This window comes from Aedes albopictus, chromosome 1 (assembly GCF_035046485.1).
Source record: "Aedes albopictus strain Foshan chromosome 1, AalbF5, whole genome shotgun sequence".
Taxonomy (NCBI): Eukaryota; Metazoa; Arthropoda; class Insecta; order Diptera; family Culicidae; genus Aedes; species Aedes albopictus.
In genome coordinates, this window is record NC_085136.1 from 273,468,703 (window position 1) to 273,540,791 (window position 72,089).

Consider the following 72,089-nt stretch of genomic DNA (forward strand, 5'->3'; position numbering starts at 1 on the left):
TTTTGCAGTTGAGGAGTGTTGGAAATATCGCACAGTGGACAACTTCAACAGCGGACGGAAAATCAACGGCGGACGGAATTCACGGACCGGGACGAAAGCAAAACACCGGTGTATTTTCTAACAGTACTCGAACGACTAATTTATTCACAATATTTACAATAACAATAACAACATTCGAAAACACACACTCACGGTGTTTCTACATTACATAGTGGTCGTCTCGATATGAGGGTTGTCTGATTGCAACATTTTATACACTCTCAACACGCTCCCTCAAGTCGACAACCCGAGTACTTATCACAGCAAGTCACAGTCTCTATATCACAGATCTATCAATGACAGTCAAACACAAACAAAAAAATCGAAAACTTGGTCTCTCACAAGCTCTTTACATCATCTGAACTTCAGTCTTGTCAACTTCTACAAAATATACCACAGCTTCCAATACACATTTACGGCATCAAACGTCTAAAAACAATTCTTCTTCACTCGGCCGTTTCTGCTCGCCAGAGGTCACACAGCTTTCTTATTGCTACGTCATGCTGCCAGCCATATTCTTTCTTCTTTCTAACTCTCGCTCTCCATTTACGATGCACTCGTACTGGCCAGCATGGCTGCAACCTCCTTATCTTTCTCGCACTTGCACAAAACATCCAACACATACTGTTTTCCATTGCGCTGTCCAACGACCATCGTCGTCCCGTTTCTCACTATGTGTGTCCTGTCGCCGACGAACGTAACCTCCAATCCCGCTCTTGTCACTCGGTTCACTGACAGTATGTTACAGTTCAATCCGGGGAGGTACAACACATTCCGAACTTCACATTTCTTCTTCTTATTTCCTACTGTCGCGTACAGGACCACATCACCACAATAATCTGCTTTCATCTTTTCGCCGTTCGCTACTAGCACATCCACGGGTCGTTCCAGCCTTCGCATCACACTAAATACACTGGAATCCTTCGCCATGTGGTTCGTCACTCCGGAATCCAGTATCCACTCCGCATTCCCCAGCTCTTCTTCTTCCTTCGTCGCGAAAAACACAACATCCGCACGATCCGAGCAACGGTCTTCTTCATCTGCTACATTCGCTTCACTGTTTCTAAATCTTCTCTGCCTATGCTCACTCGGATCGGGATCTGCTAACAGCCGCACACGACAATCGGCTCGCTTGTGCCCAAATTTACCACATCGAAAACACGTTATCTTCCTCCTGGTGTGCCTGCTCATCATGGCAACACCATCACTGTTACCGTCACTGTCCACAAGATTTTTCTTTTTCAAGTCTACATCGAGTAAACGCTTCTTCACGAAAGCCATCGTTACACCACCAGGAAGCGTCTCGATCGCGGTCACCACCGAATCAAACGACGACGGAAGTGTCAACAACAAATGACAAATCGCGTCGGATTCTTCCACTGCTGCACCACTTTCTTTCAACTCGCGAATCAGCCTATCGAATTGCAACAAGTGTTCCAGCAAACTAACACCCGCCCCCTCAACGTAACGCAAGGTGAGGAGCTGTTATCTCACAAAAAGTTGCCCGGCAACACCTCGACGCTCAAACACTGCCCTAAGCGTATCCCATACCGTATTACCCCGCTAATACGACACCGACTGTTGTAGAATGGGGTCTCCAGTTAGCCTAGTGGTTAAGGCTATGGATCGCCAATCCGGAGACGGCGGGTTCGATTCCCGTTCCGGTCAGGAAAATTTTCTCGACTCCCTGGGCATAGTGTATCATTGTACTTGCCTCACAATATACAAATTCATGCAATGGCAGGCAAAGAAAGCCCTTCAATTAATAACTGTGGAAGTGCTCAAAGAACACTAAGTTGAAGCGAGGCAGGCCAAGTCCCAGTGGGGACGTAGAGCCATAAAGAAGAAGAAGAATGTTGTCGAATAACCGGGGTAAACTTTTAATTCGACAAACCCTACACCATCATGATCATTGAATTTTGGCAACTCTATTTTTGTTTTTGTTTTGATTTCCGGATTTGTTATGAAACATAATTTTAACAGATAATGCGGTGGTGCGAATGAAAATCTCGTTCTTTCTACGATTATTGCCATCCTCAGTTCATTCCGGTTGGTCTCCAGGCGGTTTTGGTGTAGAATAGCACCAACTCAGAACTTCCGGAATTGCCAGCTGCAGGAGGAGCTGCTATGGGTGGGAGTATAAGCGCAATATCAAACTGTTTTGCATTTACAGTGTACATCGCTGTGACATTCGAACACTTTTTAATTCGACATGTGTCGAATAAGCGGGGTTCGAATTAAAAAGTGTCGTATTAAAGCGTGTCGAACGAACGGGGTAAGACGGTATTCGCTTCGGGGTCGCGCAATCCTTCACCAACTCGAGCTGATTATCAGCAATGGCCGAAATTATTAGCGCCTTGCACTTTTTCACAGCACCAGTTCGCACAACCATTTGCTTTTTCTTCAATGCTTTCACATCAGCCGTATCGTCAGCCATCACTCGCAAATCATCGATTTCATCAATTTCCCGGTGCACACAATCCAGTAAATCGTACGTGTCGAGTACGGTCTCCATCCGGAACTTCCAATTGTGGAAGCCGGTACCATCGAACGCGGCGATTTTAATTTTCTCGTCCATGCCTGGGACCCACAACCTTTTGGAAATATCGCACAGTGGACAACTTCAACAGCGGACGGAAAATCAACGGCGGACGGAATTCACGGACCGGGACGAAAGCAAAAAACCGGTGTATTTTCTAACAGTACTCGAACGACTAATTTATTAACAATATTTACAATAACAATAACAACATTCGAAAACGCACACTCACGGTGTGTCTACATTACATAGTGGTCGTCTCGATATGAGGGTTGTCTGATTGCAACATTTCATACACTCTCAACAAGGAGGACCTAAGGGCTTTAAACGTTCACGGTGGCTGGGAGTGGTTGGCACAGCACCGAGACCAAAACTGCATCCAGAAAGCATCAAGAAGTTGACCAAAACTGAAAACAGTGCTGTAATGGTTCATTACGCAACGCAAATCAGTGCTGTAATGAACCATTACAGCACTGTTAATTTGGTGAGGGAAAGTAGGCCTTTTCCTGTCAGATTTGCGTGAGGTAAAACAGCCTATTACGATTAGAAATTGCAAAAAAATGTTAACAACATTCATTTGGAAAAGTTGTCAAAAAATTTTCTTACCACTTTCTCGTTCTCGAACAGAGAAGTAACAGACCAAGAGTACTTTTGTAAATCCGCTTCCACCAACTTTTTCTTATTGGAAAGGTGCCACTGTGCTACAAATTCGGCTAGCTCTTGCTGTCGACGTTCCGATAAGATACCTTCTCCTGCCAGGCGTATTATATCCTTTCCTACGGGCGAGTTTTGAAGAATAGCTAGCAATCTGTCAGGCGTTAAATCGTCGGTGCTGGTTTGATCACTTTTCTTCTCTTTGGTAGAATGAAATTCCTAAAATCAAAAATACAGAGAGAAAACAAAATAAATTTAACATTTATATCTTCCTTTTACTATCTCTAAGGTTTAAAGCTTCAAAAACAATAAGACTGTATTGTAAACAACATTGTTTCATGGCACGGAATTCAAGGTCAATTCTAGAATTTACAAAAGGCGGTGTTCTGCCCCTATTCGCATAACAGTCCCATGCTTGCTGGGTTTCCTATTCACATGAGACTGTTGTGCGAATTAGGGCAGTATACATTGTTTATAATAACAGTGACATGTTCTTGAAACATTTTCGATAATATAAAATCTAAAATTTACCTGTTGATTCTTGTCGGACGCTGCTCCCGCTTCAGTGCTAGCCGGTTTATCGGTTTTATTTTCAGCAGCCTAAAAAATCTTAATTACAGTTTTGACAAAATAATTGAAAACAGAATTACCTTTGAACTGGATGGAAGTTCGATTGGTTTCGAGGAAATTTTATGAGCTTGTTCGTCCGCCTGTGCATCTGTTTCTGCTTCAAGGTTCTCCACTTGTGAAGTCCCGTTTGGTTCCGTTTGCGCTCCACCTTCGGCTTTAGTAGGCCTTGGTGGTTCCTCGGGTGGTTCCGGAGTTTCGCTCGATGGGTCTGTCGTTTCTTCCCCACAACTATCAGCAGGTGGCAGCGGATTATGCTTGCTTTGGCTATCGTCCGGCAAATCAGGCACGGCAGGCAGTACACTATACTGTATAAAAAAGCACGATTTGAAAAAAAAAGTTAGTGAAATTGTCCGGGAATCGTCATCCACAGTATTGCTTTGCTGAAACGGCTTAGATTATGGACTCTTTTTAGGTTAGTTTATACTAACCGTAAAAACGAGGTTGAGCTGCTTCTCCGAGTCCTCCACTAGCTGCGCCAGCCCGCTGTTGGTTAAGAAGTTTATCACCTGTCCAACGTCTGAAACATCTAACCCGTGACCTAAAAGTGAACATGAATTCATATTTGTACATGGAATACATTCAGAATAAAATACTTACAATTTATCAGCTCCACAATTTCTTCGGGAAATGAGCCAGGAAACGATATTGACGACGGCACGCTTTTTGTCTGTTCGTTAGCCATGATGAAAAATGTTTGATGTTTGGCGGTTTTCTTGTGTCATGTGTCACAAATTATGAAATGCACTTGACAAAAACAGTAGCGCAAATTCGCTTGAAAAAATACTTCAATTTCAATCATGTTACATGTGATATTGTTATGTTATGACTATTGGATTCAGTTAAATATATAGGTATTTGAACGTCAAGTGCCGCTAACATTATATTGAAGTGGATTAGATTCGATTCGGTGATGTATGCTTTGCCGGGATATCTATGTTATAAATCAGATTGATCGAAAGAGTAAAAAACATTGATTACATTGGAAAAACACATCAAACAATAGTTAACGTTTTTGAATCAGCTCAAAAGTCAAAACACATGAATCGATCGTGTCAATTTTTTTCAGTGAGTGGAGGCGAATGCTTCATTCGGCGTACACACTTAATTCAGATTGCCGGGATATCAGCATTTTTTCAAACTTTTGCCGAGATTCGCACAGCCGAGCAATCAGCAAACAATCATTTTGCCGGGATCTCTGCAATTTTGACAGTTCATTGCTGATAGTCGGCAATCGTTTTGCTGAGAATCAGCTAACAATCGTCACTTTTTGCTGAGATACCAGATAAAGATTTTGCTGAGCAGACGGCTGTGCGCGATTTTGCCGAGCCCGCGAATCTGTTTTGAGTGTGTAGACTCACCGCTACGAGTTGTAGCCCATCAAGTAACAAGTAAGTAATTCTACATCTTAGACTAGTTTACATAACATCAAAGTTAATTAAATAAACTTTAGGCTAAAATAATCGGATTGATTTTTCCTCTCTAAAACTCTCTAAAACGCCTAACGAAAGCAATGCACCGCGCATACATCCATTGGTAACTGCCAGTATTCATTTCGCCCCGAATCGACTACAACATAAAACAACATTAATATTACTATTTTGGGTAAATTCTGATAAAAAATAACATACTTCATTCATTTCCAAATCTGCATATACATGTAGATAAGGTAACAATTCACTTGTTTTTATGGTGGACACACTCAAACATACGTAATACCTTATTTGCTGCTGCTTCGAAATTATAAGAATTTCACCATATGAAAAACATATTTCAATTTCAATGATATTTTGGATATGTTGGAACAATTTCGGCAAAAACAGGGGTGTCTATTTCGCTCCGGTGTCCATTATGCGAAAAATATTGATTAAGCACTACAAATGCACATTAAAATATAACATATTGGAATGGAATACTACAAATGCGTGATAAATTAGGATATCACAAATGGACAAACACAACACAAAGCATATATTTTACCCTGTTACCCTAGTGGATAACAATTTCCAAACCCAGGATGACGAGGTTTCATACATGCTGTTGATCCATCAGTCAATTCTGTAGGGGAAAGTGGGGAAAGATGCCATTTTTCAAACTTTCATCGTTTTCAATGATAAACAGCCTCATTTGTTAGGCTTTCAAAATGATAACAGCAACTAGACAATATTTGCTCGATACATCAGCAAAAATATTCACTAAACAATTGCATTTTCATCGATTTTCAGCAATTTTTAAAACTGGTTCGTGAACCGGAAGTGATGCAAAAAGACCATCTGCCGTGGGGTAAGATGCCACATCATAGAATCATTAAAAAAAAATACGTCCATAAGTTTTCGGGCATTTCCGTCTCCCTTTCCTCCCTCTGTCCCGCTTTTTTCGTATACTCAATACATGGAATGTCACCCCCCTGCCCCCTCCTCGCTAAACGATGGTCGTCATATTTGAATGGTCACTTCCATGGATAGCTTAGCCTTTAATAACCATGCGCCTCCATGTGTGCCTCAATCTCCTTGGAAACACATGGCTGGTAATAGAATCACCCGAAAACCTTAATTGCAAGCTCGAAAAACCAGAAGTTGCCAATTAACATTGGGAAATCAAAAGATATTCCGTGGGTTTGGCGGCCTAGCTTCTAGAAGAATGTTTGATGCAAACATATATTGACACCATTCACTTATATTAATGATCAAGTCTCATTCAGGAATGATTTGATGAGTTGGGCCATTTTACCCCATCTTGGCATTTTGGGCTCTGTTCCCCTAATCGTATTTTCTCTGGCATCATATTTTGTTTGCAGCATTAGTTGCTTTCATAGCTTGAGTTTTGTCTAGGAATTTCTAATTCTAAGGGGCATGCTGATTCGGTTTTCAATACGAGACGTTTATGTTTTGGTGTCCCTGTTAGGGAACGATTCCTAGGTACATCTGTTTTTTTTTTTCAAAATGACCTGAAAGTAGGCCATCAAAAATGAGATGGCTGAGATCTCATGGTGCTCTTTTACTCCAGAGCACTATAAATGTACATTAAACTTATTATAACTCTCGAGAAAAATCAGAGTAAGGGTGCTATTACACTCTTTGCCCAGACGCCAAATATTTGACCACTTTTGACAGATAAATTTTGGCAGGTTGTTTGGCTCTGTTTGTCCCTATTCGTTTTTCGAGAGTGACAAATATTTTTGTTTGCCATGTACACCTTGGTCAAAATTTAACTGTCAAAAATGGTCAAATATTTGGCATTGGTCAAAGAGTGTCATACTAGCTTAAGGCGATTATCTGCCTCTGGCTTCTGATATAAGCACGACAGTCACTAATCATAACAGCGTCACCAGATTTAAAAGTATGTATTTTATTCCATTATATGGGGTTAGACAGCAAGCACACTCATTCCACTGAGCCACTCTTGCCGTTCATCACAAATACATTCAAAAACATTTGTCACTTTGCGAAACCCACGTGCATTTGTTTTTGGCGGGAACATATTTTCCTTTGTTTTGCCTTACAACTGTCACTGCGGCTGTATGCCTTGCGAGCGTACGACCGCCGCCGGACTCTAATAAAAGATAAGCGAAAGAATCCCAAAAGAATTTTGGGAGAAATCTCTGAAAAAAGAACCCGGAAAAAATCAATGAAGAATTCCCGGGAAAATGCGGAAATCGTGAAAGAGATTTAGACATAGTGCGTGAAACCCCCGGAAGGAATCCTGGAGGAAATCTATGATGGGATGTTAGAAAATATTCTTGAAGGAATTCCCCGAGAAATCTCTAATGGAACCCTAGGATAAATCAATGAAAGAAAGCCTGACAGGATCTCTAACGGATTTCCAAACGTAATCCTAGAGTATAGTAGTTAGAGAATGCGTTCCATGGCACCAGTTGATACCACAGTACAAAATTTTCGAACATTATTTTCAAGTACCTATTATAATCAAGTAGGGGGATTAGGGGCGTAATGGACACCCTAAGCAAATGAGTATGTTAGGCCTGTATAACAAACAAAAACTTAACATGCAACTTTAACTTGTTTCCTACGTATTTCAATCATTTACAGCATGTAGAATGTCATTATTGTGAAGAAATAATGAACTGTAAACCGTGTGTTTTTTGGGGCTGGCAGGAAAAGTACGGGGTGAAATGGACACCCATCGGGGCATAATGGACACCCATACATACTTTATGCTGTATTTTTGATAACATCGACCAGTTAAGTAATTTTCGTACGGAGATCAATAGAACATATATAATACTCCATCTTAGACGAGTTTACATAACATCAAAGTTAATTGCAGGTGTTCATTTCGCCCCGAATCGACTACAACATTGAAATTGCTATTTTGAGTAAATTCTGATCAAAAATATAATGCTTCATCCATTGTTAAATCTGCGTATACATGTAGATAAGTTAACAATTCACTAGTTTTTATGGTGGACACACTCAAACCCTCATAATACCTTATTTGCTGCTACTTCGAAATTATAAGAAATCCACCATATGAAAAACATGTTTCAATTTCAATGATATTTTGGTCATTTTGAAGCAATATAAATGGTACTTTTGCAAAATAGAACAATGACTTGTTCCTTTACACTTATGCATTAACAGTTTTACATAAAAGTCAACGGTTTCGGCAAAAACAGGGGTGTCCATTTCGCCCCGGGTGTCCATTATGGCCCTAATCCCCCTACTGGTACACGACACAGAGATGGGTCGAGCTTTCATATAAGTTTAGGCAGGATTTCCATAAGATTCCCTCCCGGATCCAGTGTTATGAAATCTTCTTCTTCTTCTTTTTCATGGTTCTACGTCCCCACTGGAACTTGGCCTGCCTCACTTCAACTTAGTGTTCTTTGAGCACTTCCACAGTTATTAATTTCTTTGTCTGCCATTGCATGAATTTGTATATTGTGAGGCAAGCACAATGATACACTATGCTCAGGGAGTCGAGAAAATTTTCCCGACTGGAACGGGAATCAAACCCGTCGTCTCCGGATTGGTGATCCATAGCCTTAACCACTAGGCTACCAGGAGACCTGGAGGTGTTATGAAATATTGAACCTAGAAATTCACCTTGAAATTTACTAGGGGTTTGGAATAGGTGCGTTGCTTTTGGAATTCATAAAAACATCCTGAGATAGTGAGATTCCATCAGAATTTTGTATATCAGCAATTCATGACAGCCGTCCGGACTCGTAACATCCTTCTTAAGCCAATAAACAGCGTAGAGCATCCGAAACGCTGCTGAGCTTAACTAAACTTTTCCAAATCGAGGCCCGTCTTGACGTTGGCGTCCCGGATATGTTCGTTTTGGGCGGTTAGCTGCGGCTCGGTGACAAGTTAAAGTTGCCTGTACGGATATGGCGTATCAAACTCACGCCATTGCGGGAGAATTTTTCCTCAACAAACTTTTTACCCTTAACACGCTATTTCTCGAAAGATTGAGATTTGTTGTTCTGAGGAAATTTATGTGCCTTCTGGTGATCCCCAGGGGCGACGCCAGGCATCATCGTCAAAATAGCACGCTTCAAGTTAGGTAGGTGCGAGATGAATAACGACACCACGCAGATTATGGATGTCATTTCGGTCGGGTAATTCGTATTTCCCAGTCCGTTTGTTGACATGCCTTTTGCCTGGATTATGTATGTATGATGCGAAATTCCCAAAAATGATGTTAATCAAAGTGAATTATGTCACAAGGGAGGCAAATGTGTGGGAAAAACAAAACATATTGGAGCAAAAATTCTTCCCAGTCATTCGAACAGCAACCAACAAACAAAGCACAGAAAAGGAAGTGAATAATTGTATTCTTGCAAATTTTATTTTATCTTTAAAGCCAAAAAATGAGAAAGGACCCTCAGGACCCTGTTGTTATTCCGATGGTAATTAAAAAAATCTGTGGTCACTAGTTCAATTTAATGGTTCGTTGATTTCACAACATTAACACCAAACAAACTGATTGAAGTTTGGCGTTAGAGAGCCCTATTATCGACCTGCGACCTTATGAATCCCCGTCAGTCAGACAGATGTATTGCAATAATCCATCAGAGTCATATTACACATAAAGGTCAATGATGGTTCTTTTAGCAAGTTCTCCACAAGTATGAAGGGCAAGTATCAATTTCAGGTGATGTTGGTCTCTATTCCAGTGTACATACTTGGTGGACAGATCATTCATTAATTAATGACGAAAATACTCATCGTATCATGTCTCATCACACAAATTACCCAACATTATACATATGTGCTAGCAAGTCTAATCGAGTATAGGCGCACATCAGCAATCGAAACCTATTCCCCATGCCCATATGGACTTATCTAATGGTTCCCATCTTAATTGAGTGATGTTATTGTTCCACTGATGTCCATACCGGGCTATGTCAACATACTCGGTCATGATCCTTAGTCAACAATATTACATTACAATTGTGCCTCCTCGTTTGACCTTTTTGTGCTGGGCAAACACCCATTCCATACCTTTGAAGCACTCAAGCCCGACAACAAACGGGATACACATGGAGGCGCATGGTTTTTGGTTCCTATGCTATCCGTAAATCTCGTAGTTGGCCGCTAATGCTAGGTGCAACAAGCGAGATTTTTTCAACGTGTTGTACAAATTACAACAGTGTAATCAATCAAGGGTTATGTGGCTTCTCGCCCTATAAGAATTAGCATGTTGCACCACTTTTAAAATCGCTAAAGGTATGAGAATTAGTTCTGTAGCACCAGTTTGAATGGCTACGCTCCTTTGGAATCCAGGATCGGCAAGCCTGACGAACCGATCGCCGTCCGGTCGAAGCTAGGCTGGACCATCTACGGGCCAACATGCGCTGGCCGAGTCGAACCAGGCATAGTCGTTCATCACCAATGCGAAACGGTTTCGTACCAGGAGTTGCACGACATGCTGAGAAGCCATTGCACCTTGGAGGAGTCGCTGATTTCCGTGGCGTTGTTGCCGGAGTCCGAAGATAACAAACGAGCGAAGGCGATCCTCAACAGCACAACCTGCCTATCAGCGTGGTGGTGCATCCCAAAAAGCGGGGAAAAGTGCGTCTGGTGTGGGACGCAGCTACAGCGGTCAATGGAGTATCGCTGAATTCCGCATTGTTGAAGTGTCCTAGAAAAATTCCGTGAGCGAGTGGTAGGTTTCGGCGGCGACATCAAGGAGATGTATCTCCAAGTCCGAGTGCGTGAAGAGGACAAGAGAGGGCGATTCGTCTTCCGTGGAGGTGCTGCGGAGCATATGAAAGTCTACATCATCGACGTAACGATGTTCGGAGCGACAAGCTCTCTTTGCACGGCACAGTTTGTCAAGAACCGGAACGCAGAGGAGTACGCTGGACAATTTCCGGAGGCGGCCGAGGCAATAGTGGTGAACCATTACGTGGACGACTACTTTGATAGTACGGACACGGTCGAAGAAGCGGTAAAGCGGGCCCAGGAGGTGAAGTTCGTCCATTCCAAAGGCGAGTTCGAGATCCGGAACTGGGTGTCCAACTCGGGCGAATTTCTAGAACGCATCGGTGAGCGCACACCCGATTGGAGTGTGCAGGTTCTGCAGGACAGATAATCTAATCTGGAGCGAGTTTTGGGGATAGTATGGAGTCCGGTTAGCGACGAGTTCACGTTCCTAGCAAAGTTTCGGGATGATCTGACGCCGTATTTCTCCGGCGATAGTCGACCGACTAAAAGGGTAGTGATGAGCAGTGTCATGAGTCTGTTCGACCCGTTAGGAATGCTGGCTACTTTCGTGATCCACGGGAAAATGCTGATCCAGCGGCAGCGACTGGGATCAACCGATCGACGACGAATGCTGTGAGAAGTGGGATCGCTGGGTTGCTCGGCTCCCGGCGATAGAAAAGGTGAGGATTCCGCGGTACTACTTCCAAGGTTCGACGTCAGTAAACTACGACACGCTACAGCTCCATGTGCTGGTCGGCGCCAGTCAGGATGCCTATAGGCGTATACGAATGTAGATCAACCCGGAAAGGAGCAGGTCAGATTACCGTAAATCAGTGGATGAGTTTAACAGTTTTATTTCAGTATTTGCATTAAAGGGAGTATGCTGCCCTTCTCTCATGTGAACTTGCCTTCTACCACAACAGAATCAAATGTGATTTATCTTTGACGTAGAGCTATCTTTAACACTGGACTGGACACTTAAGCGACTTCTGATATAAATTCGTCTGCGTCTGCGTCTTTACAATAAAATGTATGGTTTTGCAAAAATATATACACTAGTATGGGACACGCTTATATGGAAAAAATAAATTTTCGCTCCAGTCGATTTTTTAGATCCCATTTAGGTCCCATATGAACTGTACAAAATTTCAGCGCAATCGGCGAAACTATAATTTAGCGCAAGCGGTTCAAAGTTTTCATAGGATTTACTATGGGAAAAGTTACACTTTCAAACAAAAAATCCCAGAGGTCGCCCCTTGTCTCCTTAATTCAAATCGATCAACACTTCTTGTAGATTAATCATTTATGGAACTTTCCTTCGAAGACCGCAAAGCGATTGGATGCTTGTGGAAAAAGTTATTGATTTATTACCGATTAGTGATCCAACGAACGGCTTTTTGTTTTGTTTTATCAGCAGCACTGCTGCTGCCGTTGCTGCATGGGGTGGCGGGTGGCATCACCACCCCCAGAAACAGCAGCAGTCAAGGCAGCAGCTACAGTGCTGCTGATAAAACAAAACAAAAAGCCGTTCGTTGGATCACTAATCGGCAATAAATTAATAACTTTTTCCACAAGCATCCAATTGTTCTGCGGTCTTCGAAAGAAAGTTGCATAAATGATTAATCTACAAGAAACATTGATCGATTTGAATTAAGGAGACAAGGGGCGACGTCTGGGATTTTTTACCGGAAAGTGTAACTTTTCCCATAGTAAATCCTATAAAAACTTTGAACCGCTTGCGCTAAATTATAGTTTCACCGATTGCGCTGAAATTTTGTACAGTTCATATGGGACCTAAAAGGAATCCAAAAAGTCGACTGGAGCGAGAATTTGATGTTTGTCCCATACTAATATACACCACCTGTCATAAGTACGGATTCACAAAAAGTATTGCAACAATATTGCATCACATTGACTCACCTCGATATCTCTAAAACCTGAGGACTTACAAAGATGCTGTCTTCAGCAAAGTTAATCAGAAGCTCAAAAACAACAACGTTTGTAAAGGTGACATTTCTGTAGGTGTTCTGGTTTTAGAGATATCAAGGTGAAGGTGAGTCAGGGTGATGCAATATTGTTGCAATACTTTTTGTGAGTCCGTACTTATGACGGGTATAGTATATATGGAGAAAAATATTTTTTGTATTGTTACGATACTTAACAACCTGTATAATATATTGTAAAAATCTTATTTACAATTCACTGTATGGTGTCTACATTTCATCTTATTGTTTTATATTTGTATTTTTACAGTGTCTATTGTAAAAATATGGTTCTAAATAGTACTGTTACAATACAACGTTCAGTTTTTCTACACCAAAACCTCTATTTAGGTAATGAGTCGGGACTGCCTAAATAGAATTTTTACCTAAATGGATTCAGTTTATTACCTAAATGGAGTACAAGGTTGCAAAGAAGTTTAAGAAGGGAGAGTTACTAGGAGATTTAAAGGAGATCATGCGGAGTTTCAGATGGTTTTCAAGGAGTTTCAGGAGGGGATGGGTTTCAGGAGGGCAGGGGCTTCAGGGGCGTTTTCGGGGGTTTTGGAGGGTCTTAGATCAGAATTGTCATTCAAATGACTAGCTGGGCACGAAACACGAAAAACCCTGCAAAATTCCGCCAGACTGAAAAAATATTGAATGTCGGGTCAAAGTCGGGTCAATTTTTATCGTATGTTAGGCCATTGTTGGCCCAACATCGAACAACTGTTGGGTCTATATTTGGTTTGGTGGCCAAAATAAAAACAGGTGAATGATAGGTTGATGTCGGGATTGACGTCATCAATGATGGAGCTGATATCAATTGAATGATGGAAGGATGGTTGCTTATTTCAATTTCAGTTGGAAATGACGCTGGATACGGACACTTTTCAACACTGCATGGAAAGGGGGGGGGGTTTAGGGGGCATATCTCAACATTACATTCCCCCCTCCTAATCCCCTTAACACCACTCACTACTTCTTTCTCGTAAACCAACCTTATACCTAATCTTAAGTACTCGCAACTGATCTGAACACAATCAAATTTCATTTAGGTAACGTTACCTAAATGGAGGGACCTAAACAGATTTTACCTAAATGGATCCTACCTAAATGGAGGGTTGAGTGTACTGTATTTTTATTCGGGAACATAGCTCGAAATTCCGGGATAAGTTTTAGAGGACTTCCGGAAGGAATACCTGGAGGGATCTACCTGCAAGTTTTCTGAACGAAAGTGGTTGCTAAAGAAGTTCCTGGAAGAACTCCGGAATGAATTTTTGAAGCAATCAGGAAAAAACTTCTGGAGGAATTCCGGATGAAATCTCTGGTGAAATTCCTGGAAAGATTTCAGAGGGAAATCCTGGTGTAATCTAAGTAAAAAAACCTCAAGGATTTGTTCAAACAACACTGGTGGAAACCCGTAAAGAAATTCCTGGAGGGATCGTAAGAAGAACTTCTGGAGCATCTGGAGGAATTCCACAAGGAATTCCTTAAGAAATGCCGCATGGAATCTCTAGAGGAATCTCAACGAAGCCATGAAACGTTAAAGACTTGGAATGTTTTGCCGTGGCGTGCAGTTCCCTATAATTTTATTGACCCTCCTTTACCCTGAGGGTATGATGATTTTTCGTTTTTAATGATAGGGAAGTGGAACCATCTCGGCAGGGGTCCTATTTTGGGCATTTTTCTGCTATAACTCAGCCAATTCTGAACCAATTGAAACAATGTATGGAACGCGATGAGATACGTATAGTATCTAGCCATGTACAGAATTTCAAGTCAATTTGGTTTGGAATTGACTGAGTTATAGCGAAGAGTGCCCAAAATACCGGCCGCTGCCCAAGTGGTTCGCTACCCTAAATGTTCTCTTTCGTAAGGCATCCAAACAAGTTTTACATAACTAATGCATTTTAATCGATTTTAGCGATTTTTAACGATTTAAAGAGTTAATTTATAAAACGAAAGTGGAACATATCTCCCATGATTTATGGGATTTATGATGCCACTTAGCGTATGGATAGTATAAGCACCAACAACCATGCGCCTCCATATGGTCCCCGTTTGTTGTCGGGCTTGCTAAAGAAAATAGGTAGAGAAGCGAAGAGTGTGAAGACAAAAATACCTTATCGAATCGTCAAACTGGTATCCTATCGAGCAAAACCAACAAACCTTGACGATTGTCGCATAATTAAAGATACGTATTGCAATCATTTAAAACATTTTTTCACCAAAATTCTCAAATATCAAGGATATCACTCTAAATAACATCGACCCTTTAAAGTGATGAAAATTGTTGCATTTTCGGATGAAATTTAGATAAATGCTTGTTAATAAATCAACAGAATAAATCATTTTCTAATGCAATATACGAGAAAGACACTACCCCGGATAGGTAGATGTATCTGTTTTGCGGCAGTTGCCAACATCCCAGTGATGAAATCAAAACAGAAAAAGTGTTGCCGTTCTGACGACTGTTCACTCTTCGCTTCCCTACCTATTTTCTCTGGGGCTTGCGTGCTTCAAAGGTATGGCAATGGTATCCACTGCCTGCCCTGCTGCCCTGGATGTGTTTGCCCAGCACAAAAAGGTCAAACGAGGAGGCACAATTGTAATGTAATATTGTTGACTAAGGCTCATGACCGAGGATGTTGACAAAGTCCAGTATGAATATTAGCAGTGCAACAATAACATCACTCAATTAAGATGGGAGCCATTAGATAAGTACATATGAGCGTGGGGAATAGGTTACGATTGCTGATGTGTGCCCGCACTCGATAAGACTTGCTGGCACATATTTATAATGTTGGGTAATTTGTGTGATGAGAAATGATACGATGAAATGATATGATGATTTTCGTGATTAATTAATGATTGAACTCCGCTAAGAACATTGGAATAGAGACCGAAATCACCTGAAGTTGATACTTAGCCTCCATACTTGAGGAGGTCTTGGAAGGGAACCATCATTGACCTTTAAGTGTAATTTGACACTGTTTGATTGTTGCTATACAGTCGACAATAATTTCTTTAGAGCCTAACTGAACTAACTGAATTGTTCATTTCTCAGTTTTTCAGTGTTGAAAAAATTCAAAATCAATTGAGCATTTAACATGGAATTGAAGGTTCTGCCACAATTCTTGGCTTGAACATTGAAAAAAATATTTTTTTTTGTCTGTATTAACGAGATTTTTAACCCTAGGCTAGTTCATCTCGGGACCCACTTTTTACTTCCCTTCCGAAGGAAGAACCCACATTTTTTTTGTGAGTATGTCGGGAGTGGGATTCGATCCCAGGTCCTCGGCGTGATAGTCAAGTGTTCTAACCACCACACCAGGTCCGCTCCACCACATTGAAAAATGTATCAAGAATACAATTTACTTAAGGTACTGGTTCCCTTATTAAGCATGTGGCTCCCACATGATTATCAGGATTATTAGGTGCATTTCTACTACCCATATGATCCTTCGATACTCAAATAGTGGTAATTGTAAGAACTACATGGTTAAAGTAAAGTTCGAACGAAAAAAGCTAACATTGTGTTGTGGGACAATAGCTTATCACCATGAAACTGATCCCTGGCACAAAATCTGACTGAAATTAAAGGGTATCCTAGTCGCTAACTTTGTGTGCAATTCATAGTCATACTTTTAATTGTTCCACTTCTTCTTCAGAAGAGACAGTTGAAGCAAGTACCTAGATACCTATAAATGAAAGTGAAAAAATCCCGCCAGCCAACCCGTGATTGTATGACTAGCTGGAACATCAAGGCTGTCCCTGTTCTTCTTGTTACTGTGCTGGACAAAGGAAGGAAGAACCTGGAAGAGACATCGTAAAAATAATAATGAACGTTCCTTATTCAATGGTTCTGCTACTATGGACCGTCCGGCCTTTTACCTTGTATTTCTAGACGGAGAGGTCATCATCGTCGTCGTTGTCGGTTCAGATTATTCTTATTTTTCCTTTTCTTCTTAGCGTAACATCCTTACTGGGGTAATGCCTGCTTCTCAGTGTTGCATGAGCAGAGCACTTCTACAGTTATTACGTAAGAGCTTCCTCTGCCAATGACCATTTTGCATGTGTAAAGTGTGGCAGGCACAAAGCTGCCATATGCCCAAGAAAGTCAAGGAAATTTTCTTTACAAAAAGCTTCTGGATCGACCGGGAATCGAACCCGTCGCGCTCAGCATGGTCATGCTGAATACCCACGCATTTACAGCTGTGGCATTTTGGGGCTTTTCTCGGTTGTATAAACAAGTTGAATAATTTAAAGATTTCCGCTTTTACTTGCCCTTGATAGTAGCGTCTAAAAGAGTAATTGAATAAATACAGTCGGATCTCCTATAAGACGCTGCCGGTCAGCTCAGTGATATTCCTCAGCAGTTTTTCCTCCAACGAAGTTGATTCTTTTAGTATGGTTAGAATCTAATATAAGCCTTTCATTTACCAAAAATGAATTAATTTGTTTGCAACACAGTTAAAGAATCACGGTGGGCATGTCTTATAATATACCCGACTGTAATAATTTCATTTCTATAGCTTTCATGTGTAAATAGTGTTCCCTAATTTGACGTTTCTTTGCCCTAAAACGTAAGAAAGCTGATGCGCTTTAGTTCAAACTCCTCGGATACCAAAGTACGATTCATGAAATTCAGTTAACTTGGTTGCTTCGTTGAATGCATACAAGGCATTAACAAGAATCTTATTATTTATCAATGTTTGCCGTCGCTATTCAAATACTTATTCCCTCTTCGACTACTAGTGCACAGCGCATCTAGTTCCGACAACTGAACGCCAATATAATACTGTAAAATTAAGTACTAGATTTCTTCGCTCCTGCAAAATAGATGCACCTTTCTGGGCCAAAATGGAGCTGTAAATTAATTTTCATCTTTCTGCACTTAGTCATACTTCGAAACCAGAAGATTATTGCTACACCGGTCTTTTATCGCGCCCTGGTACCTACTGATCCATCCATTTAGAATCCTGACATGTGTTTTAAGCTGTAACAGTAATAGCTACTTGATACCTAGTTACAATTATTTTTAATTTAACTTAATAATATGTACAACTGAGACTGATAGACTTGTGGTTCTGGGTAGTGCTTCATTTTAAGCATGATCGATGGGATTTGAATTGTCTTGTCACAACTAAGAAAACCTCTAGTTACAGCTCCAAAGTACTTCCAAATTCTAAACGGGTCAAACTTTAGCTGTGCCAGACCAATACGCAATTTACAGCTACGAACGGGGAAAACAATGAGACGACATTCTTTAGTCGGTTCATCGCCACCACCCACCGTAACATTTTCTTCAGCCATCGATTCCTGCTGGGGCAGGAAGACGACGGCTGGCTGAGAAATGGTAAAAAAAATCCAATTAAAAACTTTAAAATTTCTTCCGCTTGGTGAAGCGTTTACTTTTCCCTTTAATGGAGCGCACACACCCCCGCAAGTAGGTACCTACAAGCAGCACTTAGTTCGAATCCTTTTTCCCTCAATATACTACAACATTGGTTACTTTTTCGCTTGTTTCTGTTTTAAAGGAAAGCATGCAGCTTTCGCAATCAAACCAATCAGGAACAGATATTACGTACACACTCTTTCGTTGCAGATGGCTTGATTACGAGCAAATTGTTCACACTCGCGCCGGAACGGGGCTTTTAAGAACCCTTATCGCGTTAATGCAGTCTCTGGCGTGGTGGACATTCTTTCCCGTGCAACTCGTGGGAATCAAATCAGGCCAAACATGTCTAAAGGTTCAATCTGCAGAAGAGAGGCTCTCTTTGGTTTCTTTCTCTTTCGTTAATATCTCAGCTGTTTATTTGTATTATGATTGTCTCCTTGCATTGAACGATGGTCAAAACAATCGTCTTTTGATTTGTACTGCAAAAATAGTTGAACAAAGAGAGCCTCTCAAATGCAGATAGGACCTATTGAAATGTTTGGCCTGAAATATGAGCAACAAATCTAATCAAGTACAGAAAGTAGGTGCAGTAGGTAGTAGTGGTGCGATCAACCCCTTCGCAAGAAGCGGGTTGTTGAGGTCTCCAACAAGGAACAAGGAGAAGTGAGGAGTCAGGTGCTGGAAGCTGCTTACTATAGATAGTAGAGTTGTAACGTTTTGACGTTTTTCATCTTTTTAAGTAAAATAAAGTTTGTATTCAGTTAGATTAAATTATTATATTTTTGGAATATTTCGATTTTGAGTTTAGAATTTGTTTTTTTTTAATTATTAGTTTTCATTATTATTATTATAGTGAATTTGTAGCTTTTGACGTTTTTATCTTTTCAAGTAAAATCCTAATTGAATTGGATTCGTTGAATTTGCCTTAGAGTTTGAACCGTTTCATTTAGTATAGATTATCCGTTTCATATATGGTTTGTGTCTAGGCTAAGCTAATGACGATTCATGTTCCATATCTTATAGGACTTTTTTCGATGGCGCAAAATAGTTTTACGGCCATGTGCGATTTGAATTTGGCGCACTTGTATATAATAGTTTGTATAATAGACGACTGCTTCAATAGCAGGAAATTTACTTGACTAGGAAATTCGACTTGACTCCATCATTTTAAATTAGAGTCGGCTGGTGAACAGAAGTGAGCTCCGGCGATCTTCTTCCAGTTTTTTAGTTTGAAAAGTTTGATTTCGTGGATTTTGTCGCCAGGGGCAGACACTCTGTTCCCTGTGCACGTATTAGTTGTTTTTAAAGCGTCCAAGGACGCTTTTTATTTGGGGCTTTATGCCATTTTTTCCGTGCTCTACTGGTGCTCTTCCTCGCCCGCCAACGAATGGCAGTCAAACGGAGCAAAGGAAACATATCCGGCCTACCCGCGTGCGGTAGACGTACGTTCGGGCAGAGTACCGGACCGCCGACACCCTTCCTCCGCACCTTTAATTCGGCGAACAGTTGGAAGAGCCCACCGACGTCGACGATTGGCCAAGAGAGCAACGCCAACGAATAAAACCTGCGCAGGTACGTCAATCATGGCCATGATACACACACACAACACACACACACACACTTGACGAGCATTATGTGAAAATAATATACGTTTAAACGAATTCTTTTGTTTGTTGTTCATGTTTTATTGTTTTGGTTCTTTGAATTAGTTAGTTACTTTTAATAAATTCATTTCAAACTCTTTTAATTATTCGCGTGTAGTAGTTTATTCATTTTCTAGTCCCTTTTATGTAAATTCCCGTTATTGTTTCAGTTTATACGTTCTATGTATTAGTTTTTAGTGCGTTTGATGATTTAAGTCGAGTCACGGCCGTTCGAGAAGCCCTTGAGAGTAGAGTCGTCTTATAGTCGGGCAAACCTTAAAATGAACCGGTGGTCTCTCGTTCGCGAGAGTGGCGCAAAAGCCACCGAGTTTTGCAGACCTCTCGAGCAAATTCGACGAACGGTTACAGAGTAAACATAGATCCGCGGACACCGCTGACTAAAATGTTTCAAGCGTGTAAGTAGTAATTTTCAAGAGTGTGACGGTTGAATATGACGTCATGCGCTCCATTGATGTTGTCCAAACCGTGACGTCATGCTCGTTTGGATACAGATTTTGACAGTTCGTTTGGATACAACGGATTCATCAACACGGATCTATGTTTACTCTACTATCTATACTGCTTACGTAGCTCAAGCGTGGGAGCTCCTGTCCACTCCATGGCAAGTCAGCCGGTGGAGGTTATGGACGGAGCGTGGTTGCTGAGGGCCATCAGCCAAGAAGTAGGAAAAGGACGGCCCGCATTAGAGGTAGCTGAGCAGCAGCTTGGCAAAATCATCGACTTTGCGACAACTAAGTCGAATATAAGCAAGGACCTGAAAACGGCCTTGCTCCGACTTAGAGTGTCTGTCGATAAGGCCAAGCAGGAGCACGCGGTCGCGTTGCTGACTGCTGCAGCGGCGGAACCCGCAAAGGAGAATGCGTCGAAGTTTACACAAACGGAGGCCTTCTCCTTCGCAGGTAGTCCGAAGAGAGTGGAAGCGAATGCTCGTGACAAACGTGACAAGCATTCGCAGAAGCGGGCGAGGCAGCCGTCAGGTGAGGAGCTGTCTGGCGGCGCCCGCAAGGTCAGGCGTATAATAACCCCGAAAGTCGGTAGTAATGCCGGAAAGTCGGACCCCAGCCAGGGTTCCCGGAAAGCTGGGAAGGGTGGGCCTGAAAAGGCTGGCCCGTCCCGGAACGATGGGAACAAGGGGTTGCGACCATTGGTGGGCCCTCAGCAGCCACAGAGCAGGGCGATCCAAGGAGAGGACCCTCCTTGAACAAAGGTAGAGCGGAAGAAGAAGAAGAGGAAGAATCCGCAGGTAGAAGAACAGGACACCAAGCCAAGGCGCAGGAGGGTACGTGCCAAGCGCGAGAAAGGTGACGCGCTCGTCATCAAGACTGAACAGTCGAAATACTCGGACGTCTTGAAGGCGATGAGGTGCGACGCCAAGCTTGAGGGTCTTGGAGCCGCCGTACGCAGTATCAGACGTACTCGTACGGGCGAAATGATCCTGGAACTTGAGCGCGAGAAGGATCACAAGGGCGCCGCCTACAAGAGGCTGGCAGAAGAGGTCCTTGGTGATGGAGTGGAGGTGAGGGCTATTACGCATGAGGCGACTCTGAAGGTCAAAGACCTAGACGAAATCACCGAAGCGGGATAGCTCCTCACGGCACTGCGGCAACAGTGCGATGTTCAGGTGGCCACCACAGCCGTCAGGCTGAGGAAGGGGCCAGCAGGGACACAGATAGCTCTGGTTAAGCTACCTGTGGCGGACGTTAAAAAGTCCGTTAAAGTAGGGCGGATAAAGGTGGGCTGGTGCGTATGTCCTCTGACATTCCACGAGCCACCAGAGGTTTGCTTTAGGTGTCTGGAACCAGGACACAAGTCGTGGGACTGCAAAGGCCCCGACAGGCGCAAACTGTGTCGGCGATGCGGCGCTGAAGGTCACAAGGCCCAAAGCTGCACGAGTCCACCCATCTGTATGATCTGTACCGGGAAATCCTCGAACAACAGACATCCAACGGGTGGTCCAAGGTGCCCGGCCTTCAAGAAAGCCGCAGTGAACAACAAATCACAGTGCAGGTAACGCAGCTGAACCTGAACCACTGTGATGCGGCTCAGCAACTGCTTTGTCAGGCGGTTTCTGAGTGGGAGACGGATATCGCCATCATTTCGGACCCATACCGAGTACCCGCCGGCAACGGTAACTGGGTCTTGGATGGGACCAGGAAAATGGCGGCGATATGGACGACGGGTAAATACCCCGTGCAGGAGTTAGTGTTATACCAAATGGGGTAGAGCCGTTCGAACTGGAGAGTAGATGATGGCTACACTCACAGCGACCACCTGGCGGTTTGCTACAGTATCGACTACAACAACAGCAGACAGCGGATAGAAGAAGAGGCGGCTAGGCCAAGGCCAAGCCCTCGTAGGTGGAAGACATCATACTTCGTCGAAGAGGTATTTAGGGAAGCGCTCCGCCGTGAGCGAAACTTAATCGGGTTAGACGGCGACGAGCTGGTAGCGTTGCTCTCACGTGCGTTTGATGCGACCATGCCTAGGCGAGTCCACCCTAGAAATGGGAGGCCACCGGCTTACTGGTGGACCGACGCGATTGCGGACCTGCGCCGCGCCTGCCTACGGGCTAGGCGGCGGATGCAGCGAGCACGATCAGAGGAAGAGCGAAACGAACGGCGGGTGGTGTTCGCCGCTGCAAAAGCCGCGCTCAAGACCGAGATAAGAGCAAGCAAAAAGGCCTGCTTTGAGGGTCTCTGTCAGAGTGCCAATACGAACCCGTGGGGTGACGCCTACAGGATCGTTATGGCCAATATGAGAGGTGTGATGGCTCCTACAGAGCAATCTCCAGAGATGTTGGAGGAGATCATTGGAGGACTTTTTCCGCGTCATGATCGTAGTCCTTGGCCTCCTTTCGTAGGACAGCCGGGGACTGGGGCTGGCGATGAGAAGAGGGTCACCGATGTGGAACTTGCGGGGATAGCTAAGTCCCTTAGCGTAGGTAAGGCCCCAGGTCCGGACGGAGTTCCGAACCTGGCCTTAAAAGTAGCTATTGCAGAGGCTCCCGAGATGTTCAGGTCTGCTATGCAGAAATGCCTGGACGAGGGAGTTTTCTCAGAAGCTTGGAAGAGGCAGAGCCTGGTACTATTGCCAAAGGCGGGGAAACCACACGGAGACCCGTCGGCATATAGACCAATATGCTTGATTGACACGGCGGGGAAGGTGCTCGAAAAGATCATCCTCAATAGAATGTTGAGGTTCACCGAGGGCGAAAATGGTCTTTCGAGCAACCAGTACGGCTTCCGGAAGGGGAGGTCCACCGTAGACGCTATCTTGTCGGTTACAAAAACCGCCGAGAAAGCACTCGAGCCTAAGAGGAGGGGAATCCGTTTCTGCGCGGTAGTGACTCTGGATGTAAGGAATGCGTTTAATAGCGCCAGCTGGTCTGCTATTGCCGATGCGCTCTTGCGTCTGGGGATACCGGAGTACTTGTACAAGATTCTCGAAAGCTACTTTCAGAATCGCGTACTAGCTTACGACACGGAGGTGGGTCGGAAGTGCTTTCACATTACCTCAGGAGTCCCGCAAGGTTCCATCCTGGGTCCGGTGTTATGGAATGTCATGTACGACGAGGTGTTGAGGTTAGAGTACCCAGTGGGAGTGGAGATGGTCGGATTTTCCGACGACATTACGCCCGAAGTCTACGGTGAAACGATCGAGGAGGTGAAGTTGAATACCGACCACTCGATAAAGGTTGTGGAGGCGTGGATGCGGTCCAGGAAACTGGAGCTGGCTCACCACAAGACAGGGGTGACGGTTGTTAACAACCGGAAGTCGGAGCAGCAGACGGAGATCAGTGTAGTAGAGTGCACTATCCTGTCAAAGCGCTCCGTCAAACACTTGGGCGTGATGATCGACGATAAGCTTACTTTCGGTAGCCACGTCGATTATGCCTGTAAAAGAGCCTCCACAGCTATTGCGGCACTGTCCCGGATGATGTCCAATAGCTCTGCGGTGTGTGCCAGTAAGCGCAAGCTTCTGGCTAGTGTTGCTACGTCCATACTTAGGTATGGCGGCCCGGCGTGGGGCACCGCGCTAAGTACTGAATGCTACCGACGGAAGCTGGAAAGTACTTACAGGCTTATGTGTCTGAGGGTTGCGAGCGCGTGCCATACCGTGTCACACGACGCTCTCTGCGTCATTACTGGTATGGTGCCTATCAGCATTCTTATCAGTGAGGACATGGAGTGCATCGAAATGCGCGGCACAAGAGGCATAGGGTAATTCATGTATTTTGGACAGGCTGAGGACAACGTTAGAAAAATCGTCCCCTAGCTTCCTTAGAAAGGAATTGATTATTTTGCAAAGTTACTGTTACGCTTATAATATGATTGTACTTTGCGTTCCTGGTGATAAAAAGCTTAACGAATGCATTTAAGCTGAGAAAATCACAATTTCCAATCACCCGTTAGAATTGCATTTTGGACACCGAATATATGTTTTGGACACCCTCAGATATATATAATTTGGACAGGGAAATTATCTCCATGTTTAGCAATGAATACTGCTTTATCATGAAAGTAGCATAAATTACCATATATATTCTTGTGAATAATCAAATTTCTCCGCTTAACAGGCATTTATTTTGATAACTATTACAGTTTTGGTTAAAATCGAGGAAATATTGCCAAAACCACATAATAGGCCTCCAAGTATGCAATCGCACAGCATCCCCATGTAGTTCGTCAGATGACCAAAATATATTTACAGTAGAAAACTTGTAATGTATTTTGGACACCAGCTATTTTAGGCGTTCTAGATGAATGTTAAGAGATTGGCTGCCCAATGCTTCTTTATTGAACAGTTTTCATTGCAATCAGGCTTTTAAATTTCTTACAATTATCAATTCAATGATTCTGAGGTGAATTTTATATGTGACTGTGAAGTGTATGTCGTCTTGCATACCTGTGCATTTGAGAGGTTTTAGTGAAATATTTTATATTTTAGATAATTTTGAAGTAAATTCTTAATTGTTAAGCGTATTTTCCACGTAAGTCATCAGAATAGGGTCTGTTTGATCCAACAATCGATATTCAGAAGTATCTACTTTTATTAGCTCTCCGGAACAAGTCATACATTGCAGTGCATGTCCAAATTATATACATGTCCAAATTATATTTTTTACCCTACGCAGGACTGTCAGGATGGCCTCTATGGTCAAATGGCAGCGCGCGTGAGACAGTTCCACCAAAGGAAGGTGGACCCATAGGTTGATACCGAGGGTAGATAGTTGGATTAATAGGCGCCATGGGGAAGTTACATTCCACCTGACACAGGTCCTTACAGGTCATGGTTGCTTCCGACAGTATCTACAACGTTTCGGGTATGCGGATTCTCCCGAATGCCCAGTGTGCAATGGTTTAGAGGAAACTGCGGAACACGTTTTGTTCGTGTGCCAGCGTTTTCGCACAATGCGTGACCGCATGCTTGCCACATGCGGGGAGGACACAACTCCGGACAACTTGGTCCAGAGGATGTGTAGGGATGAGGTTAGCTGGAATGCCGTTTCAACGGCTATCGTCTGGGAGCTACAGAGGAGGTGGCGCGTGGACTCGGAGAATGGCTAGTCCAGATGCAGCACAAGAAGTCGTCCAGGGGTTCGAAGTCGGCTTCGTAGGTCATACCGGTGCCCTGCGGTCGAGATCGACCCATACAGCGATTAAGTGGCCGCGGAGAGGAAGTCCCGGTAGCGGTGCTGTCGTGGCGTCGGTCTACTGGGTTGGATCCGAGCCCGCGGTTGGAAAGGGGTCCCCGGCAAGGGTCGGGGTAGTTGAGACCCTGCTGTCTGCAACCTTCGGGTGCATCTGATAGAGCCTGAAGGGTAGTGATACCCTTCCTTTGCGGGCAGGTCAGATCGGGTTGCTCGTGGGCATCAGTTCTTGATGTCTGCTAAGCAATTGGACGCGGGTGGAGTTGACCCTGCCCGCCTTCCGAGGACAAAGGGAGTGGCGAGGACCACTCGGGAAACTGGCTAAGCGCCAGCATGCTACCGTGATGGACTCTCCAGAGCGAGTCATCGATGTTCGTTGCTGCTAGGCTACGGCAGCTAACCTTGTGGGTGCGATATGCACTAGCTCCTCTCTGAAGCAATACCTTCTTGGTGGTTCCGGAGAGACGTAGGGTTTGGCGACCATGGGAATGTGTTTTAGTGGGTCGAGGAGAGAGTAGTCCTGGCTTTTACTATTGTTGTAGAATACGGCCTCAGCCCCACACTACCCTAACCTTCCTGTTAGGGTGTATGTTGAGCAGATTATCCCCCTATGATTTAGAAGGAAAGAAAAAAAAAGGCGCTGAGGAGACGATAGCCATAAAGCACTAGACTGCACAAAACCACCAGTTTTTGATCTATTCCAGGACAGCCAATGTCCTGGGAACAACATTTTTGTGAATGTTATGCGCTTCCTCGGTAGCCGACAGTAGAGCTGATAGGGCGAAGACCAGTGGTAATAGCGGGTGATTTCAATGCCTGGGCCATGGAATGAGGAACCCGTTTCACGAATTAGTGGGGTTCGATTGGCGTAGCATACTTCAACGACGAGGTATTTAGGATGGCCACCAATGGTTGACAAAGAAGGTAAGAAAGTTTCTCAAAGTAAGGGGTGGTACCCCTTACAGATATAAACCAGCTCTTTTACTATGACTGTACCAGTCACATGTTGTATTTGAACAAAAAATGAGCGCAGGTCGGAAGAACCTAACCTAGTTGATAGATACAATTGAATATATGTACATTCTATTAACCGTGCAATTAAATACAATTATTTACTAAGAAATGAACTAGAGAATTAAACTCAGGGGCAAAAATATTTACATATCGTGTGTATCACTACTATCTCTTGCCACTTCGGAAGCGGCGACGTGGAAAACTCTAAACTAGGCAGCTTTTTATTAAGCATCTTCATTGCATAAAAACGATCCTAAAAATATGCAAACGAATAAATTAAACAACTTTGATTACGCAAAAGTAAAACAAATTGAGGCGAAGACTCTCCTATGCGCTCTAGAAGATTAGGGGTGTAAACTACGATAGCGTGATCCAACTCCAATCATTTTTACAATAATTCATATTTTTGAGTAAGTTAACAAAGTATTTTGTTTTCTCCTATCTTCAATAATTTGTCTCCACGTAAGGTTCGCAACCCCCGATCCTTTCCACCGCGTTCGATCTCTTCAATTGATAAAAACTTCACTAGAATATGTAACTCTAAATCAGTATCCTGTGTGTTCGACGTGGGTTCCTATCGTCGGAAGCCCTTGAATCCCTTGATGGACTGCATGACCTTGGACATCAGCGGTGCTTTCCTCGGTTTAGTTGGTTGAAAAACTGTTGCGATAAGAAAAAAAATGATTATAGTCTCAATTCGATGGATTTATTCATTCGACAGGATTTACGAACTCACCTTGCACTTGAGCGTTGTCACGCGCTCCGGCAGCCACCTTCAAGCGGGAATCGCCCGCCTTGGCCACGTTGGTGGAACCATTCTTAAGGGCAGCGACTCGCGCGGCCGGTGAAACTACCGGCGCTTGGGCCGTTCCAAAGCGTGCCTGTTTGCTGATGATGTTGCGAGGTGGCTTGACAGCCGAGTCCACGTAGGCCAGCTGGGTCTTCCGGATCGGAGCCGTCTTTTCCACCTGGGACTGCTTGATGTTGGCCGTCAAGCTGAGCAGTTTGGACTCCCGTTCCTCGGAGCAGCGCTGCGGAGAGAATTAAGAATTTGTTAGATGAAGAACTGTTTCGAATCATAAATCGAATTCCCATCAATACTTACGATAAACATCTCCCGCCAGGACTCGCACTCCTCCTCCTTCCGCTTCTGGCTGCGGAAGTTTCGCTTGATGTGCTGCTCCCACAGGACGTCGCTGTCCTCCATCAGATAGGGATTGTAGCTTTCCAGCGTGAACAGTTGCTCGGGGGAGGCCCTCTCCAGCACCGGTTTCAGCAAGTCGAACGGAATTCCTCCGGTGTAGTCGATCAGATCGATGTGCTCCTGCAGCAACCGGATGCACAGGTTATACAACGTCGGCACTTCGCCCTTGAAGTTCTTTACGCCGGAGTAGACCTTGGTTCGAATGTTCTTCGACTGCATGCTCTGCCCGAGGGCTTCCTCCTCGGTCAGGGCACGTTTCTGGGGTCGCCCGTTGTTGGAAAATACGCACTCCATCACGGTCTGATTCAGAGGCATTGGCCTGTAGTTTGGCGAGATCATGGGCAGGGATTCGACAATTTCAGCGACCGGTAACGGGCTGGGCCTCTGCGCCAACAGGGAAGGAGTGGAGGAAGCACTGCTGTAACCACTGCTACTGGCGGTGCTGCAAGGCGAAATCGATCGTTTCGACGAACCGGACGATGAGAATGATCGATCTTTGTCGGATTTCGACGGAGGAGGAGGCATGCTGCTGCTGCTGGTGGATATCTTAACCTTATCTGCGCTTCCTTTGCTGGAGGATTTTTTCTTAGACGACGACGGCATTCCGATCATAGCTAAGGCATCCGCGAAGCTTGCACCTCCGCCATTGTCAAACTCACTCCCTTCATCCTTTTCCTCGTCGTCGACATTTTCCGGAGATTGATGCTCCTTCTTCTTCTTTTTTGAAGACGACGACGAAGATTCCTTCTTTTTCTCAGAGGAGGATTTCTTGTCTTTCTCTTTACTACTTCCGCTACTGGAAGACTTACTGCTAGATCGATCCTTACTACTACTGCTACTAGTTTTACTTCTACTCTCACTGGTATGCTCCTTCTTGGATTTTTTCACAGCACTATCTTCTTCATCCTCCGAAACTCTCTTGCGCTTCAGGCTATCGCTCTCCTTCGTATACCCATTCAGTCCTTCCTTCGACGACTTGCTTGAGTGATGCTTATCGCTGGTTTTGTCTTTACTGCTACAACTGTGACTGCTTTCCTTACCATTCGTGTGACTAGACTCTTTCCTACTACTACTGCTGCTACTGTGCTTGTCTTTCCTATCCTTTCCTTCATCTCCATGGCTGGATGATTTCCTCGACGAAGACGAACTCGATGACGGTGACGAGTGACTCTTTTTGCTGGAGCTGTGATGCTTGCTTTGGTCCCCATCACGATGCTTATCGTGGTGATCCCGGGATCGACTGCTGTCCTTCGAACCGGACGAACTGTGTCGGTCACTTTTGTGCTTGCCACTGCTGCCACTACCATGGTGGCGATCCGAATCACGATGGGAACTTTTCTCTCTACGATGGTCACTGTCACGGTCATTCTTTACCTCTTGCCGTGGCTGCTGTTCTTGTAACTCTTCCTGATTATCGGATTCCTCTTCCGGGTGGTGCTGTTCCTCTTCCTCGTCCTCCTCATCTTCGGCGTTCACTTCCTGGTGATCATCACTATGGTGATCTTCATCCACTTGAAGCCGTGATTCATCGTAATTATCTGTAAAGGACGGAGTAGGGTTATTCGGAATTCTTTGAGATCGCACACCAGTAGTTTTTGAATGAACAAAAGTTTATTGGTACGAAAACAAACTAAACCAAGCAAAATGATAACAAAAAATAAACAACTAGTGACACCTCAGCAGCAGCATACCTTCATCTTGCTGTTCCTCGTGATCCTCCTCGTCCTGGTGATGCTGCGAATCGGGTTCACCGGTGTCCGACTCCTCGGCTGCAACCATATTCTTCCATTTGCTTACCAGGGCCTTGGCGGCGACCCCCACCTCACCGTCGTACTTGCGGAGACCATTGACCGTACGGCCGATACCCGTGTCCTTCAGGTGTTGCACCGATACCGGAAGTCGGTACAGCTTACCGATGCAATGGACGAGCTGAAATGGTACCGGAGAAAAGGAAACATAAATTTCTAGAAAATTGAATGGTAGCAACCTCTATGCAACATTATCAACCCCAACGCCTCCCACCCACCACCCATCGGCGCGACAAATTTCAACCCATGCTGCGACATCTGCACTTGTTGCGCAACAAGAACGAGTATCATCCGAAACACTGAAACAAATTAGCATGTTGAATAACTTAGAATTAGTCTGTGTTCTTCTTCTTGTTTTTTTTTTGCGTAACGCCCCTACTGGGACAGAGCCTGCTTCTCAGCTTCCATAGTTATTAACTGAGAGCCTGCCAAAGATCATTTTGCGTGTATTATATCGTGTAGTATGCCAAGCAAATTTTCATTACGAAAAGCTCCTGGACCGACTGAAAATCGAATCTTAAAGCTGAGAAGAATGCTTTGTCCCACTTGAAACGTTACGCCAAGAAGAAGTAGAAGTAGAAAAAAAACCTACAGATGCCTCTTATTTTTTTAGTAGTTGCTGGTGCCCTAAAGACACATTTGAATAGCGATATTACTAAAATTAATTTGTGACTGAATTCCTACACTGCCGGCCTACGCATAATTGTCTCATGCTACATTGGAATCTCATGGGACAATTTTGCGTAGAACGGCAGTAACAGGAAATTAACCCTCTAATGGATACCTGGGGTCCATTGGACCCCAGAGCCACTTTGAAGTGGTCGCAAAAAAGTTTGGATTGACACATCGATCCCGTTTTCACAGTAGCTTCAAACTACACCACGATGAGTTATTTGTGCAAAAATAACAAATATTTCATGGCGTACTATAGATTATTTTTTATGTCAAAGTTGAACCGGGTGATTTTGGTCCCCTGGGGTCCATTGGACCCCACGACACGAATGATTATATCTTGTGATCGTCACTTCCTAGAATAATGCTGTCTTCGACAAAATTGTTCAATAGACCAAGGGCAATCTTGTGACGAACAAATTGAATTGGAATTAGCCCAGTAGGTGGCGTTATTGTTTATTCAAATTATGGATTGAAAGTTAAATTTAGCTTGAATATCTTGAGATTCGGAATGTATAGAAAGTTTGTGTCTTCGGCAAAAGTATTCAATACATCAAGGATTATTTGGTAATGAAAATTATTTTAAAGTTTTTCTGCAAAATGGCGCTAATTAGTTCGTATATGAACAGCATCCTAGGTTACCGAGTGGCAAGCGTCCTCAAATAAGTACGCATCTTTTGAAGTGAATATCATGAGAATAACACAATATAATTACATTCTGTTCACAATACCAATACTTCCAATTTGGTGGATAATTTACTTCAGAATTGACTCACTCGGATACCTCCAGGAATTCCTCCCACAATTTCTGAAGGAACTACTACCAGGATTCTTCCAGAAATTAATACAGGGATTCTTTCAGTAATTCCTCCCGAGATTCCTCTACGATTTCATCTGGGAAATCCACTTAAAAGCCCTCCGGAAATGACTCCCAAAACTACATCAGGAATTCCTCCAGGGATTCAACTAGGAATTCGTAAAAGGATTCTTCCACAAATGCTTTCCGAGATTCCTCCACGAATTCCTCCCAAAATTTCTTCAGGAATTTGTCTCCGAATTGCTCCCGAGTTTTCTCCAGAATTTCCTCCCGGGTTTCCTGCATGAGTTTTTCTAGGAAATCCACTTGAAATTCCTCCTGGGATTTGTTCAGGAATTCCTCCGGGGGGTGCTTCAGGAATTCCTCCTGGGATTTCTCCAGGAATTCTTACCGGTATTTCTCAGCGAATTTCTCCCGGGATTCCTCCAATAATCTTCCTGGCATTCCTCCAGGAATTCCTCTCGGGATTCTTTCAGGAATTTCTCCCGGGATTCCTCTAGGAGTTGCTCTCGAGATTTCCCTAGGAATTTCTTCCAGGATTCCTCCAGGAACTCCTCACGGGATTCTTCCAGGAATCTCTCTCCAGGAGTTCCTCCCGGTTACGGGAAGGAAACGTTGAAAATTACATTCCATTTTATTCGATTTTTCATGAAAATATATTTTGTATCACAGAGAACAGACATCCAAGCCTATAGAAAATTGTCTCGAAAGCTGTGCAAGGGTTCAATTTTTTTAGCGTTGACAACACTAGCGTCACCTATGCGGCAAGTTGCTACAATTAGTGGTGAGTACGCATATCTACATAAGTTTTATATTTACCACCGACAACAGCGTGGGAACATTGGGATAGCAGCGCCACCACGATGTTGCCACTTGTGTTGCCATTTCAAATGAACGTTTAATTCCTTACACAGTTTTGAAACTGAGCTTGGATGTCTGATCTCTGTACTGTGAAAAATCGTGTAGATTATGATCAAAGTATAATTGTATATATCCCATAATCTGTAATATAGACACTATAGATTCCATATGCGTTGCGTTGCGTTGCGTTGCGTGGTAACGGAGTAATTCGTAGATTGCATACTGAAAGTTGTCAGGTTAAAACTTTAATACTCCTATTGCTCATGGAATGCTATTTGGGAAGGAACAGCTATCCAATCAGAGGTTGAAGTAAAAAAGACATGAAAACTTCCATTGCCGGCCACGCCCATCTTCTCCGTTACGAGGAAAGGAAAGGATGTGATGATATGACACCTACTTTATGAAAGGCCAGCGACTCACCGGCGCCCCCATAGGTGTCAAGGAGTTGTGTATTTGGAATCGGTTGATTGGGGATTCACTATAAGCGAGTGATGCGGCAAGATTCAGATTGTGTAAGTGTATTTGTGTTGATCATGTAGATGTGTTGATGTGAGTGTAAGTGATTTTTTAACACCAACGTTGGGAGTGACATAGCTAAGAAATTTGTCACTCCATGGGCCTTTTTGCTTCCGGGATGGGGCACAGGCATTTGGACCATGTGTCCTGGCTAACAAGCCTAGGCTTGAGCGCCATTACTCGCTCTCTGAAACGATAAGAAATACGTTTTGTGGATGGGAAGGGATAGTAGGAAAGGGATGATATCTATTTATCGAGAGGTCAGCGACTCACCGACGCCCTCGTAAATAGAAAGGAGTTTGGATTTTGGTTTGGGAATGATCTGGAATTTAGTAGGATTAAATTATGCGATTGAATTATTATAAAATCAATACTGCACATACGTATCACATCGTGCACAAAAATAATCTTTTCAACCTGTACATAACCAATCAAGTTATAGCGGAAATACCCAAAAACAGAGATCTATAAATTAACTACAGGTCGGACTCGATTATCCGGAGTCGGGTACTGATGCTTTTCAAACATATATCTGGGGAACGGATCGTTCTATAAAGCTGAAATTTTGACATTTTGTCAAGCCAACCTTGAGCCAACCTTTGAGTGATCAGTCAAAATTTCAGCTTCCTACAGCATTCCGTGTGTGAGATATTATTTTGGGAAGCGCCCAAACCCGACTCCGGATAATCGAGTCCGACCTGTATCCCTAAATGAAAGAATCAAGTTCAGCCGCCTGGAAGCTATGATGAAATATTAATGAAAACATTTTATGTTGAATATTGTTGTCCAACCAATTATTTACTATTGGTTATCAAGCGTTGCAACGATCGACACGCCATCATCCCCCGAATGTTGGAGTCACCTTCCTGACGGTAATGTTTGCGGTGAAGCATCACTGCGAACAGGGTACCTACTCCCTCTAACATACGAAAGATGGTGGTTCGTTGATCGTTATAAGCCAAACGATTTCGGGATGGGTTGATGATGATCTTTGATGGCGAAATGGCAGCTAATTCATCCAGACTGTAGTCATTTTTCCTAGCGTCCGTTGCCTTCTAGATTTCTAATACTAATGGTGAGTGTAACGCAAAGATCTCCCACACCCATTATCATTCTAAATTTGGGTCAATAATTGATCTTTTGATGATGTGATTGATAGCCACCATCAGTGCAGGTCAAGTTATGTCGTACGGTTCCTCTTAATATGTTGTACATAACATAATATTTCCGTCTGGTGGTTTGTTCTCAAAGGGCGCGTCAAACATATTGCTGACTGCTGGAGCTGATCTAACTACAATCATCGCAATCAAATAATTGTAATGTTTGCAAAGGAGCTTTCCATGTTTAATGCCCTCCGAGTTACCCTCCTCCCATAATCGCAAAAAGCATCAATTTCAATGAAAAAACTCGACAAATGAAAAAATAAAAGTAGTAGATACAAAAGGAACAATCTCACCAATTTTCGTCGTTATCGCTTGCACTTTCCGGTCACCGGGAATGCATCAAAATCAATTCTCCGGCGTGAATCAGCATCACGAGGAGCCGTCGGATATTCGCCCACTGGATCCCTTCCATGTCGTTCCCCTTCAGCTCTCTTCGACCATCAACTTTTGTCAATTTTCCTTCTTGAGCCGCATCGTCTTCAGTTTGTAAGTCCCGACACGGTACGCGGAACGTCCTTCTCTTCTTTCTTCGTTAGTCAATACTAGACACGGAAATGGACCGAGTCGACCGAATCACACCAAAGCATACACTTGAGAGTATGGAAAATTGCAAATACATTAATCGCGAACATCCGAATTACCAAAAATCATAGACACTATAGATTCCATATGCTTTCCAAACTGCAGACAACTGTAAGGGGCCGTCCATAGATGAAGTGGCATTTTAGGGTGGTGGGGAGAGTCTCTGATTATGCTACGAGCCATGTATTAGGTATGGGAAAATAGGAGGAGAAGGGGGGTGTCAAAAATCGCCAAAAATGCTACGCCATTTATGGATGGCCCCTAACCATGCGATCTGTCAATTCGTTTAGCCAAACGAGATTTACGGAACGATAACGACTGTGGGGTGTGACGTCATTTTCTATTAGTACACATTAAATTCACTATAAAACACTCTAAAATTGCGTAATTCAAATATTTCTCCCCAAGTCTGTAGATTCTATAGTGTCTATATTCGGTAGGTCCATGTCCTGCCAAATAACAGCTGTAGACACCATCTCTATAAATAATAAGCATCCCGCACCAGCGTCTCCCAATAGGAGAGTTCGTATCAAATGGCTCATAAACTGAACATTTTTGACCTACCCAACAACTAAGACACCATTTTTCTAAGAAATCTGGATCCTGAGATATATGAGATTTAAATTTTAATAGTGTTACGTCTGTTTGTCTCTGATTCCTCTTGGGTTTATTCAAATATTACGAAACGCAAAATTTGACAACTTAAGGGCTCCTCCCTTCTCCGTGCAACAACTTTTGTATGGAAAATTTTGAATGAAACGTAACACAGCGCTAGACCACCTCCCACACCTTTGCGTTACGTAATATTTGAATGACCCCTTTTGACCCGCTGGACATATATGTCTACTCGTCTACAGCAGTGCGATTTACCCTATTGTTTCGGTACGTCTTGTCCTTGTCCGCTTGTTTAGGTACGTTATATCCTGTAGATCGGGGGCATTTTTCAATGCTCACTAGCACCACCTAGCAGAAACTTCCCGAACTAAATTGTTCATCACTAGATAGGCCTTGACTTTCCTAACATCTTTGCTGAAAACATCACCCTTTAAAAAAGTAAGGATCACGAGATACGCGAGAATATATGTTGGGGTCTAATGGACCCCAGGGTCTCAAAACGGACCTTCATTTAAGGTATCCTCTTGAGGGTTAAAGAACACACACTGTTTACAAATTGTACATTTTATGCAGTTCACTGCTAAAGAGCAGCTCAACCGGCATAACTCACTCTCACTGCATAGTGAAGCAGTTAGTGAGGATCTACGTTATTGCTGAATTAGAACGATTTACTTGACGGAGAAAACGTCCACGAAGCTGTTGCCGTTTTTTAGGATCTGGTGTTCGGAGCTATTAGCAGACACACTCCTCTTCGCAGATGTAATTTGCAGCACTCGAACAATCAGCCTTGGTGGAATGCCGAGCTTCCATATAAACAAAACGTTCTTCGCAAGGCTCGTCGTCGTTTTCTTCGCCACCGTACTAACCAAAACAAGTATTATTTTACGAAACCTCGAGGCTGAATGTAACGAAAATGTAACGTCTGCTTTCCGTGCGTACACCAACCGAATTGAATACGTGGTCAAGACCGATCCCTCCTCCTTTTGGCGTTTCTTCAAAAGTATAAATGACACGCAGTTCAATCCTTCACAACTGTATTTTGGCGATACAAAAAGCCATGACACCGACCGCCTATTTGCCAAATATTCAACATGTCACTCTCGGAAGCCATTTTTTCCGGTAACTCCCACGATATTAGAAACTATAGACCAATTTCAATTCTTAGTCGTTTAGCCAAAACGCTCGAACTTTTGGTTCACGATCGAATGTACCCTGCGGCAAAGCCGATAATATCGCAAAATCAGCACGGTTTTGTGAAGAATACATAAGAATACCACCACAAACTTGATGTATACTAGCGCACTAAACTCTGCTTATAAGAAAATCGTTCTGAAGTGGATAGTGTATATGTCGAATTTTCTAAAGCTTCGTGGCTTCGTGGTCGTGCGGCTAGTGTCACCAAGCATTCAGTCGCATCGTGCTAGGAGCGCGGGTTCGATTCCTGCCACAGCTGTCAGGAAAAGTTTTCGGCTGCGCCACTGGGCGTTGCATGCTAGTCCGTTGACTAGTGTCGTGCTTCCTTCAAAGAGCAAATAGTTCACTGGAAGTACTAAACGTGTCCGTGTATTTTTTTTATACCGAGGCAGCTTTCCACGCTCGCCATAATGGCGGATGCCATAAAAAGTTTAACAAGAACTGTGCCCAAAACACTGAACTGAAAATAGAAAAAACATTCTCAGCAAGCTTTGGTTTCTAATAATAACCGTTTTGTTGTTTGCTGTCAAGGCTGGGGTTTTCACTTTTTCTTCCAAATTGCGTTATTTCAGGTTATTGAGTAGAATTGCTTCAGTGGCATCAAGGCAACGGTGTGGATTTCATGAAAGAGGGCATCAATTTCTCAAATTGCCCTCAGTTCCTCCCAATTGAGAAATTATGAGCAATTGTCAAGCAGAAGTTGAAGAAGAGTAGAGAGGTGGGTCGGGATGCAACGGAGACATGATTAATGGTATTCGAAGGAAGATTCGGGATTTTATTAAAATCAAGTAGGAATAATTTCAACGCCATTTTTCTTTTAAAGTGCAATTAATATCCAAAATGTTGAGTGCAAAACATTTTTTATTTCAATAACATATTTCCGAGATAGCGGTTTCTTGCGTCCAGTTATTAATGAAAAAGATCGTAGTGTGCGGCGTCCGAGTACGGACGCAAAAAAAAATCACCCCCGAGTTTTTTGTGCCTGTCATATTTTTTTTTTCGGAAAAAGAGTTTCTAGTGAAAATTTTCGAAATACTCGGACAAGTTGCAAAGTTTAAAATGCAAGCAAAGGTGCGATTTAGTGATGCAGAGCGTTGGAGCTACCAGGGTAATTAGGATTACCGAAAACGACACGGTATGCAGCGGACGGAATCAAACACACTCGCAAAAGCTGCAGAATTTCAAGTATCTTCGCGAACTTCGTGGTATCTACAGCGAGTGTTTCAGGAGGTGCGGTTTGATAACGTTGTCTCGGCTCGGATGGCATGAATGCGCATGTTACTCGTGACCTGGAATTGCTGTGTATCCAGATCTTGATCCAAATTGTTATGTGAAGTTCTTCCTCCATACAATGTCTTGTTACACCCGGATGAGACGTGCGATGTAGGTATCTCTAGAGTTATGGGAGGCAATTATGGTGAGGACGATTCAATTTATGATTGACGCATAAAGTAGGTAAGTGAATAGGTAGTTGCCACGTAATATCCAGAATACGGTAAGCTAATAATTGTTCCCTCGCTATGGTTATTCAAAGTTGCCGCGGTGGGGGGCTAAACCCAGTAGCATTCCAAGCGCCCATTTGTGCACCTTCCCTTGAGCCTTAAATAAGGGGAAAACATGGTAATAATTCAATCGCATAATGTAATCCTACTAAATTCCAGATCATTCCTAAACCAAAATCCAAACTCCTTTCTATTTACGAGGGCGTCGGTGAGTCGCTGACCTCTCGATAAATAGATATCATCCCTTTCCTACTATCCCTTCCCATGCACATAACATATTTCTTATCGTTTCAGAGAGCGATCAATGGCGCTTAAGCCTAGGCTTGTTAGCCAGGACACAGTGCAAATACCTGTGCCCCATCCCGGAAACAAAAAGGCCCATGGAGTGACAAAATCTTTTAGCTACGTCACTCCCAACGTTGGTGTATATACTGTTATATTATGTAGTTATTGATCGCTCCCTCAGAGCGTTGTATTTGAATGACCCCGACATGCAGTTCAGTTGATTCCATGTATACGTACGGTTCGGATGTGTAATAAAGTTATCTTGAAACGAGCGTACTAGTTTCATTAGTGAAATAAAACATGGTGTCAGAAGCCATCGTGGTTTTCTGAAAAAGGTTCCGGCGTCATAAATATCGCGGAATTCGAAGTGTTTTGGCGAGGAAAAGAACGAACTGAGACAGTGAAAGAATCATTCGCGGCGGTTGTCGATGAGGGCAAAACGCGGGGAGTGAACAAGTCGAAACTTGTCGTGCGGCATATTTCTTTTGCTGTGCCTGCGTCGTGTGATTTTCCCGAAAGTGCTGAAAACTGTGTTTCAGAATGGATTCCGAACAATTTTCTCGGTTTATGGCCCACCAAAATGGTGTTTTTAAGGAAATGGTGGACGCGTTGCGCCAGATAGGCACACCGCAACAAAATGTGCAGCAGCCGGCGGAAAAAGCAGCATCCGTGCCGGTTCCTCTTCCTCCCCCGCTTGAGCTGGAGGGAGACATGGAGCAGAATTTCGAGTTTTTTGTGCAAAACTGGAAGAATTATGTCAGTGCATCGGGAATGGATCAGTGGCCTCCGGAGCAAGACAGGCAGAAAACAAGTGTACTGTTATCAGTGATTGGCAATTCTGCGCTCAAAAAGTATTTCAACTTTGAGCTAACGGCAGCACAAATGCAAGATCCGGACACCGCAATTGCGGCAATTAAGGTGAAAGTGGTTCGCGAGCGAAACAAAATGGTTGACTGGTACGATTATTTTTCCATGATGCAAGAAGTGCAAGAGGGCATCGATGAATATGTTGCTCGGTTGAAATCATTGGCGAAGTTGTGTCGTTTCGGTGCTTTGGAGGAAGAGTTTGTGATGTACAAAGTGGTGACCGCCAATAAATGGCCAAAGCTACGAGCAAAGTTGTTAACGACCCAGAATCTGTCTTTGGCGAAAGCGATCGATATGTGCCGCGCGGAAGAGATTTCAGAGAAACACGCCGTGGCTGTTGGACAAGCCAGCGGTGATGTAAACATGGTGAAAAGCAAGAAGAAAAGTTTGAAGTGCAAGTTCTGTGGCGATTGGCACGATTTCGCCAAGGGATCGTGCCCCGCACTAGGGAAGAGGTGTCGTGGGTGCGGTGGAAAAAACCATTTTGAGAAGGTCTGCAAGGCGGACGGTAAGAAGAAGATGAAGAACAAGAGAAAAGTGAAGAAAGTGCAGGATGGTAGTCTTTCAGACACCAGCCAAAGTGAGGACAGTGACAATTCGGAAACGGAGAGCGAAGAAGAAGAAGTGGTTATCGGAAAAGTCTATGATTATTCGGACGCTGGAGGCAACGTGCTTGCGGATTTGGAAGTGTTCGTCAGCGATAAATGGCAATCGGTACGCTGTGAACTGGATACCGGCGCAAATACGAGCCTTGTAGGAGTGGATTGGCTGAAGAAAATGGCAGGCGGTGAATGTCCCGAATTGCTGCCTTCTAAGTACCGCCTACAAAGTTTTGGAGGAGCTGCGATTCCAGTACTCGGCGAGGTCAGGATTCCTTGTCGACGCGGCGACCGTAGGTACACGCTGGCGTTACAAGTCGTTAATGTCAATCATATGCCTCTCCTATCAGCAAAGGTATGTAAAAAACTTGGATTTGTTAAGTTTTGCCACTCGGTGGTGCTTCAGCCCCCAAGATCGGAGCAAGATCTTCTCAACATTTACCGAATCAAGGCTGAACAGATAATTCAGGAGCATAAGCAGCTTTTTGAGGGATATGGAAAGTTCTCGGGAGTTGTGTCTTTGGAAGTTGATCCCGATGTTGTTCCCTCTGCCCAGCAACCTCGACGAGTTCCTATTGCTATGCGTGAGCTCCTGAAAGATGAATTGCTAAAGTTAGAGCGAGACGGCATTATCGTTAAGGAAAACCAGCACACTGAGTGGGTTAGCAACATCGTTTTGGTTAAACGGGGTGGCCAAACAGGGTCAGTTCGTATATGCTTGGACCCTATTCCACTCAATAAAGCATTGAAGCGTCCTCGGCTCCAGTTTACGACAATCGACGAAATTCTGCCAGAACTAGGCCGAGCGAAGGTGTTCTCTACAGTCGATTTGAAGAAGGGTTTCTGGCATGTACTCTTGGACGAGGAAAGCAGTCGGATGACGACCTTTTGGACTCCTTTTGGGAGGTACAGATGGGTTCGAATGCCCTTCGGCATAGCTCCAGCACCGGAGATTTTTCAAGCTAAACTGCAGGAAGCAATTCAGGGACTGAAAGGAGTTGAATGTTTGGCCGATGACGTGCTAATCTACGGTTCTGGAGAATCTTTGAAGGAAGCGTTAGAGGACCACAACCGGAATCTGAAGGAATTGTGTAGGCGACTGGAAAGAAGCGACATCAAGCTGAACCTTAGCAAATTGAAACTGTGCGAAACATCAGTCAAGTTTTTCGGGCATGTTTTAACAAATCAGGGTTTGAAGGCAGATGAGAGCAAAATAGCCACCATCAAGGAGTTTCCAACGCCAACAGATCGCAAGCAACTGCAGAGATTCATCGGCATGGTGAATTATCTCGGGCGCTATATCAGAAACCTCAGTGCTGAAAGCACAGAACTACGAAGATTGATTTCGGAAAGGGAAACTTGGACTTGGACGGCAGCAGAAGAGAAGGAGTTTAACTGAATGAAGGCGATAGTTGCGGATGTGAAGTCATTACAGTACTACGATGTGAACCAGCCACTCGTGATAGAATGCGATGCGAGTTCATTTGGGTTGGGCGCTGCGGTGTTCCAGGAGAAAGGGGTCATCGGGTATGCATCACGCACTTTGACAGCTACGGAGAAATGTTACGCGCAGATCGAAAAGGAGCTTCTGGCGATTGTGTTCGCGTGTGTCCGATTCGATCAGTTAATTGTGGGTAACCCGAAGACGATAGTACGGACGGACCATAAGCCACTATTGGCTGTTTTTCGGAAACCGTTACTCTCCACTCCACGCCGCTTACAACATATGCTTCTATGCTTGCAGCGGTACAATCTGGAATTGCAATTTGTCACGGGTAAAGAGAATGTTGTTGCTGATGCCATATCAAGAGCTCCATTGAACGAGAAGCAGCCCGGTGATCTCTTCGATAAGCGAGACATCTATCGTATTTTCAACGAAATAGAATCGATCAACATGAGCAACTACCTCAGTATCACTGACGAGCGACTGAACGAAGTGATTTCAGAAACAAAGACTGACCCTACAATGCAGATAATCATTCAGTACATCAATCAGGGCTGGCCGTCTTCTGTCGATAGAGTTCCGGACGCAGCGAAGGTGTACTTCAAGTATCGCGACGAATTGAGTACCCAAGACGGAATCGTGTTTAGAAGTGATCGAATTGTTGTACCACACTCTTTGAGGAAGATGCTTACGGAAAAAGTCCACCTGAGTCATAATGGAATTGAAGCGACTTTGAAGCTGGCCCGCGCAAACCTGTTTTGGCCAGGAATGAACTGCCAGGTCAAGGAAGCTGTGATGCGATGCGAAATTTGTGCGAAGTTTGCACCTTCACAACCGTCACCTCCAATGAAAAGTCATGCAATCCCAGTACATCCATTCCAGGTCGTTTCTATGGATGTCTTTTTTGCAGAGTATCTGGGAGAAAAGAAAAAGTTCTTGGTGACCGTAGATCACTTTTCTGATTTCTTTGAAGTCGATATACTCAAGGATCTAACCCCGAAAAGCACAATCAAGGTTTGCAAGGTTAATTTCTCGCGGCATGGCAGACCACAACTGGTTATAACGGATAACGGCACAAACTTTGTCAACGCAGATTGGAAGCAGTTCGCACAAGAATGGGATTTTCAGCATGCTACGTCGGCTCCACACCATCAACAAGCGAACGGAAAAGCAGAGGCAGCGGTGAAGATAACCAAGCGTCTTCTACAAAAGTCCAAAGAGTCGGGAGTCGATTTCTGGTATGCTCTTCTCCATTGGAGAAACGTGCCGAATAAAATCGGATCGAGTCCAGTAGCGCGCATGTTTTCTCGAAGCACTCGGTGTGGAATACCAATGTCAGCGGAGAATCTCATCCCGAAGCCACAAATCGGAGTTCCAGAAGCAATAGAAGGCAACAGACGCAAGGCAAAGTATCATTACGACAAACGGACTCGTAATCTGCCGACTTTGGAAACGGGGCAACCTGTATATGTGCAGCTTCAACCAGAGACTTCAAAGCAGTGGACACCAGCAAACATCTGCAGCAGATTGAATGAGCGTTCGTACGTCGTTGATGTAGATGGCGCTCGTTATCGGCGTGATCTCGTAAATCTCAAACCACGTAAAGAACCACCTGTAACGCCTTCCCAGCCATCATTGAACAAACCAAGCGCTCCTGACGAGGTACCGACAATACCAGCGGATACGTCAATGGATTCAACCAGTTGTTCTGCGGCCAACAATTCAACAAGCAGTCATGAAGGATCACAGGAAACGCTTCGAAACGTTGCGGTATCGTCAACAAGCAAGGCGGCAAATGGGTCATCTCGTAAGCAAACCAATCAACCAGTGGGCAGCGTCACCAGACCGAAAAGAACCTCGAGACTGCCGAGTCGTTATCTTGATTATGAAATGAATTAATTTTTATTTTCAAAACGGGGAAGATGTTATATTATGTAGTTATTGATCGCTCCCTCAGAGCGTTGTATTTGAATGACCCCGACATGCAGTTCAGTTGATTCCATGTATACGTACGGTTCGGATGTGTAATAAAGTTATCTTGAAACGAGCGTACTAGTTTCATTAGTGAAATAAAACATATACTAAAACACTTACACTCACACTAACACATCTACATGGTTTACTTACATAATCTGAATATTGCCTCTTCACTCGCTTATAGTGAATCCCAAATCAACCCATTCCAAATATCCAACTCCTTGACACCTATGGGGGCGTCGGCGAATCGCTGACCTTTCGTAAAGTAGGTGTCATATCATCACATCCGTTCCTATCCTCGTAACGGAGAAGATGGGCGTGGCCGGCAATGGAAGTTCTCATGTCTTTTCTACTTCAACCTCTGATTGGATAGCTGTTCCTTCCAAAATAGCATTCCATAAGCAATTGGAATAGAAGTATTAAAGATATAACATGACAACTTTCAGTATGCAATCTACGAATTACTCCGTTACCACGCAACGCAACGCAAATTGCGTTATTTCAGGTTATTAGGTACTAATAAATTTAATTCTTATTTTAGGAAATGCCGCATGAGACAAGTTATTCGCATGTATTATTTATGCTTAAATGAGAAACGGTAACGCTATTTGGTATTCACGGATGGAATGTATCTTGTGGCCCTCTTGGTGCTAATCGGTCTCGGCAAAAATCAGTCGGTCATCAAACACTACCTCTTACTGTCCTGCTCTCGGCCTCGAAACCTCAATGCAAGTTCACGTTGGTTTTATACCAACATTCAACCCATTTTCTAAATAACCACCATTGTATTTTAAATAAATTAACAGAATTTTTGAAGACATGAACCAAGAGGTTGATGCCTCGGGGAAGAATTTCGAGACGGGGAAGTAGTTTTTCTGCTAACTGTTGGTAAAGAGTTTTATTCATTTATTTGCTTTTCTTTAATATGTCCTAATGTCCATGGAACCTCCCTTAGGACACCACCTATTTTTGTACGTTTTTATTGCTCTCTGCAAAGTAACGTCGTGAACCGTCTAGTTAGATAGGAATCGACATGTTGATAGGTGGTTCTGAGTCGACGACGTTTTGAGAACCAATGACAAACTGATTACTACACGAACTTGTGTAAATTTTTGGAATAGGTACATCACGGACCTCAGTAGAGCAGCTAGGTCTTGTTATTTATCTTATGCAGACAGTAGCATTGGTCTTGTGTCACCGAGTCTTGTATTTGATAGGTCGAGCAGGCATCAGAAATAGCCATACCATACGCAATCACTTCCGAAATTTAGCGGACTGTAAGGGAACCTGATAGAACTGGGGGTTCATACAAATATCAAGCGTTTATTCAGGCCAAACATGTCTAAAGGTCCAATCTGCAAAAGAGAGGCTCTCTTTGCTTTTCCTCTCTTCGGTTAATATCTCAGCTATTTATTTGTATTATGATTGTCTCCTTGCATTGAACGATGGTCAAAACAATCGTCTTTTGATTTGTACTGCAAAAATAGTTGAAAAGTGTACCACTACATTGCAATAATTTAAAGAGAAAGTGAACAAAGAGAGCCTCTCAAATGCAGATTGGACCTATTGAAATGTTTGGCCTGTATTGATATAGGTTTGCATTCCAGTGAGGTTTTTTTTCGGATCACAGAGCGAAGGAGTGGTCACGATGTAGTTGAAAATGGACGCGGTGCGATGACGGGAACTATGAAAAAGTGAAGGCGTTGAACGGTTGAACATGGGCGGATTGATCTCAAGTTCGAGAGAATTCTGCATGTAGCGAGTCCGTTTTGCTTTCAAGAATTATAAATAGCATATGCAAATAACTTGTCTCATGCAGCATTTCCTAAAATAAGAATTAAATTTGTTAGAAATAAACTTAAATAACGCAATTTGGAGGAAAAAGTGAAAATGGAAAACCCATCCTTGACAGCAAACAACACAACGGTTATTTCTAGAAAGCAAAGCTTGCTAATAATATTTTTTTCTATTTTCAGTTCAGTGTTTCGGGCACAGTTCTTGTCAAACTTTTTATGGCATCCGCCATTATGGCGAGCGTGGAAAGCTGGAATCAGGAAGCCAAACAGCCAGAAAATGTTCGGGAGGTTCGCGCTTTTGCTGTACTTGCGAACTATTCTGCAAAGTTTGTAAAAGGTATGGCCGATATGATGAGTCCTCTTTACCGTCTTTTACGAAAGGGCGAAAAGTTTGTTTGGACGCAAGATTGTATGGATGCGTCGATGAATGGAGTTTCCGCTGTCTTGTTGCAGAAAGAAAAGTAACGGGAACAACCGATAGCTTATGCTCCGAGAATTCTCCATTCGGCGGAGCGGAACTATAGTGTCATAGATCGCGAGGGTTTGGCAATCGTGTACGATTTGAACATTTTTTTCCACTAGGGTAATTGATCCGATCATGGAGGAGTTAAGCGCTGGGTTCATGTTTAAACCACAATTGTATCGCCCCAAGCAAACTTTTTACATGGATTGAATTGAAAATAATAAAATCCATCCTTAATCTACGGGAAAATAACGAAATATTGCCACTTTGATGTTGTTATGAGCATTTTATTCGTTTTTATCTGAAAGATCATTGTGTTCCTAATGTTGCGGTATTTTGTTCCTATTGTTGCGGTATCCCATTGAAATCATATGGGATACCGCAACATTAGGAACACTACCGCAACAATAGGAACACAGCAGCAAACACATTTATGAAAATATTTTTTTAAAATAGGTTTTTGGGCAAATCTTAAGCAAACAAATGGTGCAATCTCATAATTTAAGCACCATACATCTATTAAAAATACCTTTTGATAACATTTCAGTCGAAAAAGTGCTCAATTGCCATTACCGCAACAATAGGTACTACCGCAACGATGGGAACAATTACCCTATTTGATTAGAAACGCCTTCACTAGTAATCCTACATTATAGAGATCTGCGGAGGCGGCCATTGTGAGCCAATCGTGCAGAGAGAACTGTCAAAGTGTGAGCCAAATGAACATGCTTATTGTTCGTAGGAAGGCGTCGTTTGAACGGTATTGCAATCGGAACTAAATAAATTAAAATAATTTATTTTTAATATCGAGATATTGGCGGCATATGTATGTTTAGTAAAAAGATAAAAATTTATTGATTCTGCTTTCAAAAGCTCATGCTTATGACGACACTTTTGTTGCGGCACTTGTCGAAAAAACTTCCATTGCTGCTTCTTGCTTCACTTCTGCCGATATGATTAGCGTAACACTTTTGCATTGAATTTCAGATTTCTTCGATTGCTCCGCTATTTCAACAAAATTTTGAAAAAAAAATTCTACCATAATTAGAAAATGTAAACAAAACAACTTGAACCACAATGAAGTCACGCATAAAGTTTGAACATCTAGCTTTGTAGCAAGTGTTGGCAGCTGTTGTAAACCAAAACAAACAGCGTTGCCGAATCGACGTATGTAACTTCCGCTCATCTCTATGTAGAGGATTTCTAGCCTTCACTATAAGGACTGATCACAAGCCCCTATTGTCAATCCTGAATCCAACAAAAGGAATACCACAAGTCACTGCGAGTAGGATGCAAAGATGGGCAAATTTTCTGGCCGGTTTCAGCTATACAAATAAACACGTGAGCTCGCATAAGAATATAGCAGACTATCCGTCACGAGTTCCATTCGAATCGTGGAAACTATGAAAGGAGGATGATAGCTTTTTGAACAGTGGCGAAGAAAAGATGGTTAATTGTGAGGTTGTGCGCGACCGAAGCGATGACGGATGATAAAGAGTTGACGACCGTTCTACAGAATCTGAAAACTGGCAAACCAATTGAAACGGATAGTCCTTATCGAAGATTCAAAGACGAACTTTCCGTGGAAAACGGGCGAGGATTAAGGTTAGTCATCCCAAGCAGCTTAATAAAAATTGTGTTCGCCCAACTTCATCGGTCACATTTGGGAGTGTTTAAAAGTAAATCGGTATTGAGAATGAGATGTTCTGTATGGTGGCCAACCATAGACGAAAAATTGGAAAGCAACATCAAAAACTGTTCAGCGTGTTTATCCAACAAACCTTCTCCTGAGAAAGCAAGAGTGATTCCATGAAAACCACCCCAGTCTGTTTGGAGTAGGGTGCACCTTGATTTTTGCAGGCCCAGTTAACGGTAATAAATCTCAGATACCGTGTACAAGGAGCAATATCTGGAGACTCAGATTTTGCCAGCTCTTCCATATAGAGCAGTCAGAGCTCCAACTTCCAACCTTTTCGGTAAAAATGAACATAGCGATCCGATCTAAGGATTGAATCTTGTTTTTTTTGAAGTATGCTAGTTCATAGAGTAAAATGATGATACACAAATTCGATTAACATTCAATCCAGCTTTTTACGCTTGATGAGGGATGATTCATTTTTGACGGATCTTGCCGACAGCCCATGCAGCACACAGTAGCCAGAAATTTCAGTTCATTGCTTCTGGATTGTCAAAAATTTTCACCATGAACTTTTTCTGCTAGTATAGAACGTAAGTTATAATTTAAAAAAAATATTTCTTTTGTGATCGGTATTCGCCACCTTCAACCGTGAAACCAGTTGACACAGAGGAACTGTACTTAACCTGCGTTACGCCCGCCCAGTCCAATGAACTCCCAGTCCTAAACTTTCCACCGAGGCATCGCAAGAGGAGGGAAAACAATGAATTACGATTGTGGCTTTAATTAGGAGATTCCTATAGTCCATATGGTCCCATTTCTGCCCAATTGGGTTCTTTAGGGGTATCCGGATTATTTCATAATCGAATTCTCCACCCAACAATTTGTCGAAATCCAAAATTTCATAATTTTTGGAGCCCGGGAACTATTTTTAAAATACATTTAAAGTTTGTATGAGGAAATTTTTTTGTTCGGGTCGAACTGTCGCTTTATCGATGAACTGTCATTCTATCCACGAAAATTAAAACTGTTTTGTCAACTAAACCATCAAAACAAATGTATTGGAATCCAATAAAATCACGTTATACTCAGAAAAATGAGCTCTTTCGATTAGGCTATAGAAAATAGCAATATTTTATTCACTAAGGGGTTAGAGGCGATTTCTTCACCCTAGCTTAAGCGTTAAGCCAGGTTTAACTGTATGGGTAAGCCTGGCTTACCGGTTAAGCCGAGGTGAAGAAATTGGCCCTTAGGCCCTTAGGGCCAATTTCTTCACCTCGGCTTAACCGGTGTTCCAGGCTTACCCATACAGTTAAACCTGGCTTAACGCTTAAGCCAGGATGAAGAAATCGCCCCTAAACAACCCAATTACAACTGTATCTACGGATAATTCGTGTATGGTGTCAGTGTGGAATCCGGATGATGCTGCCTAGTGCCGTGCTGCCGCTCTTTCGTCCAAACTTCCGTTGGGCCCTCGTGGAGTGCAAAGGGGCTCTAGGCTGTCTTTACGTGGCTTGCGTGGTACGATTTGTCCACTGGGCTAACATACGGACCCGGGACACCTTTGCTTCCCATCCCACCAGATGCTCTTCCGAAACCTGAACGTTCCTTTAGTTTCCGTCCGACGCATCGGATACACTCTTCGTCATCGGGTTGTGGGTGTGTAGTCTCCGAACTCAACTCAGGAGTGTTTAATCTCTCCATCCGCATAAAATTTCTCCAGGAATTCCCATCGAGGATTGATCCTAGAGTTTCCACCGTTGATTGTTCTAAGAGCTCCCACCGGTGGAAATTCCTGAAGTAATCATCGATGGGAATAGCTGGAGCAATCGTTGGTTTGACTTTCTGATGAAATCATCGGTGAGAATTTCTGGAAAATTGCCCGCTAGAAATACCCGCAGGAATCACCGGTGAGAAAACAGAGGAATCCCGGGTTGGAATTCGCTCAGGAATCCCCAGTAGGAATTCCTGGAGTAATCTCCAAAGGAAACTCCTGGAAAAATAATTCTCCCTGTATTCTCACTGAATTCTACAGAAGTTCCTTCCGAAAATCCTCTGGCGATTTCTCCCACTACCAATGGACCAAAAAAACCTTCAACAATTCATTTTGGAGAATCTTCTTTACCGGAGTATTCGCCAGAAATTGGTTATGGGGAATCCTCCAGCAATTTCTCTTTAAGCAGAATCTTCCGGAAAATCTTTTATCAGATCCATCCGAGAATCTGTTCCATCCAATCACTTCCGGGAAATCTTTACGAGGAATACTCAGGCAATCTCTTCGATGTATCATGTTTGTTGTGACGGTAGCATTGGTAACCAGGGTAACATCAGGTGAAAATTTTTGACAAATCTGGAGCAGTGAACTGGAATTTCCGGCAACTGTGATGCTGCAAGGGCTGTCGGCAAGAATTGTCAAAAATGAATCACCCCTCACCACAGCGTAAAAAGCTGGATATGCTTGAAAAGGGGCCCATAGCCGAGGCGGTAAACGCACGGGTATTCAGCATGACCATGCTGAGGGTGACGGATTCGATTCCCGGTCGGTCCAGGATCTTTTCGTAAAGGAAATTTCCTTGACTTCCTTGGGCATAGAGTATCTTCGTACCTGCCACACGATATACGCATGCAAAATGGTCATTGGCAGAGGAAGCTCTCAGTTAATAACTGTGGAAGTGCTCATAGAACACTAAGCTGAGAAGCAGGCTTTGTCCCAATGAGGACGTTACGCCAAGAAGAGAGAGAGAGAGATGCTTGAAAAATCTCTCCCGCATTCCACGTAACTACTGTTAATTATCAGAAAAGGCTCCAACACCTTTATAATTTGATTGAAAACAGAACTGTCTCTACTTCTTCAAAAGCAACATATGTCACATTCAACGCTTTTGCTTCTGTGCTCTTCTTCAAGTATATTCTAAAGGCAAGACCTGTTTTGACATCCCATGCCTGCCTGAAAATCTCACGCCGAAAATCTATCTCTTTCGCTCCTTAAGAAAATTAGAAAAGAACAGGACCAACACCTGTCAAATTTGACAGCAGCTGCTTCTTATTTACAATAGGAAAGAAAGCGTCACCGTACCCTGAACTCGTGCCACTTTTTACGAAGTTATTTGTTATATTTTCACCAACCTGTCTATTATAGACGAAAATCAATTATGGCTAAAATGCTTGGTATTTCCATTTTTTTTTGTTTGTTCGGGTTTTTTTAGAGGATAAGATCAATTTCAACATTTTGTGATATTCATGATCAGTTTCAGTTCAATAAAGACCGTTCACACCAAAATCCGGATCATTAGTCAAATTACCACGAATTGAGTTGAAATTTGCTATGCTCAGGACCAACACATAGACAAACATGAATCAAATACTTTGTTTTCAAAATTGCATTTATCATTCAAGATAACGCTATCTGAGTTAGCACGCAGAAAATCTATCTTGCATAAATGCTTGGAAAATCCCAATTCTTTATGAACAATATCTCACAGAATTCCGTTGTGTCGTACAATCAAGCCTTGCCTTTGCCAGATTTGGCCAGCTGGCATTACACTAAAGATACACTCACCTGATAGATCAAGCAACGTTACTTGCGAAACTAAGAGGATCGTAATCCACCAAACTGTCCACAGTTTAAACCGATTTAAATATATACTGTTTTATGGCGAATGAAAACCCCAAAAAGCATGGTGAAGAGGTGTCAACGAACCAATAATTTCGTTCTGAGTGGATTATTGCTTCGAATAAAATCAAGAAGTACACCGTGCAAAGATTGATGAAAGGATTCAACAAGAAAGTCCGCGCAACAACTTATAGAACCAAATCCATATAAATCTATATGCAGTTGTGTTGAGTATAACATTTATCTATACCGAAATAACCGGTATGAATAAAAAACATGCTATTGTTTTTCTGAAATATTTTTTGTGTGTCCGGATTTTGGTGTAAACGTTGAAGGCCGGTAAGTTAAATGGAACGTATTTTTGAAGATAATAAAACTGAATAAAGTATGAATTATCAGCTCTTTAGCCACCACTATGCATTTACTATTTCTTACACGTTGCAACAAACATTTAGGTTTTGACAAAAATGCACTGTTGACGCGATTGACAATTATACGTCTCTTGCATCTTGAAGCATCCCTAATTGGATTGTTTAGTGAATAAAATATTGCTGCTTTTTATAGCCTAATTTAAAGAACTCATTTTTGTTAGTATAACGCGATTTTTTTGCTTTCCAATGTATTCGGCTGGATGGTGAAATAAACAAGACAGTTTCAAATTTCCCTCCCTTACAAACTTTTAATGAGTTTTATAAATAGTGTTCCCGGGCATCAAAAATAATGAAATTTTGGATTACGAAAATTTGGAAAAAGGCAATTGTGACGCCGATTCCCAAGTCTTCCGACCCAAGTCTTCCGAAGGATTTCCGGCCGATAAGCGTCCTGCCAGCTGTGTCGAAGATTCTAGAAAAAAATCCTACTTCATCAACTTTCGATCCACCTGGACAATCCTGAAATGCCTCTACTAGCTAAGCACCAATCAGGATATAGGAGAGGGTATAGCACCACCACCGCCCTTGTCAAAGTAACGCATGACATTTACACCAACTTCGACCGAAACCAGTGCACTGTCATGGTTTTGGTAGACTTTTCTCTTGCGTTTAATTGCGTTAACCACCAGTATCTGCGAAGAAAGCTAGCAAGTGAGTTCCAGTTTTCCGATGAGGCCTGCGAGCTTGTAGCTGCTTTTCTGAACCAGCGTAGCCAAACGGTTAAAGTTGGAAATCAAACATCGAACGAACGACCAGTACCCGACGGTACACCACAGGGTTCCTGCCTGAGTGCCCTATTATTCAGCTTGTACATAAACAGCATACCAGTACAACTGAAATGCAACTACCAACTATACGCTGACGATCTACAGCTCTACATTTCAGGACCAGCACAGGACGTCGATCGACTGATAGCAACAGTTAATGAGGACCTTTCTACTATTGAACGCTGGGCTAGATTGAATTCTCTTTATCCAAATCCCCTAAAAACCCAAGCAATAATTTTCTCCAGAAATAGTGTAGAACCGAGGGATCGAATTGTATTCTGTGGTGAGCCTATTCTTTTCGCGGATACTGTCATTAATCTGGGATTACGAATGGACAAACACATGACATGGACTGGACAGGTAAACGACGTAACAGCGAGAGTCTTCGGCACCCTTCGAACTTTCAGGCGGTTTACTCCTGTTCTGTCGATCTCTACGCGCAAGAAACTAGTACAATCAATCATCATTCCGTACCTCACGTACTGTGATGTAGTGTACTACAACGGGTTGTCTGCAGCACACAGAGAACAACTGGACCGGTGCTTCAAGGCTTCCGTAAGGTTTGTCTACGGTATCCGCCGCAGGGAATCCACAGCTGCAGTACGTGACACAATTCTCGGTCATGACCTTCAGACGAACTATCGCAACCGAATAAATTGCTTCATGCGACAAGCCTACTTCGAAGCGCTCCCGAACTACATCCTCCAACATCTGCAGAAAGGACAGTACGACCGTGCCCGATGTTTCGTCGTACCAAGGCACACGACATCAGCGCGGAGAAGCGTTCTTGTATCCGGAACGCTGACCTGGAATAGTTTGCCACTTGCGGCAAAACTACAGCCAACCATAGCTTCATTTAAAAAACACATAAAAGAAAATTTAAACTGAAATGTATTTAAAAGAAAATGTAAACTAATTTCGCCACTTGCTACTCAAACAATTTGTATCAATTTGTATTAATCTATAATGTATGTTTCCTTGACCTAATGAAAAGTTTATAACTATAGGCTAACGTTAAACTGAATAAATACTGAATACCGAATACTGAATACTGAATTACGATTCCCACATTATGCCAAGAACAAAAATATAGTTTATCAGGGTCATGGAATAGATCATTTCATAGTCTAATGCATTTGGATTTCATGCAAGGAAGGAGCTGGGTGTGGTTAATCATGATATTTTAATATACATAAAATTTGATACTGACGACCCACGATTATCTCGCATGATCTCATCGCATTGAAATTATCAACACTCTGAAGTCTGGTACATACATATCGAATGGAAATAAACGCCCTTTTAACTATACATTGGTGTTGAAATTGGAATGTGAGACCTTCAGGGAACATCACAAAAGTTCACACAAATCGGAAAATGGGCACAGTAAACTTCACATCGGCAATCTCTTTGTTGTTTTCCTCATATCTATCACAGATAACAGACATCAAAGTCAAATTTCTGTGTAAAGAATGAAACGATCATTTCAAATACCAACAAGATCGTGGCAGCGCTGTTACCGCAAAGTTCCTACGCTACTGTAAATAGTGAATATAAAACTTATCAAGACATGCACCGACTGACGCAATATGACGTTTAGCGGCACTATCGAGAGAAACGTTACTCAAGCTTGGTTGTCCGTTCTCTATGTACACTGTCATTTACACTGTCTTATGTAGGTATTTGACAAAGATTTACCCGCACCCGAAGCTAGAGAAAGTTGTTGTTGTCAAACGAAGAAGATAACCGATGTGCAAAACGGAACCAATCATAGCACGTGCCCATCTATGGTCGCAATGAAAAGTGAATAGGTACCACAAAGGAAAGCACAATGTTAGCAAGCTACATTTTATTACCTCCAACCTGTTTGTTTCGGTGTTCGCACCACAGGTAGAATCATAAATATCTGTCGAAAGAAAACGGTAACAAAACAGTAGGCAGATGATTTGTCATTTGAAATTGATTTATGGCACCCAAATTGCAGTGTCTGTATGTGTTACTATTTTGGTGTGATGACACAATTGAGATTATTCAATCAAGAAGTGGTTTTCTATTTGACTTGAATTAAGAATGCGAATCTGCGTGTGGCAGATAGTGAAAACAAATCATCTGCATTTATCTTTATGTGTTAGTTATTAAAACATCAATGACCCACGCAAATTTGAAACTAACCGTTATTAATTAAATTTAATAAGCATAAGCTTACATGTAAAGAATAATGAAGGATCTTTCTATTCAGCTAAGACTTTTTCCCAATAATATTGGCTTGATTTTAAAGGGCGCATAAAGTCAAAGCTTTAAATGCGTGGATATCCAGCACGACTATGCTGAGGGTGACGGTTTCGATGCTCGGTCAGACCAGAAACTTTTCGTAAAGGAAATATTTATCCTTGAGTTCCTAGGCCATAGGCTCCAAACACACGTGCAAAACGATTATTTAAACATAGAGCAAGTTCTCAATTCATAACTGTGGAAGTGCTCATAGAACACTAAGAAGCAGATGTTGTCCCAGGCTTAACTTAATGTTTAATTGAACACAAGAAATATTGTACAATTTAGTTACTGAATTTAGAAATCCGTTCAAATTCATTATAATACATAATATAAAAATCTAACGTGTAGCAATTTGCCTAGTGTATGCCACATGTGTCACGCTACGCAACGCAAACGCAACATCACCAACTCATGCATGTAACGAAGCATCTTGTTCATGTGTGGTGCGTGAGATGCGAAGTGTATTTAAATTTTAGGTAAAAATAATCTGGTATTTTCTTGTAAGGTAAATTATTAGCCTGTGTCCTGTGTGTATTTATTGACAAGATTCTTTTGTCTTTTGACTTTTACTGTGAGCCTTGTTTTGGTGGAATCCTGTTCATCTCAATGGAAATTGAGAAAATTGCATATTGAATATCAAAATCCATCACGCATCGAAACGTAGATCAATTGAAAACCACATCCACACGAAACTCCCTTGAGCTCGTTATCTCTAAGGTAACCCCCACCGCCTGCTACAAAGTTTAACACCCCCGAAAACACCCCAGCCCCAAGCAACCCACCCATTTCAAGTACTCACCCTCGCCTCATCGTTCAGCGACTTGTCAATGCTCTTCTGATAATGCTTGATGATATCGACGATCGACGACATTTTCGCCAGCCTAATGGTCTCCCTTCAGCAACAGCAGCTGCACAGCCAGTTTCCGAAGTCACCTCCCCAATCCAAATCCCCAAAGCAGCTTCGATCCGGGGCCGTCTCACGCAGCAGTTCTTCTTCGCTTATGCTGCAGGAATTTTCTATTTTGCTCTTCCAAGACGACGACGACGGGAAAAAAACGACTGCGTCACAGCCAAGAAGTGGCAACCACACAATTTTTCACATTCCTTACGCACTTTCAAACTTCCAAACCGAACCGAATCCGGTCACAAAGGTTACGGCTCTGCGGAATCACAAAACACCCCGTTCAATTCAGCCGGGATCTTCCCGAAAAGTACGATTTTTTCCACGAACACACTTCGATCCAAGTAGCACTACTACACGTCGCAATACGCCATTACGCTTACGTTACGCGGTCGCGAAAGTTTTACCACACACGATCAACGAGACGAGACGTTGCACTCTCTGTTGCTGATTGGCAAATGAGTGAGAGCTCCACGGCGGCTGACTGTCACTGTCGTCTTATGTCGGCGCTGTCTTCTCTCCCGTCCCCGCATCAGCTGGTTTGTTTGCTTTCTCTTTTTCTCGTTGACGTTTGACGTTCATTCACAACGTTTCAGTCACAGGATAGACGCACGGAGAAATATTACTACCCAGCAAGTTTTCTCGAAAACTCATGTGGAGAAAAAAATTACCCAAGATTGTACCTATAGGTAGGCTTGTTGGGTAATTGGGTTGTTTAGTGAATAAAATATTGTTCGTGCAGTTGAAAATCGGAATTTTTGACACGCGAAAATCGATTTTTCTTCTAAACCGTGTGTCGGACGTACGTCGGGCACAGTGCGTTGGATAGAGGGCCAGAACCGCTGTTCAGTGCACTACGTCCGACGTTACGTTTCACGTATGGATTTTGAGAAAATTTGATTGTCGGGTGTGGGGAAACTTCGGGTTTCAACTGCGACGACAATATTGCTATTTTCTATAGCCTAATCGAAAGAGCTCATTTTTCTGAGTATAACGTGTTTTTATTGGATTTCAATACCTTTGTTTTGATGGTTAAATTAATAAAACAGTTTTAATTTTCGTGGATAGAATGACAGTTCAATCGTTAAAATGACAGTTCGACCCGAACAAAAAAATTTCCCCATACAAACTTAATTAATTAATTATCTTTATTAAAGAGATTTTCAGCACAGTTCTTGGCTGGTTCATCTCTGAAGAAAAAGGGAGAGAGCTTCTTAATGATAGGCCCCCCTGTCATACAGAGTTAAGTAATATAATACAGTTTACAGAGTATATGCTAACAGATTTAAGAAAATAGTTTCGTAGTTTCAATATCGTATTCCAAATCGGTCCAGGTGAGTAGCGGCGTGGTCTGGCTTTGTTGACTGTAGGTGTCCCTGGTTTTCAGATAGCGTTGTATAGTCCGGCGTCCTTAATGAAAGATAGTAGTATTGTCTCGTTGGTTGTGTTATTTGCAAGGATATCCACTATGCTGTTTGGAAGTTCATGTTGAACTCGAAGTCCTTCATAGCAGGGACAGTTGACAAGAAGATGTTCTACCGTCATTGTCGCGTTGCACGTGGAGCATATTTTGTGAAAAGGTCCTCTGGATCCCATGTTATGTCCCACTCGAAGACGAGAAAGTATTAGTTGGTCGTGGCGATTTGCTGTGTCGGTCCAGGGTGTTGTTTCTCCCTTGATTTTTCGTATGATCGGATGTCTTGTGTTAACCCATTCTTGGGCCCATGCTACGCGAATTGTAGATTTTACCCAGTGTTTGAGATCTGCTCCTGGTACCGCCCTGGTGAACATGCGACCAGTTCGACCTATGGCGGCAAGCTGGTCGGCTTCTACGTTACCGTCTCGGTTACCGTTGATGCCACAATGGCCAGGTACTCATAGCAGAACAGTTCCTGTTGGGCAATCCTTTTGGATGGCCTGGATCCATGGGTGGCGGGATGTTGGAGAGTTTATAGTGGTGAGTACGCTGGCAGAGTCGGAGATAACGCAAATTGGTTTTGATGCTGGTGTTGTAGTAGCAAACAGTATAGCAGCGGCCTCCGCCGAAAAAACTAGGGGTGGGTAATGTCCGAGATATAACCGCAATGTTGACGTAGGACAAAGGCTGGAACGGTCAAAACCAAGACACGCTGTCAAAATTCAAATGGGTGGAGTGATGCGTTGTGTTGTAAAATTGTTATGTATGATCCCCTTCGCTGAACACATTCATTGACTAGGGTATCGCGCCACTTGGGCGGTGGCTTCTATATTCGTCTGTTTTCCACTATAACTCAGTCAATTTTGAACTAATTGACTTGAGATGTTGTACATGAGTAGATACTATACCTATCTCACCACATTCCAAAAGTTGCGTCAATTGGTTCAAATTTGACTGAGTTATAGTGGAAAACAGACGAATATAGAAGCCACCGCCCAAGTGGCGCGATTCCCTAGTTAATTTATTTTGAAGGTCAAGAATTAATTTATTTTGAAGGTAAATGATCAATCAACCGTTCTTCGAAAGTATTTTCATTGAACGGATAAAATTATTAGAATATTAAATGGCGCTAGAAAGACCATTTTGATTGGAGTTTCACGTAAAGTAAAATAATCTGGATACGACAAACGTTGTTTACATCTGAAAAGAACAATTAGTGGCTTCTGTCGGTCGCTTTTAATTATCCGATACATCTTGAGGAATCATTTTCACTGATCCTGAAAAGAATCGTTTAAATAACAGAAGATTTTGGCAAGACAATTGCATGAATTCAACACGCAATGCGAGTTTATTTTATCCGCACTGAATGCTGAAAGCCATCGAAAACTGACGTCGCTTGCTGCCGTGGATGAGATTCCTGGTGCTATCAGCACCATAGTCGAGAGTCGTTGCTGAGTTGATGTGCAGCTGCCTAGCTGGGAAGTGATTGTTAAGATACAATTTCAGTAACGGGTAACGGGCACAGCCCTGCCAATGTTTTGACGTTTATGTTGGTACGCCTTCAGCGACCAGTCTTTTCCTGTTGTCATTCTAAATTGTTCTTTCGATTAATAAACACGTTTTTATAGTTTGTTCTAATCGTTCCGCGTTTTCAATGTCCGTCCGAATTCCATAATCTTATCAGGTTATTGGCCCGGTTTGCGCGTGTGACGGAGTTGTGAACCGCGGGAAAAGTGTCGTGTCGAGATGGAAAACGAGTCGGAAGTCGTGCGCGTTCCGTTGTTTGACGGTTCGAACTTCGCGTCGTGGAAGTTTCGGATTCAAGTAGTGCTCGAGGAGCACGAGTTACTTGAATGTATCCAAAACGAGATGGCGGATGTGGAGGAGCTGCAGGTCAAACAAGAGGACACCGACGCCGTTCGCCAAGCGAAGGAAAAATTGGCGGAGAAGCGGCGTAAGAAGGATCGGCGATGTAAATCGGTTCTAATCTCCCGAATACACGACAGCATGCTGGAGTACGTGCAGGATAAAGTGACCCCCAGGGCAATTTGGCTTGCTTTGGAGAAGGTGTTTGAGCGGCGCAGTATTGCGAGCCGGCTGCACCTCAAGAAGAAATTGTTGATGTTCCGGCATGAGGGTGGCAGTCTCCAGGATCATTTTTTGGCGTTTGATCGTATTGTGCGCGAGTACAGGGCCACGGGAGCAGTGATGGAAGACATCGACGTCGTCTGTCATTTGCTGCTCACCTTGGGGCCAAAGTTCGCGACAGTGGTAACAGCTCTCGAGACGATGCCGGAGGACAATTTGACACTAGAGTTTGTAAAGTGCCGGCTTCTCGACGAGGAGATCAAGTGCAAGGGATCAAGTGTGGGAATAGCCGCTAAACGCGAATCAGCTGCTTTTTCGGGGAAGCCAAAAGATAATGCGAAGAAGATGAAGTGTTTTATTTGTCAAAAACCTGGACACAAAGCAGTTGATTGTCCAGAGAAGAAAGTGAAGAAGGAGTACAAAAACAAAGGCAGTGCTAATGTGACGGAAAAGAGTGTTTGCTTTATCGCCGGCGGTAGCAACGATGGACGGCTACAGTGGTATGCTGATTCTGGCGCAACGGAGCATATGGCAAACGACCGAAATCTTTTTGAGAAGTTAGTGCCGTTGAAGAAACCGATCGAGATTGCGGTGGCACTGAACGGAAAATCTGCGACCGCGAAATTCTCGGGAACGATCAAGATGATTGCGGTAAACGGAAACAAGCAACGCGAGTGTATCTTGGAAGATGTACTGTATACTCCCGACCTCCGGTGTAATCTTTTTTCGATTCGGAAAGTCGAGATGGCCGGAATGAGAGTCGTATTCGAAAACGGCGGCGTGAAAATTCTTCGAAATTCGGAAGTGCTCGCGTGTGGGAAACGTCGTGGTTTCCAGTATGAGATGGATTTCTATCCGGCGGAAGTGGACAGTTCGGCGCTGTATTCGTGCGGGAAGATTCTCAAGTGTCACGAACTATGGCACCGGAGATATGGCCATCTCAGTGAGAAAAACTTAGAGAAGATCATGGCCAAGGATATGGTGAAAGGCTTGGACAAATGCGCGAGTGAGGACAGAGTCGAAACGATTTGTGAGTCGTGCGTTGATGCGAAGCAAACGAGAAAGCCTTTCGGTGAACGGTCGGAAAAACGGGCGACGCGTGTGTTAGAAGTGGTGCACAGTGACGTGTGCGGGCCCGTGACACCAGTGGGTCATGATGGAAGTCGGTACTATGTGAGCTTTATCGACGACTGGAGCCGATTTGCAATGGTGTTCACGATGCGGTCCAAAGACGAAGTGTTCGGATATTTTAAACAATATGAAGCTATGGTTACCGCCAAGTTCGGGGTTGGTATTTCGCGATTGGTGTGTGACAATGGGGGCGAATATCGAAGTGCTGAATTTGAAGAATTCTGTAAGAAGAAGGGTATCCAGATGCAGTGTACCATACCGTACACACCGGAACAAAATGGCGTATCTGAGCGGATGAACCGCACCCTGGAAGAGAAGGCCAGATCGATGCTGTTCAGCTCGGGTGCAGACAAGAAGTTCTGGTGCGAGGCGGTGGAAACAGCAGCCTATCTAGTGAACAGGAGCCCGGCAAGTGCCATCAACGAAGGTAAGACGCCCTTTGAACTCTGGGAGGGTAGAAAACCTGATGTTTCGGTGATGAAAGTCTGGGGAAGTCCTGCATATTGCCACATTCCAAAGGAACGCCGCAAGAAACTGGATAAGAAGGCGTGGAAGGGAGTATTCCTTGGGTACCACTGCAACGGCTATAGAGTATGGGATCCGAAGCGTGAGATGGTTATTGCCGCACGAGATGTAATCGTCGACGAGTCCGAGAGTTTTCAGTATAAGCCAGATGTTCAGGAGAAGAATCCGAAACGGTCGAAGGATGCTGAAATCGTCCGCATCAGGCGTTTGGCTGAGTCTGACAGCGAGTCGGATGAAGGAACGAGTTCCGCAATGGATGGTGTGATGGACGAATCTGTGGACCACTTCGAGGATTGCGGCGGCAGTATCAGCGAAGGTGATGACGATTCAGCAGGGGCAATCCAGCAGGTCGAAGTAAGCAGTCGGAAGCGTGCTCCTCCAGTTTGGCAGAAAGATTACGAGATGAACTATTCTGCGTGGGCTTTGAGTGCTGTGAGTTATGTGGACAACTATCCGGATTCGCTAGCTGCCATGATGAAGCGTGACGACTGGGATCAATGGGAGGTAGCTGTTCAGGAGGAGATGAAATCTCACGAGCAGAACAACACATGGACCTTGTGCGAGTTGCCTGAAGGAAGGAAGCCTATAACTTGTAAGTGGGTCTTCAAAGTTAAGAAGGGTGAAGACGGAGCTCCGGATAGGTATAAGGCCAGGCTGGTGGCGCGTGGCTTCACTCAGCGATATGGTTACGATTATGCTGAGACGTATGCACCAGTTGCAAGGATGGATACGGTGCGGGCCGTGTTGTCTGTGGCAAACCAGGAGCGTCTACAGGTTCATCAGCTCGACGTCAAAACCGCGTTCCTGAACGGAACCATTCAAGAGGAGATTTACATGGTTCCACCCGAGGGTCTCGTGCAGGGATCGAAGCTTGTTTGTCGTCTGAACCGTGCGTTATATGGACTCAAGCAGGCTTCTCGGGCTTGGAACGAGCGATTTCACCAGTTCGTCACTAGATTGGGGTTCAAGCGTAGTGAAAACGACCAGTGTTTGTACGTACGAACGACGAATGGGGAACGGCTGTTGTTGGTCCTGTATGTGGATGATATCCTCATCGCTGGACGTGATATGAAGGCTATTTCGGTGATCAAGAGCTGTTTCAAGAAGGAGTTCGCGATGTCGGATCTTGGGGAAGTAAGCTGTTTCCTCGGTATGCGTATTGAAAGAGACATCGAGGCGCGGTTCTTGAGGATTTCGCAGAAAGCATACCTAGAGAGTCTCCTTCGTCGCTTTGGTATGGAGGATTGCAAGCCGGCCGTCACACCGGTGGAATGCCATCTGAAGTTAAAGAAAGGAACTGAAGCGGATCGAACGGATAAGCCTTACCGGGAGCTTGTAGGCTGCCTGGCGTACGTTGCCCATACTTCGCGGCCAGACTTGTGCGCGGCTGTGAACGTGTTCAGCCAGTTACAAAGTTGCCCTACTGACGAGCACTGGCGTTATCTGAAGCGGATACTTCGGTACGTTAAGGGAACTCTCGATGTTGGCCTGGAATTTCAAGGCGGGGATTCTGAAGCGGCGCTGGTGGTTTTCTCTGATGCAGATTGGGGAAACGACATCAACGACAGGCGATCGATGAGCGGCTACATTCTGCGGGTGTTTGGAGGTACAGTGGCTTGGTTGACGCGTAAGCAACAAACAGTGGCATTGTCTTCGACGGAGGCCGAGTTTGTGGCGCTATGCACAGCCACCTGTGAGGGCATATGGATGCGTAGATTGCTGGCAGATTTGGGAGTCGTTATCAAGGAATCAGTCGTGTATTACGAGGATAACCAATCCTGTATGCGAGTGGCAGAAGAGCCGAGAGATAGTCGGCGTATGAAACACGTTGACATCAAATTCAACTTTATCCGGGAACTGGTTCAACGAGGCGATATGGTGATCAAGTACATTCCTTCGGAACGACAGTTGGCGGATGTAATGACAAAAGGGCTACCAGCCGTGGCCTTTAAGCGACTCTTGGAGGCGATTGGTATCAAAGGTTCCAGAAATTGAGCAGGGGTGTTAAGATACAATTTCAGTAACGGGTAACGGGCACAGCCCTGCCAATGTTTTGACGTTTATGTTGGTACGCCTTCAGCGACCAGTCTTTTCCTGTTGTCATTCTAAATTGTTCTTTCGATTAATAAACACGTTTTTATAGTTTGTTCTAATCGTTCCGCGTTTTCAATGTCCGTCCGAATTCCATAATCTTATCAGTGATATCCACTCTCCTTGACTGATCCATGGAAAATGACGAAAGGAAACAGAGGGAACAGCTTTTATGCCCCTAGATTAGCAGATTGAGCTCCTCCCATTTAGTTGGCTTTCCAGTTTCTTTCGTTTGCATGACCCGCCCGCATGAATCAGACGTTTCAAGCGATTTATCAACCGAGAAATGAGTAAATTTTCATTGAACGGATAAAGTAACCAAAATATTTAATGGTTAAGTTCATTTTAATTTGAAAAATATTAAAATTAAATTTTGTGTTTTACGCAAAATGGCCCGAAAAATGGATATTGCGTTGCTAAAATCCGGTTGGAACCATTAGTGGCCGGCTTCATCGCTGTTGCTTAGCCACCAAGTATTCAATCTTTCACTTTTCGATTACATCACACTTTTCCCGATCGATGGAATAACATCCGATTCACAACTCTTGAGGAATCATTTTCGATGGCCCTGAGAAGATCCGTTGGAACAATTGACGATTTTAGAATGAAAATGACATGAATTCATCATGCCATGCAATGCACCATCGAATATTGACCCGCAGCTTGCTGCCATGGATGAGATTAATATCTTGCTTCACTTTTGCTGAGCAACGAATCTATCAAGTTTTCACTTTTGAGTTGCACTAAACATTTCTCGATTGATGGAGGAATCCAATCCAATTTATAACTCTTGAGGAAACATTTTCGGTGGTCCTGAAAAGGCCCGTATGAATAATGGACGATTTTGATGCCACGAAATGCGTGTTGGTTTTCTCCGCACTCAATGCTTGACGCCGTCGAAAACTGGCCTGCCGCTTGCTGCCGTGGGCCGTGGATGGAATTCCCTGTGTAATCGGCCGAGAATCGTCGCAGTTGATGTACTGCTGCCCAGCTTTGAAGGTGACATCCACCTCCACCCTCCTTGACTGATCCAACGAAAATGACGGAAGAAAACAGAAGTCACTGCTTTTATTCCCCTAGATTAGCAGATTAGGCTCCTCCCATTTGGCTGGCTTTCCAGGTTATTTCGTTTGCATTACCCGCCCCGAATGCTCCAGACGCATCAAGCAACTAATCAACCGAGAAATGAGAAAATTTTCATTGAACGGATAGAGTAACCAAAATATTGGATAATTTCGATCAGTTTGATTCGGAAAATGTTTCAACTTAATTATTATTAAACAATGTTTCACGCAAAATAGTCCGGATAGAATAATACGATGTTAAATTCCGGGTGGAACCATTAGGCCATTAGTGACCGGCTTCATCATTATTGCTGGGCCACCAAGTATTCAATCTTTCAATTTTCAGTTTCACCACACTTTTCTCGTTCAATGGAATAAAATTAGCTGATTCACAAACTCTTACGGTGGTCCTAAACAAGACCGTTTGATTAATTGACGATTTTAGGAACGAAATGGCATGAATTCACCATGTCACGCAATGCGTGTTGGTTTTCTCCGTGCTGAATGATAAACGCCACCGAAAACTGGACCGCCGCTTGCTGCCGTGGATTAGAATAAAGTCCAGTTTCACTATTGCTGGCAACGATGCTCTGTCTTTTCCATTTTGGTTGCACTACTACATCTCGATCGATGTTGGAAATTATCCAATTAACTCTTGAGGAATCATTTTCGATGGTCCTGAAAAGGACCGGTTTGAATAATGGACGATTTTGATGCATTCACCATGCCATGCAATGCGTGTTGGTTTTCTCTGCGGAGTGCGGAGAGTGCTGGACGCCGTCGAAAATTGACCCACCGCTCTGCTGCCATGGATGCGCTTCCAGGTGCTATCATCAGCACGATAGCCGAGAGCAGTCGCTGGGTTGTTGTGCTGCTGCCTTGCTGGAGGTGACATTCACCTCCAACCTCCTTGACTAATCCAACGAAAATGACGAAAGAAAACAGAGAACACTGCTTTTATACCCCTAGATTAGCATATGAAGCTCCTCCCATTCGGCAGGATTTTCAGTTAATTTCGTTTGCATGACCCGCCCCTCATGCTCCAGACGCATCAAACGATTAATCAACCGAGAAATGAGAAAATTTTCATTGAACGGATAATGTAACCAAAATATTAGATGATTTAGATTAAAATGATGTTTAAATTGAAAAATTTCTCACGCAAAATGGTCCGGTTATGATAATGCGTTGCCAAAGTCCGGGTGGAACAATTAGGCATTATAATTGTTGCTGGATGAGTCACCAAGCATTCAATCATTCACTTTTCGGTTGTACTACACTTTTCCCGTTGGTTGGAATGAAATTATCCGATTCACAGCTCTTGAAAAATCATTTTTGATGGTCCTTAAAAGGACCGTTTGGATAATGAATAATTTTAGAAAGAAAATTAAATGAATTTACTATGCCACTGCGCGTGTTTGTTTTTTTCCGCACTAAATGCTGAACGCCGTCGAAAACTGCCCCCCCCCCCCGCTTGTAGCCGTGGATGCGATTAATGACCAGCTTCACTCTTGCTGAGAAACGACGCTCTGTCCTTGCTTTGCACTACACCTTTCTCGATCGAGGGTGGAAATTCATCCAATTAACTCTTGAGAAATCATTTTCGATGGTCCTGAAAAGGACCGTTTGAATAATGGACGATTTTGATGAATTTACAATGCCACGCAATTCGTGTTGGTTTTCTCCGCGCTCAACGCTAGACGCCATCGAAAACTGGCCCGCCGCTTGCTGCCGTGAATGAGATTCCTGGTGCTATCAGTACGATAGCCGAGTGTCGTCGCTGAGTCGATGTGCCGCTGCCCAGCTCGAGGTGTCACCTCGACGGTGGTCGAAATGGAACTGACGAACAGCTCTCGCATGTTCGCATTCCTTCCTGCATCGTAGTTGCCCTCACGATGCGCACCAATCAGAGAGCGTTGGTAGACTGAACGAGAAAATTTGTCCGCTACCCATATTTATAGATTTCAGCGATTTCAATGTCTGACTTTAAAACAACTTTTCAACTATTTAGCAATGATTATTAGGTTCACCGAATATTACAAATTAAACGCGGGAGTTTCATCTCTCAAATAACGGGATTTGTTTATCATTTCGTCCAGTGGGAAAGATACTGTGAGCGTTTAAAATCTTTCACTCAAACGTAACGCTCTTGGTTTCGTAAATTTTGAAATGACACCGGGTATAGAAAACAGAGACGTAGTCCTACGTCAAAACAGAGCATTGGTCCGGTATCCGAAAGAAGTGACTTCTGTCTTTGTCAGCAACACCGAAGCCAGTCCTACCCATGGCTTTTGAACCATCAGTGTAGCGAAGGTTGTAGTTACAATATTTGCTGGCTAACAACTGCGTGACATATGAACGCATAGCAGTAGAATTATCCCCTGCACGGAAATGTTTTCCAACAGAGAGATCGACGTGAATGTTTGCAGCGTCCCATCTTTTGGCTCCAACCCAGTGGAGTTGTTCAACCAGGGGGAGTTCCAAATGGGCCAGGTTGACGAGGGTTCTATTCGCCTCACTGAGGAGAAAGACCTCGTGATCCCCAGTGGTCTTTTCTGTATAGCCGATTGCTCTGCAGCACAAAGTCTGTGCCACCTGGTATCGAAAAGGAAGAACACCAAGTTCTATGCAAGCCGCATCTGCTGGAGTGGATGGAAGCAAGCCAGCGATAATCCGTATGCACTGGTTGTACGTTGGACAAAGATGATGTAGTATGATGGAGGTTTCTGCTAAGCAGTACAGTTCAATACCATAAAATAGTTGGCTATTCACGATAGCTTTTGCAACTCTCAGGAGAGTTTCTCTGTTGCTACTACGGTGGGGTTTTGATAAAATACGAAGTATGTTTAAACGTGTTTGGCATTTCTGTTTCATTTCGCTCAGGTGATCTTTGAAACGCAGCTCACGATCTAGTCGCACGCCTAGTACAACGATCGTTTTTTTAAATGGAATTTGAGATCCGTTTAGTTTGACAGGCGTTGTTAAATTTCTATGCTGAGAGCGACAAATGTGTGATATTACACTTTTTTCTGCCAACAGTTTGAAGCCAGAAAGAGAGGCCCATCTGGCAACCGCAGATACTGCAGCTTGCAGTTTACGTCTAATAAACTTCAGAGTGCGGCCGACGACAACTAGGACAATGTCGTCCGCATATGCAAATATGTATATATCTTTGGATAGGGTGTTGAATACGGTGTTCATCAAAACTAAGAAGATAGTTACCGCAATGACGGAGCCTTGTGGGACTCCGGTTTCTTCTTTGCGGGTTGAAGAGAGGTGATTTCCTATGATTACTTCAAAAGTTCTGCCGCTTAGGAAGTTTTTCAGGAAATGAAGAATGTTACCACTCAAACCCCATTCCGCCAGTTGATTGATAGCCCTCGGCGTCCAGGCGCAATTGTATGCTTTGGCCAGATCCAACGAAGCGATATCTGCGTGCAGGCCACTGTTTACGGCATCTTGAAGAACATCTCCTAGACCCGTGAAGTACGTTCCTGTCCCATGGCCAGGCCGGAAAGCATGTTGCCGATGATCAAGAAGCTGGTTGTCCTCCAAGAAGCGGCGATTAACCATTCGTTCAAGAATTTTACTCGCGCAACATGTGAGCGAGATCGGTCGAAAATCACAAGGTGAGATGGCGACTTTCCCCTGCTTGGGAATGGGGACCACTAAGCTGTGTGTCCAGGACTTAGGGAAGGTGTGCTCCGTCCATGTTTTGTTGAGGAGTTCAAGGAAAATGACTTTGGAGTTAATCGTCCCATACAAACTTTAAATGCATTTTAAAAATAGTTCCCGGACTCCAAAAATTATGAAATTTTGGATTTCGACTAATTTTTGGGCGGAGAATCTGATTATTAAATAATCTGGATACCCCTAAAGAACCTAATTACTGAGAAGACTTTCGGTAGCGCAGAGAAATAATAAACGCGTGTGCGTGTGCTTGCGGTAGAACAGAATGAATTTTATTGTCTATCCGGTTGGAATCAATACCGACATTCAATCAAAAATTGCCGTTTTCTTGGTTCACAACAATAGAAATACACTAGAACTCCAATGGCGCTGTAGCCAGTTTTCTTATTTAATTATTTTAATAACTTTAATTGCAATATTTATATTACTATTTTAAAGTGTCCATCTTGTAGAGGACCTTTTGTTATGCTAAACAAAATTAACTTGACACTTCAAGAGCAAATTTTCAATACGTCCTAAGTAACAAAATAAACAAAAATCAGATTTTTGCCTTATATGGTAGCTTAGGATCTCCTTAGTATGTGTTCTAATAATATCCGAAAAATATTACTCAAATATTTCTACATTTCAAATTAAAAAAATCACCTAAGTAACAATCTACTCAGTGGTATGTTTTTACCGTTACGTCGTTTATCCGCTATAAAGACTAAGTCTTATGTAACACCGATAACGCCCAGCTGTTTCGTCAAAAAAAATTGAATTGGCTTAAGTAACAAAATTTAACAAAACAACTTCTTCGGTTCTTACGTCATAACTGAGTTGGGTCGCACTACTTCTTCCTACAGGGTTTTGCGTTGACGTTTTCGTAAAAAAATGAAAACGATCTTCCTTCCTTCACTTGCGCACAGAAAAGCTCCGGGGGTTTTTTTTACTTGCGTGTGGGGGTGGCGAAGAAAAAGTTGATGGTAAACAAGGGGCAGTGTCAAGCGATCCCAAAGCCGTTGGGAACAGCGATTTGGAAGGATTGCCTGGCGTTATTCGACAGAACCGTGCCACTCGGACGCTTCCAGAGGAGCAGATATTGGTGAACACATTCACGGTACATTCCGAAAGGATGACGGTGTGGAGAAATCGAGCTTTCCGTGCATTCACTCGCTTGGCTACTCAGATCAATTTTGCCAGCTCGACTGCCTCAAAATGACGGCCAGTTCCAGCTCAAGTCCCAAAGACAAACGGATCGGGTAAGTTAGTTCAGATTATCGTATAGTTTTACTAAAAAATCATTTCCTCAATTAACAGTGACCTGAATAGTTCGACCCAGTTCGTGGTGTCTCTGGGAGTCATTGAATCGCCGGAGATGGCCCGTGATTTGACCAGCGTGATTGAAAAAACTGATGTGGTCATTGGCTACATCATAATAAAAGCTGCCCTCTTCGCATTTTGGATGTTGAAAAGTGTACCGGAGCTGATGGACATCTTCCTGCCGGCAACGCAACCGCAGCTGCACGAGAAAAATAACAATCGGTATCATATCTCCGGCGTCTCCCTCCTCACGGAAATCAGGGAGGCGAGCCGTGACATGCAGAATCACTTCTAAAAGATTGTCCGAAGCTGGTGCGGGTCCTACAGAATCTAATCCTAGCAGACTATCTGCCCTAACGACATGAGTATTCGTTAGCAGTTCATTCCTGACGACCACAACGATCCGGACGGTTCCAAGGCGATGCATCGAAAGATATTCTCGCGCAGGTTGTGCAAACCACATGCACCGACTCCGTCACCTTTCACCGCATCGTATCCAACCCGGGTGGACCACCCGTATCACCCGTATATGTACAGTTCAATTTTTGTTACACACAATACTTAATAATTGGCTATTGCTGAATGTTAATAAAGAGCACCATGCTTGGGTTTTACTGGGACGCTGGGAACTGAAAGCTATCCGAAATGCACCAAGGGGTCGTCCATATACTACGTGGATACTTTAAAGAGAGGAGGATGTTTTGAAATGGTCCCTGCTTGTCCACGGGAAGGGGGTTCGGTATTTTGGAGATGTCATGTAGATCTGATTTTCTCAACAACACTAAAAATTCAATTTTATTTCGATTGAGCCTTCCGTTTCGTTACAAGTAGTATTTCGGAGCAATTTGACCATTTGGGATATAGGGGAACGTACGTACTCCCTGCCGTTTTGTGCTCTTCGTCCTGGGTTTTTTTTAAACCTATTGAACTCAAAGTTGGCATCAAATCTTGACCATCCAAGCCGAATCATATACGACCAAATTTCAGGCAATTTTGCCGACAAAACCGTATGACGAATGGAATAAACCTGCCGATAATACCCCCAAAGTCACCCTGTTAAACTTAATGAATCTCAATCATTTTTTCAGCTATTTGTACATCAATTTGAGATCTCTTGGAAGAAAACAAAATTTACAGCCAAATTTAGTACTAAATAATACGGCGGTAGGGTACTGTAATCACCATCATTTATTTATTTGTCAACAGGTAAAAATACAAACCCAAATGACACAGCTATCGGTGGATTAATTCAGTTTTTTTATTTGTACGTATTTAGAAAGTTATGAGGTTTCATCCTTAGGTTGCCCATACCAAGGCTCATACTGCCCGTGTTCCCCATCATGATTTGATTGAGATACCTGCCTATGTGTAAACTTTTCGAACAAGATTTTGATTAATAAGCAATAGTTTCATATGTAGTTTTATTTTGATTGATTCTTTATTTTCTACATATTTCGATTATGAATAACGGCAAATTGGCAGTTAGCAACTATATTGCATCTAGGTGGGGCATCTCTTCGCCCCCCTCCAACTACATCACAAGTTGGCGCGTATGCCAACACCCATGTCAATGTTAGAGGCGTGCATTCCGGCTTCATTCTTGTTGTACCGATCGAAGAACTTCTTATAGGCTGGGAGGGCGACACTAGCTTTCCCAAGCCGAAATATCCCGAAAAAAGATGAAAAACCCCGCAAAACTTTTGCGTTTAGCGACTTTTTTCGGCTTTTTTGGGGATATTGTGGCTTGGCAAAACTAGTGTCACCACCCCCCCCCCCCCCCTGCTTATAGGTCTCCTTATTTTCGGCGATTTCCTCGAACAATTTCAGGCATTCCTTTACTAAGTTCTATTGGATGACCGTGATCTTGTTCTGCAGCAGTTCGCGGGAGATCTCCAGTAAATCTTTGGAGTCGACGACACTATTGACGAATATTAAGTAGCCGAGGATCAGTTTCTTGATGGAGACTTGCTTAGAGTTCGGAGACTTGCAATGGAGAAACTCGCGGAGAAGTGTCTGATGGCCAGATAATCCTACCACTGGTTGGTCAGGGATTTGTAGAATTCACCGTATTCTTCCGTCAACGTAGTGGGTCCTGATGTGCTTGGCATTGTTGAGTTCTACGTCTTCGGCGTACTTCCTTGTCCTGAAATTAAGTTCATTGTAACTACAGGATCACGATAGTCAGTGAATTTCAGTTACCATTCTACACGATATTATATATATCCATAACGTCTTCGATCTTGGGCCGAATTCCTTCGCAACGAGCAGCAGCTTTCTGCACCAAAATGTTTATTCGATGGCCTCTCCTCCAGGTCGATCAGCCCTCCGGAGACTTGGTGCACGGCACATAAGCCTCTCAGCTGGCAATCCACACGACACACGTACTAATAGCATCACCATTGCTTTGGGATGACGACAAAACCACTCACTGGACCCACTTGTCCTAAGTGTCGTGTTCCGCCGAGGAACCACCGTCCAAATGGCCGCCGGAATCCAGCTTACCTTCCTTAATTCCATTTTTTTTCTTCCTTCCTCTTACGCGTGACTTAGTCTTACCACATTCGCCGAAAGAATGATCGCACGATCAAATTTTCGTGTGCTACTACCCTGCACTGTACCGACCGAATAAATACATCCACAATCTTTCAGTCGATCATACAATCCCACTTCTTTACACTCACACATAGGCACGTTCCTTCAACATTATTTTCGTGCAGCGAAACGGCGGCAAACATTGGGGGCTATTTTATAACTCGAGTCGACCGTAATTTCATGTGACTCGATAGTTGTCGAATTATACAAAACGAGTTAGTCGATGGATGTCGAGTAAATAGTCTAGCACAACGAATGCTCGACTCACTAAAACGACTCGATGAAAACGGTCGGCCACCTGTCATCGCACAGCAATCAGTGCCTGCTGCGCACAGCGATCAGACAATAGAGTTAATAAACTATAGAGGACGAATGTCGCTGGCGTCGCTGCCGAAACATCTCTTGCTGGCGGAGATAGGCCGGGCTATAAGTGTCAAAGCGAAAAAGTATGCAGTTTGACAGATAGATACCCGACATGTTTCCGAACGAGAACAAAGGGAACAGCAGCGACATTCGTCCTCTATAGTTTCTTAACTCTATTGATCAGACAGCTGATGTGAAATTTTGAATTTTTACCAACAACATGGCTTTGTGCGCGTAGGGATTTTTTTTGCATTTTATTAGTAAAACTACTCTAGGATGTTCATTGCAATCCGTTTTAAACCCTCCATCAGTCGCGCCAAAAAGAGATACACGAGCGATCGCGTCGGGTATTCAGTACACGGCATACGCTTTAAATTATGGTTGCAGTACTAGATAGCATATTGGTGTATTAGGCAAAAATGTCCAGCTGATTATGAGTGTTTGGTAGCTTGGTTGGTAGTGGACATGTAGAACCGACCAACTCGATCTGGTCCTGTCGCGAGTGTCGGAATGACCCCCGCGGAAACCTTGGCATTCAGTCAAGGCCGCCTTGGTCAGAACACCAAAGCTAGGTATGCGGCGGCTCTTTCTTGATGATTCATCATATCCATCATCTTAGCGAATCAACGGCCACCCTGGTGAACCCGTGGCCACCGGAATGTGCCCTGGAGGAGCTAACTTGGAAGAAATTTTGACCATTGTGCCAAATATAGGCATGCGAAGGCCCTATATTCACCATTTTATATATATGTACACCATCTTATTATCCATAAAAAGGATTAATGACCTCCCTGGCCAACCCGTTGCCACCGGAATATGCTCTGGAGGAGCCTGCTCCGAGGACGCTTTAGCCATAGCGCCAGATCTTCTATCTTTTTATGTTTATCCTGTGTTTAGGTGATCAAAACCTGATTCTTCGCCTGCAGGCATCTAAGAAACTGAAACCAGGAATTGCGTCGAAATGAACCGCCCGGATAAAAACTAACCATAGGGTGCATGGTGAAAACCATTCCTGCACCATACAGTGTACCAGCTACAATAAAGTGTATTGTAATGAAATGGTTCGCTATACTATACATTTACATTGGATTTTTATG

At 43.5% G+C, this 72,089-nt stretch overlaps 3 protein-coding genes across 3 annotated transcripts; 1 reads left to right on the top strand and 2 right to left on the bottom strand.

Annotated features, from left to right (window-relative positions):
* Positions 1–2,972: 2,972 nt before the first annotated feature.
* Positions 2,973–4,544, bottom strand: LOC115259751 (uncharacterized). The gene is made up of 5 exons (XM_062859905.1): positions 4,460–4,544; positions 4,291–4,400; positions 3,883–4,242; positions 3,764–3,832; positions 2,973–3,451 (listed from the first exon to the last, which is right to left on the bottom strand). Exons 1-5 carry the CDS (start codon positions 4,542–4,544, stop codon positions 3,152–3,154), a joined length of 924 nt encoding a protein of 307 aa, XP_062715889.1. The 3' UTR covers positions 2,973–3,151.
* Positions 4,545–26,705: 22,161 nt separating this feature from the next.
* On the bottom strand, positions 26,706–55,201 carry LOC109400928 (transcription elongation factor B polypeptide 3). Its single transcript, XM_019673421.3, has 5 exons — positions 54,628–55,201; positions 29,638–29,875; positions 27,848–29,484; positions 27,479–27,773; positions 26,706–27,402 (listed from the first exon to the last, which is right to left on the bottom strand). Exons 1-5 carry the CDS (start codon positions 54,697–54,699, stop codon positions 27,317–27,319), a joined length of 2,328 nt encoding a protein of 775 aa, XP_019528966.3. The 5' UTR covers positions 54,700–55,201; the 3' UTR covers positions 26,706–27,316.
* A 12,024-nt stretch (positions 55,202–67,225) lies between these two features.
* Positions 67,226–69,217, top strand: LOC109424598 (AP-1 complex subunit gamma-1-like). Its single transcript, XM_029856263.2, has 2 exons — positions 67,226–67,976; positions 68,035–69,217. Exons 1-2 carry the CDS (start codon positions 67,933–67,935, stop codon positions 68,330–68,332), a joined length of 342 nt encoding a protein of 113 aa, XP_029712123.2. The 5' UTR covers positions 67,226–67,932; the 3' UTR covers positions 68,333–69,217.
* Positions 69,218–72,089: the final 2,872 nt, after the last annotated feature.

Excerpts from the sequence above, each read along its gene's own strand:
- LOC115259751 (XM_062859905.1), bottom strand. The coding sequence starts at position 4,544 with ATGGCTAACGAACAGACAAAAAGCGTGCCGTCGTCAATATCGTTTCCT. Across the intron at positions 4,243-4,290 it reads AGCTCAACCTCGTTTTTACG|CAAAGCAATACTGTGGATGA; the intron begins GTTAGTATAAAC and ends AAGCCGTTTCAG. Across the intron at positions 3,833-3,882 it reads AACTTCCATCCAGTTCAAAG|GCTGCTGAAAATAAAACCGA; the intron begins GTAATTCTGTTT and ends AAGATTTTTTAG.
- LOC109400928 (XM_019673421.3), bottom strand. The coding sequence starts at position 54,699 with ATGTCGTCGATCGTCGATATCATCAAGCATTATCAGAAGAGCATTGAC. Across the intron at positions 29,876-54,627 it reads CGCTGAACGATGAGGCGAGG|CTCGTCCATTGCATCGGTAA; the intron begins GTGAGTACTTGA and ends GTACCATTTCAG. Across the intron at positions 27,403-27,478 it reads TGACAACGCTCAAGTGCAAG|TTTTTCAACCAACTAAACCG; the intron begins GTGAGTTCGTAA and ends TTATCGCAACAG.
- LOC109424598 (XM_029856263.2), top strand. The coding sequence starts at position 67,933 with ATGACGGCCAGTTCCAGCTCAAGTCCCAAAGACAAACGGATCGG. Across the intron at positions 67,977-68,034 it reads CCCAAAGACAAACGGATCGG|TGACCTGAATAGTTCGACCC; the intron begins GTAAGTTAGTTC and ends CTCAATTAACAG.